The 60,948-nt window shown below is 34.3% G+C and overlaps 4 protein-coding genes and 1 pseudogene across 4 annotated transcripts in view; 1 reads left to right on the top strand and 4 right to left on the bottom strand.

Moving 5' to 3' along the window:
* Nucleotides 1-1,948: 1,948 nt before the first annotated feature.
* Nucleotides 1,949-4,534, bottom strand: LOC132924619 (uncharacterized). Its single transcript, XM_060989026.1, has 6 exons — nt 4,406-4,534; nt 4,157-4,280; nt 3,938-4,053; nt 3,476-3,727; nt 2,653-2,798; nt 1,949-2,343 (listed from the first exon to the last, which is right to left on the bottom strand). Exons 1-6 carry the CDS (start codon nt 4,517-4,519, stop codon nt 2,052-2,054), a joined length of 1,044 nt encoding a protein of 347 aa, XP_060845009.1. The 5' UTR covers nt 4,520-4,534; the 3' UTR covers nt 1,949-2,051.
* A 7,044-nt stretch (nt 4,535-11,578) lies between these two features.
* Nucleotides 11,579-12,307, top strand: LOC132923971 (uncharacterized; annotated as a pseudogene).
* Nucleotides 12,308-12,916: 609 nt separating this feature from the next.
* Nucleotides 12,917-20,449, bottom strand: LOC132927227 (uncharacterized). The gene is made up of 2 exons (XM_060991716.1): nt 20,015-20,449; nt 12,917-14,311 (listed from the first exon to the last, which is right to left on the bottom strand). The coding sequence occupies exon 2, from the start codon at nt 14,292-14,294 to the stop codon at nt 13,485-13,487; it is 810 nt and encodes a 269-aa protein (XP_060847699.1). The 5' UTR covers nt 14,295-14,311; nt 20,015-20,449; the 3' UTR covers nt 12,917-13,484.
* An 11,286-nt stretch (nt 20,450-31,735) lies between these two features.
* LOC132923968 (uncharacterized) lies at nt 31,736-32,507 on the bottom strand. Its single transcript, XM_060987987.1, has 2 exons — nt 32,282-32,507; nt 31,736-32,223 (listed from the first exon to the last, which is right to left on the bottom strand). The coding sequence occupies exons 1-2, from the start codon at nt 32,505-32,507 to the stop codon at nt 31,736-31,738; spliced, it is 714 nt and encodes a 237-aa protein (XP_060843970.1).
* A 26,422-nt stretch (nt 32,508-58,929) lies between these two features.
* Nucleotides 58,930-60,948, bottom strand: part of LOC132927669 (SCAN domain-containing protein 3-like) — a 2,432-nt gene continuing 413 nt past the window's right edge. Inside the window, exon 1 of the mRNA XM_060992250.1 lies at nt 58,930-60,948. This exon is cut by the window's right edge and continues 413 nt beyond it. Within this exon, the coding sequence (XP_060848233.1) occupies nt 59,204-60,948 (1,745 nt within the window). The 3' untranslated portion in view covers nt 58,930-59,203.

The following is a 60,948-nucleotide window of genomic DNA, read 5'->3' as shown; positions in this document are numbered from 1 at the left end:
TTAACTATTATTATGGCAGTAGTCTGAATTATTTTTTTCCGAAAAAGTGTATTTGTACGTTATCGTCATTATCATTGTACGATAAAAATTAAAAACAAAAATAATTTTCTTTTTTTTCTATTTCATTGAAATATGAATTTTGGAGGGTACCTACTCATTACTACTCGTACTACTTGAATATAATTTAATCACAAGTATAGTAAGATTAAATTAATATTTTTATTAGACACTATTATTAGCATTTGATTTCTAAAATCAATGTTATTTTTTTTGATTCTATTTATTTAAATTACACGTCCAGTTGTGCAAATACGCTGTGTTAAGTTGTTAAAAAAAGTAACGTACAGCGATAGAACACATAATTCGTAATTATTTTATTTCTCGTTGATTTCATAATTTTATAAATTTCGGGTTATAAAATATACAATTTAAAATTAAATTTACTTTCCACAGTTTTTACTGATTTCAACTCACGCAACAATATTGAAAAATTAAATGCGTTCAAGTTAAAACAAATAATAATAATAATAAATAATAGTCGCTATAATATGTAGGTATAACAGAATTTTAATTAAAGTATAAACATATTTGTTTTTAATCAGACCAGACAAATATATAGGGCACCGAGTCTAAGGATAGTATAAATAGTTTTTATCTCTGTTTATATATACGAAATATACAGTGTGTACAGACGAAAGAATACCGACTAAAGAAATATCTTTTTTGTTCTAACCAATATTTTTTAATTATTTTTTTTTTACATTTAATTTTTAGAAAATTGCGCTATATTTATGGCATAACATAATTTGATTTTTAGAAAAAAATTGATAGTAAAAACATTTATTTGAGTCAAGTAATTTTGTTGTCATAGTTTTTAAAATATAAATATGTTTGTGGAATAATATTTTTTTTGTGCATTTTTATATTTAAGTTAATCTTAAATCATTAATTATCTTTAGAATATTCATAATTTTTGATTTTTACAGAAGAGTTTATACAATTTAATTTATAGAAATGTATAAAACTATTTAATTTATGCATGTTTAGCTAATATTTTTTTTTTCATTTAGCCATTGAAAAATTAAAAATCTTCAGTTACAAGTTTTATGAAGGTGTTATTAGATTTTTCAAAAGTAAATAACAATATCATATCGAAATTTTATCTCGAGATAACGATAACCATAAAGTATTGTACGTCATAATATATCGTATTGTAGTAGTAACCGGCAACCGCGATAACCAAATACTGGGCGAGAAAGTTGTGATACCTAGTAATTAGAGTAATCATCTTGTATGATTTAAGTTTGATATCACTGTATTTAGCGAACACCTTATTTAAATCAAAAAATATAACTATAAAAATTAATTATAAAAATAGATGTATACGTTTATAGTATTGAATATAAAAGTTGTCTTTTATTTAATCAATAATAACGAATAAGTTTAAAAATATAAAAAATTATTTATTATTATTTATTATTTATTTATTTTTTATTCAAGTTAAAAATATTTAGATTTTGATATGTACATATTCTCATATAGAATGTATTATTTTAAGTATTATAAAATAAAAAATGTACCACTAATTTAGCGCAATCGTCTATATACATATATACTATATAGTTCATATAAATATGATACGTTCAACTTCAATATATTATTACTTTGTAGTTTGTATAAATAAAACAAGTTTCTGATAGGAACAACAAAAAAACTAGGTATCTAAGTCTCAGCATGTAACGAAACCAGTATTTAATAATAATATACTTTTATAAAAATCTATACGATAAATATGGTAACACATGTTAAAACATATTATGAAAACAAAAAGTAGTCAATTAATGACGGTAAAATCTGTCGTCCAATTAGAACCATTCAGAGAACACCTCTCTATCAAGACATTACTACGGGACACAGAAACATAGCATAATATGAACAACACTTAATAGTTAATTGCCATATTGGCGTAGTTATATTTATTGGATGAAACAAATGGCATAGGGTATGATCAAAAAAGCCATCATTACACCTTAGAACGTCTTTGATTGATATCATTTCTTATCGGCTATATCTTTATCCACTTTCACCATATGATTGAAGAGATCTATAAGCCTTTTCGAATAGCCCATCTCGTTGTCATACCAAGCACCAATCGTTACGAATTTTCCACCGATGATCGACACTTGGTTGAAATCAACTATTGCTGAATACAGATGGCCAATGAGATCGGAACTGACGAGTTTAGTCTTATCTTCGATGAAGGAATACACATCATTGTCGCATAATGTCACAGTTTCCCAGATCGCACACTTGATTTCCTCTAATTTCACGGGATTTTTAAGGCTATTTATATAAAATAAAAATTAAACAAAAAAAAACGAAAATTTGAAATATTCGTTGCATGAGTACCTAAACACTTATGTTTTTATTAAGAAACAAAATATCTATATATTTTCATAGTTTGCTGCGGCGCACAGACACAATTGCACAAATACGCAAAGAATACTTCACTCCTTTTTTCATTTTTATATTATATTAACCATACACTATCTGTCGTGCGTAGTTCTCGCATTATATACCACATTGGCTATTTCATAGTCTATACTCTATACGATATAATTAATATATATTTATTCATATAAATTACGTTACTTTATATAAAGTTTCAGCAGCGACACGTCCAGTGTGGGCACTCTTATGGAGTCACCGGTCACTTTTCCTTTTAGTTCAGGAATAATGATTCCCAAGGCTTCCGCAGCGCCCGTGGAGCTGTGCACAATGTTTCCAGGGGCTGACCTCTGATACGGAAAATCATAAACATAACAAGTAAATTAGGTTATGATGTAACGGCTCAATTCTAATACAACTTCTAAAAATAGTATTTTTTTTAAAAAAAATGTTAATGATATTGTTGGTAATATTGTGTCTATTATGTTTGGTAAATGTTACATTCGTTGCAAGGCCTGTAAAGGGTTCATAATATTACACAATATAGAATACGGCAATTAAGTTATATATATTATAGCTTTGGTTTTTAATTAATTTAATTCAAAACAGAAAAAATATTTGTTTGTTTTCCGTGTACCGGTTTTTCTTTTACCTACATACGTATATATATATATATATATATATCCAGACGTTATGTATACGAGTATAAGTAAGATAATATGGAAATAACTAGATTATAACGGAATTATTTACTAAAAACGGGAAAAAATTGTTAACCGTTCGAAGTTCTTCGGGAACTGAACATGTTTTGCAAAAAAAAAGGATCTCATTTTAAACGTGATGTATGGGTACTTATGTTAGTAGTACATTTTAGAAATACATTTTGTATTGTGCATTTAGATAGAGATGACAAAACGGTTTTGAAATAACTATTATGCAAGATAGGTACATTTTGACATTCGTATTAAAATGAAGCAGAAAAACCGACAAAAATGTAATTTATAGTATTATAAAAATTGCTTCTCACGTCTTTAGTTTTGTCAAGAACAGCCTGACTAGATGTCATGGCATGAACTGTGGTCAAGAGACAGTTTTCTACGCCGAACTTTTTGTTTATAATATTCAACAACGGTGCCGCACAATTAGTCGTGCACGACGCATTTGACACCACCTCCATACACTTTTTATACTCATTGAAGTTGACGCCCTTCACGAACATAGGTGCGTCTTTGCTTGGCGCGCTGATAATCACCTTTTTCACTCCCGCAGCCATGTGTTTCTATAAATATCATTAAAGTGTTACTAGATTATTGCAGAACAGAACTAGTCATAAACTTCATACCGTACTATAATAGGTACTAACTACTAAGTAGTAAGAATAATATAAGTACTTATACTTTATAAAGACTTTTAGACTTTTTTATAAAGATTATTATATTTTTAAATAATATTATATCTCATTAAAAAACGTTTTTTATACTAAACGCACCTTGGCTAGTGCGACTTCGGTGAACCTTCCGGTCGAATCTATCACGTAATCTACCGGTAATTCATTCCACTTGATCTTTTCTGGGTTTTCTTCTCCATATACTTTCAAGATATTGCCTGTAGAGACAAACATGTACACAATAATAATAATAATATTCAGTTATATCGACGTCAAATTTATATTATCTTGATAATATTAAAGTCGTATAGTAATTATAACCATTGATGTCGAGACTGTTTTCGCGTACGCAAACCTTCGCGGGATACGTTCCGTGAACCGTGTCGTATTTGAACGAGTGCGCGATCGTCGCTGCATCGGCACTCGGCTCGTTCACAGCAACCACCTAACGATGAAAAAATAAATAAATTCATACCACCAACAATAAAAAACAAATTATATGTGCACGATGGCCCATTTTTAAGATCGATATAGCTACATACTATATAATCCATTGGACTAGGGACTTACATTTACGTTATACTGGAGGGCTAATCTGAGTACACATTTCCCTATTCGACCGAATCCATTAATTGCGACATTAGGTAAATTGCATGCTAGTCGTATTTTTTGCACAACCATCATTTCGGGTGTGATCAACCGCAAACTGTATTTGAACATTATAACTTTAATAACAAGACAAATGTAATAAAACTATTATATAAAACTTGTTTTAAAGAAAATTAGGTTTATAATAATAATTGTTTGTTGATTTACAAACATCATCGGTAATTGTAAATTACCTATTTGATTAAGCCATATAATATTTTTTTTTTTTACAGTATCTATGATTTAGAACACTATACTGAAAGTGGCTATTTTCTCGAGCAGTCGCGTACACAAGTAATATTTATTTTACATATTATTATAATACCTGGGTTCACCTATAATAGTGCCCAACTAATTGTCTGATGTCTCCTTGGGTAGGCCTGACATTATATTGTTGTCATCGCCGTAACTAAATAATCTCATACATTTTAGATTTTATTATTCTAAGCGAAGCGATAATTATATTAAAATATCAAACCGTTATTTTAATAGTATTTATTTATAAGCATTAAGAATTAGAATTTTGTCATATTCAAGAAAATTACAAATTATTAAATGTATAAAAAAATGCCTGTTTACTCGTATACCTAAGATTTAAAATTAAGTACAAGGTTCTTTATACGTTTTGCACCCTAAATTAAAAAAAAATTATTACCGGTAGTGACGTATTTTCTTTTTTTGTGGGGGGGGGGTCTAAATATTAAGTAAAGTTTATAATATTCTAAAAAAAAAAACGTGTTATGATTTGATAATTATATTATTTATATTATATTATATTATACTATTATTATGAATACAAATGTTAAACTAATAGTTTTTTATAATAAAAAAGATAGACCTACTATTCATTAAAATATTACATTTACTGAGTTTAAAATTATCAACAATACACAATTATAATACACGTATTACCTCGTTTTTTTTGGAAAACATTTTCGATTTGGATATCCATTTTAACTACACGAATATTAAGAGTGTACTAACCAAAATTGAAAATACTAATACTAACCTAGTATAGTATGAGCTATAGGAACTGGGCCTCGATGTCACCATTGTGCATACGTAGAACATAGTGTTTTAAATTTTTGATAATAATGTATAACCGAATAACCGCAATATTGCCAATTAGTATTATCGCACCGGCCGATAAGGCCGTTTTGTAACAGATATATTTATTATATATTTGTATATATATTGTATTTGTATATTTGTATTATACGTATGTTGTATGTATAATATAACTGTGGGTTTTTGGTCAGTTATCAATTATAAATAATTTTGTTCTGTACATAATCTACAAATTACAAATTAGTTTACACAGTTTAACTGAACATCTTATTACTCTGACGATGGCGTGCTTTGCTCGCCGATACGGTGCGTATGAACTTAACCAATGTAAAATAAAAGCGCGAGCGTAATCGGGCTTTCTAGTAATTAATTAGAAGTACTTTATCTTAAATGTACTAGAAAAAAAGTTGGCCCAAGCGGGTTCACAAAATCCTGGTCCAAACGGGTTGCATTTTTATTAGTGACCTAAACGTCCCCGGCCCAAACGTGCCTCGCCCCACAAACACACATCATTGTAAAATCAATACATTTATCGCACTTAGCTCAAAATCAAAATAATTTCATTACAAATGTATTGGTTTAAATAAAACGTAATATAATTATTACATGCTGCTTACCTAACTAAATAATTGATTTTGTTATAGTATTTTGTAACTTGTATTTTGAGTTAGTTACTATTCAAAATTCTATATAAAGACGAAAAGATAGCATAGCTGTAACTTTGTAACTTTTATCACCTATAAATTATATAACGGCATAATAATATATCAATGATTCTAATTTAATTATGGTTTCAGATACTGTAGAACAATTTGAAAGACAAGAAAGAAATAAATTTATTATAAATGCATGCTGTACAAAAGAATGCAATTTAAAATTTATTAAAGCACATTGTCCTGAACAAAACACTAAGTAACTATACAATCTAATTTTTAATAATTATATTATAAAATGTGAAAGTTTAACCGTTAAGAATTAATTGTTGGTTATTGTAGCAACCACTTCAAAAATATTTGTTCAAAATAAATTTATGTATAGGAAGTTGTATTAATCTATTGAAGATCTACAATTATTATTTTAATTTTAAATTCTATCCCTAGTTATAATTATTTATTATTGTTACCTGTAAAAATATATTGGTACAGTGCCTAAAACTTCTTGAGCACTAAGTTCAATATGCTTTTTAAATTTGCACCGCTTTCCTTGCTTCAATTTCTAAATTATCAGATGAATGGTTTTAATATAGTCTTTTTCAATGTCATTAACAATTTGGCTAACTATTAAATAAATACGATCACATTATTACGCTTTACACTCGATACATCGCCAACTAATATCTTTGTTGAATCAATATAAATATAATTTGGAAGTCTAAACATTTTTACTTTTAATAAATTCGATATTAATGACTGGTAGAAAACACATATATATTATATATTATATATTTATTTAAACAGTACAGCATTCACGAAAATAAAACAGTGTTTAATATTCTACACCAGTGGCGTAGCGTGGGTTTCAGCTTAGTGTACCTATGCATTGAAATAGTAAGTTAATAAAATTATGGGGGGCAATGTCTCCCACACCCCCTATCAGTGCCGCAATAACCGGGTGTGTTGCGTGTGTCAAACACACGGGCCCAGGGCCCCAACCTATAATGGGGGGCCCAATGATAAAAATTGAAAAGTATGTAGAAAGAAAAAAATAAAAAGATTTTGTTATAATAATATAATAATAATTAATAATTATTGAACAATAGATCGATTTGGTCTTGTACAACACAACGTTATCGTATATTAACGTTTCTTTTGCGGCCCGTATAACCGAAATTAAAAATAGTTTGGTTGCAATTGATTAAAGCGCGTCATGCGAAGGAACGCGTATTTTGACCGGCCTATATAGTATGAGTTAAGAGATCCTTTTCAAAGCTTAAACTTATCAAAAATTACTTACGAAACTCCATCGGTCAAGAGAGACTTTCAAGTATAGCTTTGCTTAATATTGAAAGACAACAAACAAATGATATTAACATAGAAAATATAATTGACAATTTTGCCAACAAAAAGGCAAGAAAAAAGAATTTTTTAAAGTGAGTAATGTATTTTTTTTTTCAATTTTTTAATTGGCTGTTAATGCTTATGTATAGTGTGTTCAATTAAATTGTTACTTGATAATTATTTATATTTAAAATTAATAAAAAAAGGTTACAAATTATTACATTTTTTTATTTGTAAATACATACTTGTATGTGTTTTCCTTATGTTAACCTTATTTTTGTTTATATTTGTATGAGTAAAAATTCAAAATTCCAAAGTATGTTTTCAAATTTGGAAAAATTAATTTTCAAGACAGGAGGGGGGCATTAATTTTATTTGCACACGGGCCCAAATTGGTGTAGTTGCGGCACTGCCCCCTATACTCCTCTTAAAATGTAACTTGAAACATACAATGACTCAATGTTTTACGTGTTTGTTAATATATATTACGTAAGACTATACAATATACAATATTATATTATATTTAATAAATAAATAAGAATAATTCGATAGACAACGGCTGACGTTAGCGATAGCGTATGCAAAACTGATCTTGCATACACGAATGACAAAAACACGACCGCGAGCATTCTATGTTTTGTGGACTTTACAATTACTTTGCCGTGGACATGTCAGTTGATAAAATATTTCTGAAAATAACTCTTAAATTTGAATAGGCGTTTGATATATACAAAAAAAAAATACACAAAAGAATTCCATAACATCAATTATGATTATGGTATAGTTTCCCTATATCCGGAAAATAAATATTATTATAATTTATGTTTTAATGGCCGCGTCCATTTGTCCTAGATCGCCACAATCATAACTATTTTTTTGAGTGGGAATGTTACTTACATTTATAAAACACCATTCTTATAAATTTAATTGCGTTCCTTTTAAATCTTAATGTAAATAACTCAAAAAACTAAAAAAATGTTTGGTGGGAAGTACCATATCTTTGATGACTATCATAATACTGCATTTGTTTCAACTCTAAAAGCATACATACCAAAACCTAATGTCTCTTAGCAGTTAAATGAATAGTGATTAATATTTTTTTTCGAAAACAATCAATATTGTTTGTTCATCGTTTAAGTGTATCAAATCTTTTTGGAGTAAAACAAACAACACTGAAAATTTGTATAACATATTTACATCTCTTACTATACTTTATTGATTTGTGGAGAATTATATTATTTATTTTAATTTGTTATTTTCCTACCTAATAAAACCTTTGTTTTTTTTACCAACATAAAAATATCATCGTATTAATTGTTAACAATAAATTTATTTCAAACAATTTAAATACATATTTTAATTAATAAATTGGTACTTTTACAGTATATCATAAAAATTAAAAATATGGTATTGACGTATTGTATACATATATATAAAAAAATACCCACAGTATTAATTATTATTGTATTCTTTTTCACAAATTATCCGAGTCGATAATTTCTTTACAGTTTTTCTGTAGCTTATATATTATTCCTACATGGCACTTTGATACTACAGGCGACAATGGTCAGTTTCTATGTGCATGTATTTTTTTTTCTTAATGAGCGTATCAGTAATAACGTTTTATTAATTATTTTTTAACTTTTTTAATTCAAAAAGAGCTGAAAATCTTGTTTCATTATCAAACAATAGTAAAAACTTAAAAGAAGGTAGAAACCAAGTTATGCACTTTACATTAGTGTTGTGTGTTTGTATTTATTTTAAACCAATATTTCTATATTATATTATTTTATTTACCTACCTATGTTGTTAGTAAAAATTACATGTAAAATATTAATTTATGAATTATTTTGTATTATTTTGTACTAAAAGGGAATGATAGTAATAGCAATAACTGTCTGAAGGATCGTACAAAGAAAATATTGACTGTTAGACGAAATTTAAATGATGAGCTAAATGCTTCTAAGATATCCAACTTGTATGAAAGCAAACACAAACAATTATGGTTATTCAAATTTATCTATATGAATAAAAATATATATGCCTATTAAGCAAGTTACTCATATTATTTTCATATTTTTTATTTTAGGAATGGGTTGAAGATGTTAATAATATTAATAAATTAACTTCAAAAGATGTTAGTATAATAATTATTTATTATGATAAAAAAACTCATGTACTTAATTAAAATTGAAAATAATATAAATAATATTCAATTTTATAATATTATAATATTATATTGTATTTCATGAATACATAATATTATTATGTTATTGAGATACTTAGTTAATTAGGTTATTAGATAGTAAATAAGTTAATATTTAAAATTGTAGGTTGTTGTCATATCTATATTAAAAAATTAATTATATTTATCTATTAATATTATATTATACCTCGTTACTCATTAGTCCTTACTCACCAATTAATTACTCTTATTTTATTTTAAAACATGTTTTAACTATCAGGATTATAGCAAAATAAATGATCATCTGTAAAATACAAGTATGTATTGTATTGATAAAGTTTTAGAAAAATGTAATGAGAATATTGAATCAAATTTTCCTGATAATATCTTATCCTTGTATAAAGTTAATATTCTTTTTTAATATAAATTCTCACTTCTAGCTTTTTAATTTAACATATTATTGTTTTTATTGATTATTTTAAGAATGATGGTCTTGAAAACATTAATGCTAATCATGCTTACAATGCTTTTAATGTTAATTTTGCGATTGCTGATGCTAAAAGTCTTAATAATGGTTCAATTAATACAAATAAAAGTGTATCTATCAATGGTACCAATGAACGCATGGTGAGTTTTGAAATCCAACTAAGCTATTTTATAATTATTTAAATAATGTAGGTATCTGCTTAATTATTTTTTTTTTTTTAGAGTGTAGATAAATTATTTAATACTACCATGGGAATGTTTTATTAAAATGATATAGAATACATTCACAAATCAAAATCAAGTAAATAATATGTGCACAGATGAAAATTTAAGTCATGTGTCAGGTACTGAGATATCTATGGATTTGGGTGATTTTCCTGTTGAAAATTTAAAGAAAAAAAGAAAAAGTATAAAAGGTGATTTAAGGGAATATAGAGATATAATAAAACATAAGAGAAATTCTGGAATAGAGTATATGACAAACAAAGGAAAGATTGTTCTCGGTCGAAAGTGTATACCTTGTCAAAATGTAGAGCTAATTGCAAAAACAAAATTGATCTTGAGTTACAAGATAAGTTATTCACAAATTACTGGTTAATGAAAAACTATAATAAGAGAGTGTCATACATATCTGAATTAATAACTAGTAGCAACAAAAAAACACAAACCAAAAAAGAGTGCACACCAGAAAAACAGAAAAATAGAGTAAAGGTTTATCACTATTCTGTTCCAAAAGATGGTATACTTATTTCAGTTTGTAAAAAAATACTCAACGTTTTTTCAGTTAGTTTAGTATATAAACTGGATTCTTTGAAAATTCCCGAGTCATTGTTCTTACCATAAGCACCAATGTCCACCCAAGTAAAACAATAGTTGGCATCACATAATGCCATCAAAACAATTGAAAAAAATGTTTATAATTATAATAGAGTGAGCCAGAATGTTCTGGTTGTATCATACGTATGTGTTTCCCATCAAGTGCTCCAATGCAATTAGGGAACTTTGCATGTATTTCAAACCCTTTAGAGATTTCTATCCACTTCTCCTTAGTGGGTTGAGACAAGACTATATTTTTCAATTTTCTCCAAATCACCTCACTTACATGACGAATAATAATAGACGCAGTAGATTTTCCAATCTTATATCCATAATGCAACTCACCTATAGAACATCCACTTGCTAGGTACCTGTAAAATCCATAATTAATTTTAGATTCAGAACAAGTGATGAATGTATTGAATTTACAATATAATAAATATTTTATGATACAGTTTGACCATACACCTACAAGCTACAACACAGAAGAACAAGTACCCGGTTTTTTTTAAATGTATTATATTTTTATCCATTTTAGGGACAACATTACAAAAAAAATAGAAAAGTCTTCGTGATAACTATATGAGGGAAGCAAACAAGTGTAAGACTGTTAAATCAGGATCGGGAGCATCTAAAAAATCCACATATATTCATTTTGAAAGATTAAGATTTTTGCAAAAGACGACAGAAAAAAATATTACTGAAAGTAGTTTCTGCTCAAACGATGAAAATTCAAACACAACTGTCGATGAAAACGACGAAAATGAGACGTTTAAAACCCCCAACTACACCCGCGAAAAAAGAACAAAAAAATTAAAACTAAATCCAGCTGATGAGCATTTCGCTAATTTATTAGAAAAAAGTTTAGCTCAAAAGCAAGTTCCAGAAAAACAAGAAGATGATGAAGACAAACTATTTTGTTCGTCTCTATTGAAAGATATCAAAAAAGTACCAGAAAACAAACGTCTAAAACTCAAAATTGATATATATAATTTAATATTACAAAATCAAACAATATCGCCTCCTAGTAGATATCACTCTCAAATGTATAATCAGCAATATATACCAAATAATGCTGGATATCCAAATTACGACACTAGTACTGCATATGACACACAAATGCGCAGATATCATCAAGATACTTCTACACAGAAAAGCATTTATCAACAACAAAATATGGCTTCATTGCCTACCTCTTCCCCAACACCATCAAATGTTAGTGATACTTCTCAGCACTCAATTATGGATTTGTTTGAAGACAATCATTATTAACAAGTTTGTAGATATTAAGTAAAAAACATTAAATAGGTTTTCATTTATAAAAATGTAAGTTTTTGTTTCAAAGTGTATTTCAAATTAAAGTTAATGTTTCATAATTATATTGTAAAGGTAAAGTTATATTGTTATATTATTTGTATGGTAAAAATTAAAGTACATACCTCAAAGTGATTATGAGTTTTTCTTCAGGTGAAATGCAATACCTAATTGCATTTTCATCAGCCGTAATGTCATCCTTTATTAGTTCCAACAACCAATCAAAAGATTGAACGAACATCCTGAAGTAGTTCAAAAATTTAGGTTCATAAACCCTGAGATTTGGATAAAGCGTAATGTACAAACTTAAGGTAAGTCTATTTTGTAAAATTGGATGAACCCAATATTTTCGTTTATTTTGTCTTCGACGCTGTCTTCTTCGATACAGCATCCATAAACAAATTGCATCGGCAACGTCCATCTCTGACAGAATACAGTACACGACTATCGACTACGGTACTATTTATACGGTATACACTATATAGTATATACGCGCGCTAAACGCGTAAATTCTGACGCGTACCTACGATTGTCACTGTGTGATGGTGAGGTAGCGTCGGATGGTGATTGAACGGCACACGGGAGGAGCACGGGGGAAAGATGGATAAATAAAAAACACAAGTCTTCGGGGTATGACGGGGCTTTATTTGTAGGCGAAGAGCAATCACACAAATAAAGTGGTAAAAAAACAAATGTAAAAAAAAACAAGGGTGTTGAGCACAGTACGGCGAAAAAAAGGTCTGTCGCGTACGGTGCGGTGGAAATGACTGGTTTTTGTCTAGGGCCGGTTCACAGTCGCGGCGGGTCCGACGTTCCGACGCGGATCGTCGCGCGTCGGCGTCGTCCGTCGTCAACTTGTGGTTGAGAGAGGGCTTCCGGCGAGGCTATTCACGCAAATGCCGTTCGAATTCAAACGGTGTTTGCGCGGGGCCGCGTCATACTCCCCCCCCCCAAACCACCAGTGACGGCGGTTGTCCGGCCGCCTCCGGTGGCTGTGTGGGTGGTTGTGTGGGTGGCTGTGTGGGTGGTTGGGTGGTTGGGGTAGATAGGTTCCGGAGGAGGGGTATTCCGGCTGGGTGCAGCGGTCTCACTCCGGCCTGTCTAGTCCTGTTGTGGTGGCGTCGTGGGGGCGGGGTTAGTTCTGGAACACGGTTTCCATGTCCACGTCGTCTGGTGGACCGACATCCATGTCGCACAGCAGCTCCGCCTCCTCATCCGGCGATATTTCCATATCGGCCGGTTTTGGGGAGTCGGTGGCTGGCTGCTCCGTGGCCTCGGCTTGTCCGGTAGGTATTACTACCTCCGGTGCCTCGGTCTCGGGGACGGGTTTGTCGGTCGCCTCCAGTGACCTTGGACCTGTTGCCGGTTCTGGGGTTGTGGACGCCGGTTTTTCCAGGCGGAATTGCTGAGAGGAGGTGGGGTCGGCAGGCTTCTTCTTGTCCACAAATTTCCGCTTCCTTTCGATGCTCCGGCGCTGCCGCGACGACATCGGCGTTGCCGTTTTCGGCGTCGTTTTAGCCTCATCTGTGGTCGGCGCGGGCGGTTTCGTCGACGTCCTCGGTCGTGGGACCGGTGCTGCCATGAGTGGTTGCGGGGGTGGGCGGATCAGCCGTGCGGACTGCGGCATCGGGGGCGGTCGCGGTGCGCCAGCCGGCTGTACGTGCCGTCTAGGGCTCCGGGACCTGTCGGTCGCCGCGGGTGTCGGACCCACGTCGGTCGCCTTGCGGAAGACCGACGTGCGGTCGTCCCACCCGCGGGTGTAGGCTGCCCACAGTACCGGGTCCCGGCGTAGCTCTGCCGTGGACATCCGGCGCACCCGTGCTGCCGTAGTCGCATGGGCGGCTGCCTCCGCGGTAGCTACCTTCAGTAACTGCTGGGTGCGTTCCAGCAGTTCTGCGGCTTGCTGTAGGGGGGTGGTTGCTGTTGATTGTGGCTTTGTATTCATCCTTGTGCTGTTGTCGACTGTTTGTGGGTGATGAAAACAAAATAAAATAACCAATAATTAGCGTTACCTGCCGTTATTGTTTTGTGGTGGTGTTGGGGTGTGGGTGGGTTGTGGTTGGCGCGCGTTTCAGACATGACACGTGAATTTTGCGCGGTGGTTGTTGGTCCGTGAGGAATACACCTTTTCCTACGCGTTTGTGTAGTCTTACCGGTCCCCACCATTTTGGTGCGAAACCGGCGTGAAATTTGTCGTGCGCTTTTGACAGGTGATGCGCTTTGTAGTAAACGACGTCACCTGTTTTATATGTGGGTTGCGTCTGGCCACCGGTTACCGGTGGTATGTCCAGTACGTCTTTCTCACGCTTTTCCCTCTCCCTATTTATGTGTTCGATCGGGTCGGCAGTTGTCCTACTCAGGGCCCAATCACCCGGTCGTTTGCCCTCTCTGCCGAGGACGAGTACCGAGGGGGGGTATCCTGTTTGGACGTTGCGTCTATTCCTGATCGAAAATAATATAGGGGGAATTTTGGTGTCCCATGTGTTATGGTTACCGTTGGTGAGTAAAGCGCGTAGACCTTTTTTTATGTCCTGGTTGCGCCGTTCGACGGGGTTGGCCCTCGGGTGATATACCGGAGTTGTCCAGCCCTCGGCTCCCCACCGTTCGATCGCGTTGCGCATATCGTTTGCTACGAACTGGGGGCCGTTGTCGCTTAGGCACACACGGGGGTAACCGTAACGTGAAAAAAATTCTCTTTCGAGCGTTTCGGTTATTGTTTTTGTAGTGGCTGTACCTAGGGGGTATGCCTCGGTCCACCTACTAAACATATCCGTGGCAACCAGTAAATATTGTTTTCCCCTACTCGTGCGCGGGTAGGGGCCCATGAGGTCTATGCTGATTACCTCCCAGGGGTGGCGGGGTGTTCTGGCGGTCATTGGGTCATCTGCGCGCGCGTTTAGGGGTTTGGTGCACGCGCATATGTGACAAGACTTGACATACAGTCGGATGTCGTTCTTTTGACCTTTCCAGTAAAAGCGCTGTTTTATCGCCCTGTATGTTTCTTTCCAGCCTGGGTGGTTTGCTAGGACGTGATCGTGGTATGTCCAAATCACGTTCTGTATTTTTTGTCGTGGTATAATGACGGGTGTGTGGTCGCGCAAATTTATTCGCAGGAGGCCGTCGGTAAGAACGTATTTGTTCTTTTTTTCCGCGGCTTGCCTGGTATTGCGCGCCGGCGTGTCCGGTGTACCGTTGTCAATTATGTCACGTGTGTCGGGGTCATTGGACTGCCACGTCACGAGCGTAGCGTGTGTTATGGTGGGCTCGCTGGTGGTGTTGCCCGGGTCCGTAGTGGCGAACAGGTTGTCGGCCGGCGTGCTAGTAGTGGTGGTGATTTGGGTGATGGGTACTCCTACTAGCCGTTCCTCGAGGTGATCCTCGTCTACGGGGGGTCCTGGGGCTGGGTTGCGTGACAGCATGTCCGGCGCTTCGTTTTGTACGCCGGGCACGTGAGTGGTTTTGAAATCCAGGTTGGCCAGCTGTAGTGCCCACCTGGTCAACTTGGAGTTGGTGTTTTTGGCTCGGTGGAGCCAAGTGAGGGCGGAGTTGTCTGTGAATAGGTCAAAGTGACGGGCTTCTAAGTAAGGTCTAAACTTGTCGGTCGCCCAGATTATCGCGAGGCACTCGCGTTCGACCGCGGCGTACCTAGTCTGCGTGTCACTAAACTTTTTGCTCGCGTAGGCGATTATCCGTCTTTCCTCAGGTCTGTCACCCCGTTGGAAAAGAACGGCACCTGCTCCTATTTCGCTAGCATCGGTTTGTAGGCAGAACGGTTTTCCGTAATCTGGTGTCGACAGTTTTGGCGAATCGTACAGTGCGCGTTTTATTTTCATAAATGCCGCCTGTTCCGTTTCGGTCCACGACCACTTAGTCCCTTGTTTGAGCCTATCCGTTAGGGGTGCTATGGTGTCCGCGTAGTTGTCAACAAACTGGCTGTACCAGTTGCAGACGCCCAGGAATTTCCGTAGGTCCCTTATTTTAGTGGGTGTGGGGAAGTTCATAATGCAATCTAGTTTCTCCGGTTGTTTGTCTATGCCGTCGGAGGTGACTAGGTGTCCGAGAAATGAGATTTCGGTTGCTCCGAAACTGCATTTCTCGGTGTTGCATGTCAGCCCGTGTCTCTGTAGACGTTCCAAAACTTTGTCTAGGTGGCACTGGTGTTCGTCTGTGGTGTTCGAAAACACCACTATGTCGTCAAGGTAGACACGTACGAAGTCGTCCAGATACCCCCTCAAAACTTCGTTCATTAGTCGTACAAAGGTCATGGGGCTGTTTTTGAGGCCGAAGGGAAGTACTCGAAACTGATATAGACCCCGACTCGTCCGGAATGCCGTGTATTTTCGAGCATTCTGGTTAAGTGGTACTTGCCAGTATCCAGACTTAAGGTCCAAAATGCTGAAAATTTTGGCACCTCGCATTTGACGAATCAAAGTATTGAGGTCCGGCATCGGGTAAGCGTCGGACTCAGTGACATCATTGAGCCGTCTATAGTCTATGCACAGTCGGGGCGAGCCGTCTTTCTTTTTAGCTAAGACGACGGGTGCGGCCCACGGGGAGGTGCTTTGTTCTACGAGTCCCTGTTGTTCCATATCCCGTATCATGTTGTCTATTGTGGCCTGTTTTGTGTGTGGATAGGGGTATGGTTTGAGCGCTATTGGTGTTTGGTTTTTAAGGAGAATGTCGTGTTCGATTAATCTGGTGCGACCTACTCTACCGCTGAAAACGTCCGGGTAGTTGCGAATTACGTCGGTGATTTTCGCGCGTGTGTGTGGGTCACCGTGTATTAACAGATTATCGGTGTCTGGTGTAAGGCGGTGTGTGGTGGTCCGGCCCTTCCAGCACGCCGTTGTTCTCCTATGTGAACCTAAGTGTATAGTGCTCGTGGTGTAGTCCCAGGTGACTTCGTTGGTTACCAGGAAGTCGTGTCCTAGGAGCATGTCGCAGTATAAATTTTCCAGAATGGCTGCGGTGAAAGTGACCGTAAGGTCTCCTATTCTGGCTTCGAATGTGGCGGTACCACTTGTTACTGTGGTGTGTCCGTCCGCCATTCGTACGTGGGTGGGTTGTCCGTGTTGTGGTGTGCCATGTGTGTGTGCAATGTTCGGGCTTACATATGATTTTTGTGCTTGTGAGTCGAGTAGTGCTGTTACGAAACCTGACCTAAATTCGAGCTCGACCGCTGGGGTCGGAATTTTGTCGGGGCATGTTCGTTTAACACTATTCGACATCGGGTGTGTGTAGTAGCGGGATAACTGGTTCTTAACCGCGATTTCGGAGTCCATGGTGGCGGTTTGCACCGCCATTACCATGGCATCCGTTTCGGTTACCTCTGTGCTACGTATACATTCCGATGGTGCACGTGTAAATTTCGTAGTGGGGGTCGTGGTGAGTGGTGATGATGACCTACTACTTGGAGAAATTTCAGGTGTGTGGACGGGTGATATATGTGAAAACGCCGAGCGTGTCGATGCGCGTTCGATGGTTATATCCCCGTCGATAATGCCGAAGGCTGGTGTTGATGGCGTGTGTGAGTGTGTGTGTGTAGGAGAGGCGGCGGTGCGGACAACTGTCCGCCGACTCACCTGGCGTTTCCCGAAGCCGGCGCGTTCGCGGGGCAGTCACTGTTCCAGTGCGGCCCTCCACAGTACCGGCACGGGTCGCGCGGTAGCGGCCTTCCGGCCGTACCGTCCCGTGTTCGCGGTGTGTGTGGTGGTCGCGGAGCGCGTGACTGTCCGCCTCTGTCGCGTTCCGGTTTCGTTAACGCTTGTGTGGGCGGGTGATCTGGTGTGTCCATAATCGCCGCGATTTGTCGGAGGTCCGCAAAAGTGTTGGGGCGTTGCAGTCGTATATGCGTACGGTACTCACTGTGCGTTAATCCGACTATCGTATGTACTAGCTGTGGTTCAGCTAGCACCGGGACTTGCCCGTTGTTGATGCGGCGCGCGAGTTGGTTTTTTGTTGTGAAAAACTCCGTAAGCGACTGTGTTGGTGATTGCCGGACGGACACTATCTCCGTCTGCAGCCGGGACTGAATGTCCATGTTGTTGAACTTTTGTAAAAAGTCCGCACGGAATTCGTCCCAGGTGTAGTCCAGTATCCTGACGGTGTTCCACCAGGTACTGGCTGCACCCTTTAGCTGAGGTTCGATAATGTTTGTCCAGCCCGTCCTATCTATATGCGTTCTATATAAGGTCGCTTCGACCTTATGTATAAACCGTACCGGGTCCTCGGGTGTCGTTCCGTGGAACTCCGGCAGTGAGTATCTCACTGTGCGTACATCGTCATACGGTATCAGTGATGATTGTGTCATATAGGTATGCGGGTGGGCGGTGGTGTGGGGTGTATACGACGCGTTATCGAAGTGCACGGAGCGGTCTGCGCGGTGGTCGCCCACGGCCGGTGAATCGCGTGCCGCGGGACCCCTCGCTCCGTATTCCGTGCTGTTCGCTGCGTGTATGTGTGTGTGGTGGTGCGCGTTATCGGTCGGCGGCGACTCCGGTATGTTCCGGTGTTGCCCCGATGACATTGCGCGTTGAGGGCGGGTCGGTGCGGAGACCTCCGGTTGTGGGTCCGGTGTCGGGCGCGACATACCCATCTCTAGGCGACGCATTGTCTCCGCTATCCGGCGTTGGTCTTCGCTGAAGCGGGCCATGCAGTCTTCGAGCATGGCTAGTCGGGCTTCCAAGCTGTGCCTGTGCGGCGCGCTTTCCGTCGACTGCCGCACCTCTTGTGTTATACCCTGGACTGCCTGTACGAGGTCCGTGGCATTTTGTGTGGTATATGGTGATGGGGGTAGTGCGTGTGTGGGGCGTGACGTATCCAACGGCTCTTGGGTGGGTATACGGCCGCCCGTGCTCGGCTCGGGTTGCCCGGCGTCGTATGCCTGGCTTACGTCCGAGTCGAGTCCGGTTGGCCCAGTGGTATTCGTGGGCTGAAACCGGACGGAATTTGCCTGTATACCCATATCCGCAAAGTATTGAGCTAAACGGATTTCGAGTGCGTCTTTCGCGCCTCCTTCCGTTAGCCCGCGTTGGCCACATTCGTACCGTAGCTCCGCAGCGGTCAACTCATTCATATATTTTCCTGCCATGACGTCCGGTAGTTTTTCCGGTGTTATGTTCAAGGAAAATATACAAGTGTCGGTGATATCGTTGGAAGCGGGTATCGCGTTCTTCCGATCCGTGTTGACCGCGTATCGGCAAATCTATTTGCGTACGTATGTAGGTCAGTGGGTCGTTGACCGTTGGTGTTGTGTGTGCGGGGTGATCACAATAACCGGTTTCCGGATTGTGGTGTCGCGGCTGCGCGTGTGTGCGTATTCCTGTCGACTATTTTGGTTCGGGACGGCGGCGGCGGTCCGGTTTTGTGGTGACGCTGGGCGGGTGGTGGTGCTGGCGGGGTGTGTATACCTTATCGCGCTCTAGCGGTCCTACCAATCCTATTCCCCGTGTGTTTGCGGTGTCGCGCGCGGTGAAGTCGGTGCGTCCGTAAATCAGGCGGCGCGGCTATCGTTACGTTCTTTATGGTTATGTTACGTAACGCCGGTTTTTCCGTTATAGCTCGCAAACCACGTTTTTGTCGTGTGGTGTCGGGATACGTTTTGCGAGTCGCAAAATGGGGTGTTGGTGGTGGTAGTTAGTGGTAAGAATAATATATTTCACTTACCGGTGATTCCAGTTCGGGGAGCCAATTTGACGCGTACCTACGATTGTCACTGTGTGATGGTGAGGTAGCGTCGGATGGTGATTGAACGGCACACGGGAGGAGCACGGGGGAAAGATGGATAAATAAAAAACACAAGTCTTCGGGGTATGACGGGGCTTTATTTGTAGGCGAAGAGCAATCACACAAATAAAGTGGTAAAAAAACAAATGTAAAAAAAAACAAGGGTGTTGAGCACAGTACGGCGAAAAAAAGGTCTGTCGCGTACGGTGCGGTGGAAATGACTGGTTTTTGTCTAGGGCCGGTTCACAGTCGCGGCGGGTCCGACGTTCCGACGCGGATCGTCGCGCGTCGGCGTCGTCCGTCGTCAACTTGTGGTTGAGAGAGGGCTTCCGGCGAGGCTATTCACGCAAATGCCGTTCGAATTCAAACGGTGTTTGCGCGGGGCCGCGTCAATTCTATGAACATTTGAACAGTGTTAACAATATCAACGCGCGTTTAACGCCACTCATGTGAACTAGCCCTTATATATCATCAAATGATTGTATTGATACAAGTGGTATGACAGAAATATCTCTAACATTACCTTTATTTGAGCCTAAGTACAACTATGTGTCTTTTAATGCAGCGATCCAGCACAATTAATACCTATACTCGTCATAAATTCTCAAGTTAGTATTTTCTTCAAAAGTATATGGGAAATATTTACATCATATAATAATCATATTTTACACTACACTTTGTTTTCGACATTTATTTATAAATTAATATATATATATATTATATTTCCTGTTAAATTACAATTACATATTTAATTTTAAAAATATTGATTTAATATTCGATGGTTAAGATTTATTGAACATATTTGTGTATTTGTTAGTTACCTTAATTATGATCGAATTATTACAAGTTATAAATTGTATTGTTTAGATTCCATTATTTGCTAATCAACCGTAGTTAAAAAATTATATACCATAATATGTCAATGAATGTTCAATTCAAGATTGTTTATATTCCGTTGTGTATAGATCTGTAAAAGTAACAACTACTACAAGAAAAAATATTGTCAAAATAGTATGTTTATTAATTTTATAACATAAACAACTTAATATAAAATTCATTTTTAGGATTTTGGTACGGACCCAGACGAATCTCATTTGCGAAAAGCAACTCATTGTACGGTTAGAAATTTGACTTCTAACTTAGCGATGACAACCTGCAGAGAACAAGTTGTACAATTACTAACAACCGACTTGAAACAATATTTTTGAAGTGTTTTAATTGTATGTTTGAAAACAATGATTAAAATAATTTTGAAAAAGGCTTGTACATTGTGTGCACACGATAATTTAGAGTTAGCTTTTGCTTTTGTACTGAAAACTGCTACTGAAAAAGCAGTTATTGAAATTGATAATTATTTAAAAATTGTAAGTGATATTTATATTTATTTAAAATTATTATTACTTACATTCTTAAAACTTAAAAGAAATAATAATTTAAAATGTTTATTGTTATCAATAATATAGGAATATGAAAGACATGATATATCAAGAATGGTACTACAATACTATTGTGATCCTGTGGTGATCATTGGCTTAGCTGCATATCTACCAGATTATTACAATTATTTTTACAAATTCATAATAAAATATTGACGCATGATTTGAGGTTGTAGCGCTGATTGTAACTGATGGATATCAAAAACGGCAGACTCTGATCTACCTACATAGAAACACTGATATAAATGACTGGTTAAAAATTAATACTATTGTTTAAATAAATCATAACGGGCGTTTGTGAATTTTGTGCACATTTGTAATTAACTTTTTTCCGGCCTAATTGATTTCTTTAGTAAATTTAAAATCGCAAAATAATTAAGTTTGAATCAAATAAGAATAACCTTATAATTTCCCTTTCTACGATGAACATAATGCACTTAAAGTTGTGACCAAAATATCTGGTAAATCTGGAGCCATATAATCACTTAAGTATTTATATTTGTATATATAATTGTTTTGTATGAACTAAATTATTAATGTATATATAATTTAATCTTATTGTCTTGGTCAATCACTATGACCTTGTCCTAATAAACACATTTAATAGGTATATAATATACGGCTCTTTAATACAGTCAAGTACCTATCAAAGTAATACTTCCATTTTTATGCATGATTATTAACTTTACTTTTAACATTGTTATGTAATCGCGATTATAATGTAACTATTTCGATAGTGTACTACAAACACCACTGAGTTATTGTACTATTATTACTTTCTCTTGGTATGTGTCATAAATTTGTGTAAACAGTCTGACTTCAGTGTTGAGTTGATCAAAAGATAAACCAAATGTATCAAAAATAGTTTGTAGATGTTTTTTTCTATTTCTAGTTTTAATAAGTTACCAACACTATCAATTAAATTTAATGTATCTTGACTGAAACGAACTTTGATGCCATTTAACATTTTATTAATAACACTGTTATACAAAGTTATCTTCATTTCTTCTTTTGTATTTTCAAAAAAATGTTGCGAATGATGCTCATAATCTACTTAAGTTGATACTTTACGCCTTTTTACTTCAGGTATGGATACATCAATTTTAGTACAAGCCACTTTAGTTTCATCAAAAATTGTACTAAATGTTTCGTCTGATCTCATCGTTTGAAGAGAGTTTTGTAAAGCAATGATTAGTGTAACTACTGTATGTAAATCCAAGTTAGGTGATTGTAATGTAGCACTACAAAGAAATAATGGTATTTAAGCTATTGGAACGCCTACGTAAGTTTCGTGTTTTGGATCTCGTTTCCCTATTAGAAATTTCGGGTGAAATTTTAAACGTTATGGGGTGGATTATAATTAGGATCTGACTCAGAATGACCGGAATTGCTATCGTCACTACTACCTGTGTACGACGACATGCAATCTTATACTTATATGATTTAATATTAACAAAATGTATGTTTTCGTTTTTTTTATATATATACCTATATATAATATGTGTGTGTTTAGTTATTTAAAGTATTTATTTTATACAAAAATAAATTCACTTATACTTCTATTGACTTATTATATAAAAATGAAATTAATTACTTACAGTAACATCCATATGATATTTGTGTTTATACCGTACATATTGTATTTGATCCTCTGATTGACGCTGTTTGACTCCGTGACCCACTTACGTTGGCAGACAATGTCAAGGTCGATGATGATAATATTTTGACTTAGCAGCTCTTACGGTGTAATGTAGATGGAATAAACAGTGGGCGCCGTCCTCACTGGGAATGTTTTAAAGTGCCTCTGAGTGCAGTGGTTACCGGATGCCACGCTCAATAATTTGATGAAGTCAGCTACACTTGTCATGCAATTTGACGGATTATGCTGCGTATGTGTTATGCGTGCGACATATGGGCATATATAATGACACTTTGTAGTGTATTGACATATATGAATATATATGTATAATGATACGTATTAGACGTATTTGAAAAACACTATTGTGTATCGATATATAAAGAAATATATATATGAAGATACGTATTCAAAGTATTTTTAAGACACCTAGCGGTGTATGAACGTATGTTTTATTAAAATATAGTAAAGTTTATGATGAATAGACACCTCACTTTTGATAGACTGTGTAGTGTTGAAATTTTCCAAAGGAGTACCGCTGCCACCAGTTGTTGTGTTCGGTTGTTCGGTTAGTTCCGATCTACCGTATGTCAGTTCGGGTTAAATTCCTGGTTTGACGTTTTAATTTTCATTTATGAGTTCGACTTGAGAAATTATTCAACACACACTGTTTGTCCGATAAAAGTTACTGTTTATTTAATAATTGAAACACCGTTATAAAATTATAATACTAAACTATACGGAATCGCTGTTCTGACACGACTGATTCACCACAGACAGCCATTGCGTTGTTACATGAATAATTAAAAAAAAATATATATAATATACATTACGCTTACATGGCTAAAATGTCTTAGTATCTAGCCTACTCTTAATATTACAACCAAGGGTTCCCAACAAATTAATCATAACTTAGATTTACAAAATAAAATCTATGAAAATTATTTTCAATTAGTATAAATACAATTTTTTTTTACAATAAAATTACTGTAGATGTAAATTAAGTAGTTAATACTGGAAAAACTACATATTTTTGTGATGGTGAACCATATGAAATTAATTTGAAAAGAACGAGATACAGTTTGAATCGCAGACTTAAACCCGATCAAATTCTTGCGATAACCAAAATAAACAGAAAATTAATATTTATAGTAAAATGGACAAATTCAGAGGATGAAACGGTAGATTTAATTGACTCCAAGGAGTTTAATAAAAAATGGCCCAGCTTAGTATTGGATTATTATCAAGCCCGACTAATTTATACAACACCAAGGGGTGAATAACGGACGATGGGATAAACCTAAGGTAAATCTGGAGCCATATAATCACTTAAGTATTTAAATTTGTATATATAATTGTTTTGTATGAACTTATTTATTAATGTATATATAATTTAATCTTATTGTCTTGGTCAATCACTATGACCTTGTCCTAATAAACACATTTAATAGGTATATAATATACGGCTCTTTAATACAGCCAAGTACCTATCAAAGTAATACTTCCATTTTTATGCATGATTATTAACTTTACTTTTAACATTGTTATATAATCGCGATTATAATGTAGTTATATCGATAGTGTACTACAAATACTACAAGCATTTAACATATTAAAACTAATAATTAAGTTAAGTTTTTATAACTAGGTATATAATATCAATTTTTAGCAAAGGTTTAAAACAGTGAATGCTAGAAATTGTTAAAAAAAAAGTTGTTGCATTTCAGAAGATTTCAAAAAATACAAATAATACTACACATTTATGCATTGAAAACCTTAAAATATACATCTCATGTTCTCTTAGAATAATAAAAAATATATTCAAATTTAAAATACTATACACTGATTCTTTAAAAAGTTTAAAACCATTTTATTATGGTTGAATTTTAAAATTTGGTCATAGACATCAACTTTAGACAACCTAAGTATAATGTAAAGAAATTGGTTAATGACATTTTTTAGTATAAATCATCATTAAGTTAAACAAAATTCCCTTTTCTAGTTATGAACCATTTACATGGGAAAAACTGCATGACCAAGTAAACAAATAAACCGTTAAAAGCAATCTTTATTTTAGAATTATATTAAAAAAGTTAGTTACTCGCCAATAATCAAAAAAATTTAAATATCAAGATTTAAACAATAATAAATTACTTTTGTATTATATTTTTGATAAATCTTTCCTAGATATGTGAATTATATCTTCTAATATGATGTCACTATAAAATGCACCATAAACTTTTTTCCGTGCATTCTTTGCTAAATAAATCTTTACTTTCCCTTGTCACTGCATATGCTTATAAAAAATAAAAATGTATGCAGGCCGGACAAATATTGAATTAAAATACTTAACATGTTTGCTTATTTTACTTAGTTTAAATATTTCATAGAATTTTGTATAAGATTATGAATAATTGTATATTATTATAATTATATATTTTATTATTTTATTCTGTTTCAGATCCTGAAAATTTTGTATATTTTGAAAATTAATATTAGCTGTATATTTTTTTTTTTTTTTTTTTTTTGTATTTAAATTAAGCCTCGGCAACAATGGCCATTAGCAACAATAAGTTTAACTCTAAATTATTAACATATTATATAATTTACATATTAAAGACTATTTATAAGGTTTAACTTAGTAATAAATGTTATTATGGGTCTTATGTTGTCTGGGTGGAGGGCTTCTGATAAGATGTTTGAAATGCCAGCTTCCCGTCTATCCGTTTCGTATGAAAGACATTCAGTTAAGATGTGTTTGATTGAGAGTGGAGTACCGCAGGTGTCGCATATGGGTGGGTCTTCTTTCTTCATCAGATACTGGTGTGTTAGTGATGTATGACCTATACGGATTCTGTTAACTGAGGTTTCCATTTTCCTTGTAAAATCTGGTGGAGAAGGCCATGTGTGTATGGTATTTTTAATTTCGTTTAATTTGGATGTACCTTGTTTCCATGCCCGAAGCCATATATTGTTGGTTATTATACTAGTTATGGATTTGGCGTCGTGTAGGGTGAAATGATTAAGTCTAATGGCATCTGTTGATGTAGTTGCTTGGCGTGCTTTTTGGTCAGCTCTTTCATTTCCCTGAATTTGATTGTGACTGGGTATCCATAATAAGGTAATTGAGTAGCCGGTGTGTGTAAGGTTATATATCTGGTTCTGGATTTTCCTGGAGATCTCATTTGGATTGTAGACATTTTCAATACTCCTCAGGGTACTAAGTGAGTCACTGAGGATTACAGCTTTGTGTATGTGGTTAGTTTTAATGAGGTCTAAGGCAAATGAGATTGCAATTGCTTCGGCTGTGTATATTGAGCAAAAGTTGGGGAGTCTCAGCATGGATACGTGGTCCTGGACTACTACAGCTGCTCCAACACCGTTTTCCATTTTGGAACCGTCCGTGTAAATTTCGGTAAAATCGTGGAACCCGGAGATGATTGAACGTAGGTGTTGTTTGTAAATTATGGGGGCGGTGTCGTTCTTTGAATATTTACTTAGTTCTCTGTTGATTGGGATATTTAATAGCCAAGGGGGTGTCTGTATGGTTTCGTTCTTGATAACGTCCCGGTGGGAGAATGGTATGTCTTTAAGGGTGTCATTGATTTGATTCATTACCTTGAGGTTATTTTGAGTGCGTCTGGTTGCTAGTAATATGGAGCTATGAACTCTCCTGATGTCGAGTGGTGCTACTCCAGCTGTATTGAGCAGGCTGGGAATCGGGCTGGAGCGGTAGGCTCCGGTAACGAGTCTTAACCCTGCGTTGTGTATGGTATCAATCATTTTGAGTGCTGTTGCCTTAGCTTTTATGAACAGGAATGAGTTATATTCGAGTTTGGATAGGATGATTGCTTTATAAATTTGTAAAAGACTAGAGGAATGACTTCCCCATGACCTGTGGGCGAGGCATTTTAGCGTATTCATTCTTAGAAGGGAGTCCTTTCGGATGGTCTTGAGATGTGGTATCCACGTGTTTCTTGAATCAAAGAGTATGCCTAATATTTTGATGGAGTTTTTTATTGGTAGGGGAATGTTGTTCATATATATGGTAGTGTTATCAATATTTCTTTTGTTAGTGAAGAAGGTACATTGTGATTTTTCGACTGAAAAGGAGAAACCCGAGACAAGAGACCAGTCTTGTAGTGCAGTTATTGCATTCTGCAGGTAATTTATAGTTCTGTTTGTATTGATGCCTCTGCAGAATATATTGAAGTCGTCGGCAAATAGAGTGCACATAACCGGATTAATCGCTAATAAGAATAGCGATACCGAAAGTGTGGATCCTTGTGGTACGCCGTTCTTTTGAGAGTATAGTTTTGACAGTTTTCCGTTGCACTTCACCTGGAAAGTTCTGTCGGTAAGGAAATTCTGTATAAAGTTGAATAAATTACCTTTACAGATAATGTTTGACAATATTTTTACAATACGGGGGCGCCAGGTGGTATCATACGCTTTTGATATGTCAAGAGCTATGAGGCCCATCATTTGTTTAGCTTCGAGTGTTGAATGTATTTCTTCTTGAATGTCATGTAATGAATTTGTGGTACTTCTATGTCTTCGGAAACCGTTCTGGCGAGGATCCAAGAAATTGTTTTTTTCAAGAAACCATCTAAGTCTATAATCTATAATTTTTTCCAATATTTTTGCCAAGGTATTCAAGAGTGATATTGGTCTGTATGATTTAGTATTAAATTTGTTTTTTCCCGGTTTAAGAATTGGAATGATTATAGAGTGCTTCCAATTTTGAGGTATATGTCCGGAAGACCATATTTTGTTGTATACTTGAATAATTGAATTTATGGCGGTCATGGGGAGGTTGTGGATAAATTTATAAGGTATCCCGTCAGGTCCTGGGGCAAGACTATTACATTTTGATAAAACTCTGAACATATCAGTTACCATAATTGGGGAGTTGAGTTTTGTCTGTTCATCAAGGTGTGGGTTGATGTTAGAAATAAAATTCTGGTTCCTCGTGTGTACGTTTTTTTCAAGGAAAGTCGTATTGTAGTTTTCATCCGAACTGTTATGATAGAAAAAATCTCCTAGGAGATTGGATATTTCGTTGGGATCGGTGCATAATTTTGTGTCTTTCATGATGTGAATGTTGTGGTGCTTGGAGAAGCCTCGAAGTGACCCAACTCTACGCCATATCAGAGCGGAGTCAGCTTTGGGTCCCAAACAGGACGTGAAGGTTTTCCAAGAGTCAGTCTTGCTTCTTTTGACTAGGTATCGCGTTTTCGCTCTCAGTTGTTTAAGTTTTATGAGATCGGACATGTTTTTTGAGCCTTGGAAAGTTTTGAGTGCTTTGTTTTTTTGTTTGATTGACTCTTTTATTTGGTCATTCCACCAAGGGACTAGATTTCTTTTTAAAGAGTTAGTTGTTTTTCCTATGGCAACTTCTGCAGCTCTGATAATGGACTCTGAGATGAAGGTGATATCGTCCTCTATTGTGCTGGTGTCAGATTGAGGATTTACTTGCATAAAGGAGTCAACTAGGGTATTAAAAAAGATCCAGTCCGGGTTTTTTAACTTCCATCTGTATGAGAGGTGGGGTGCCAGTGTTTTTGTGGATAGGAGTGTCATTAGAATAGGCAAGTGGTCACTGTCATATATTTCGTGTAGAATTGACCAAGATATTCTTTGAGCTAGCGATACACTTGAGAAGGATAGGTCGATATTGGAAAAGTGGCCGTTTGACGGATTAAGTCTGGTAGGTTCGCCGTTGTTGAGTAGTGTAATCGAGTCGTCATCTAGGATTTTTTCAATCGATTTGCCTCGAGCGTCTGTTCTGTCTGATCCCCAATATTCGCTATGGCTATTGAAGTCGCCTAGTAGAATAAATGGTTTGGGAAGTTGTTTGATAATGTTGTCTATATCATATGTGTTAAAAGATGTTTGGTTTGGGACGTATATGTTACATATAGAAATTTTTGATTCTAGAGTTATCTGGACTGCGATGACTTCTAGATTGGAAACGATAGGAATCTGTTCACAGGGATAGTCAATGTGTATTAGAGAGGCGACGCCGCCGCTAGCCCTAATACAGTTTTGTCGGTTGGTGTAGAATATATTGTAGTTTTTTATATTGGGTATTAGATTGTTTTTAAGATTTGTTTCTTGAAGGCTAATACACATGGGTGAATATTTTTGTATTATTAATTGTAGATCCGGCCGTTTTTTGGTGAGGCTATTTATATTCCATTGTATTATATTCAGGTTCTTCATAGTAGGTTACTTTATTTAAAATGCAATGTATACAATGAATGGGAATTATTATTGTTGTGTTGTAGTGAGTTAGTTGAAGTCGGAAAGGGGGGTCAATTCGAGCAGTAAATTGGCTAGACTCGAGAGTCTGTTCTTGATGCAGATGCTTTTGATTTTGGGGCGGACTGTCTCCAAGATCTCGATCATTTCTATGGATGATATATTGAATGGTGTTAAAACGCCGGAGGGATCTTGTCCAGTGAGTGTGTTTTCAATAATATGTTTTAGTTGGTTAAAGTCAATTTTTAGGTTTGGTATATTCTCAAAAGCAGTTTTTGCTGGTAATAATGCTTCATCCAGTTTGAGTATAATTTGTTCAATTGAGTTTGAGCGCCTTGGTTTTTTTTGCTGAGGTTGAGGGATTTTGACAGATTCTTTTAATTTGGTTGCGAGTGAATCGGTGTTTTTCCGTATATTTGTAGTTTCTGTTGGTGGTGGTGTGGGGTTATTTGGTGTTGGGATAGGGGTGTTCTCATGGGAGCTACTATTCGAGGTTGATGGTGCGGGTCTTTTTTCTTGAGTGGTAGCTTTTTGTGTGGAGCGGGTGATGGTATTCGTTTCCTTGATAATATTTTCGACGCTTGTCTCTGTGTGTGTGCTGTCGCCAACGGTATCTTGTATTATCTGTTCATTGTGGTCCGTGTCGTTTCTAACTTGGTTGTCGTTTGTGTTATTGAAGTGTTCTGATTCGGCTTTATTTTCTATTATATTTTTGCAGTGGTTAGAAGTGTGTCCTGTTTGTTTGCACAGATAACAAGTCACTGTGTCGTCAGCGAAGAATATGCGATATTCAGTTTGGTCATATTGTATCAGAATGGAACCAGGAATTTTATTACTATGTTCAGGCTGTATATACATTTGACGCCTGAAGCTTCCTATATGACCGAACTCGTCATTAGAGAATCCGGCCTTCATAAATGTAATCGGTGACACCATTGTAATTGAGAGGTTATTAATTGCCTTTGCGATTATGTCGTGTGGTATAACCGGTTGTACGTTAGATATGATTATGCGTTTGGCTGGGTTAATGAGACGGAGATAAGATATTTCCGTGTTGTTTATTATGATATATGGTTGTTTTGAAATGATTTGTTCAACTATATTTTTGCTTGCAAAGTATATGCAGAACCTATTGTTTGAAATGCGTGATGCAAATTTTATATTATTTGGGTGTGTTAGTTGGCTGAATGCTTTAATATATTCAATTTGTGGCACATCTTGAATTGTATTGAAGATTATTGCTTGATCTCTTTTTGGAAAATGTGTGTTTGCTGTGGTTTCTGCAAAGGTTTTATGTGTATTTGGTTGTTGTGTGTGTGATGCAGTGGGGGGTGGGTTGACAGTGGAGTCGACCATCGTGAAGAACGACGATCCGACGAGAGTGATATTACCTACTACGGATGAGGGGGGCCGTAATTATGCAACATACCTCGTTAATTGTAGTGAAGTTCTGGTTACTGCTATCGAGAGCTAATAAATGCGATAGGCGACAGACGGTAACACACGTGTGTATCGGTCGGCTGTAACACACGTACTGTAGCTGTATATTTGTATTTAATTTAATAATGTAAATAATTTTATAATTTTATCAAATGTATTGAAATTTTAATATTAATTAATAAACCAAAATAAATTTTAAAAGTTGTCTAAAAGAATTTGTATTTATTGTTTTAATACACTTAGTATTTTGACAATATAACTAGTTTACAAGTTAATAGATTGATAATGTTATACAATATAGGTACGCATCGTACGCATCGAACGGATCGTATGAAACGGATTTTAGAATAATTAGTATAGTAAGTTATACATGTGCATCCACTGACCGGCAACGGACGGACCGCACGCGTCGGACCGTCGGTAATGCCGACGAAATTGATCGAAAGGGCAACTTTTCCGTCTGGTTTGGATGATGTCATACGGATTGCCGATAAGTGGACGCGTGTCACAACCGGTCGTCACTGGTCGCCTCACTGATCATTTGAATTTTGTTGTACTTCGACACTCAGTACACACGTGTTTTAATTATAATATATTTATTATTTTAACTATAATTATTATTACGCATATCATGGACATCGCAAGGCTAATAACAATTGTACAAGAGTACGAAGAGTTGTACAATTTAAAACACCCTCATTATTCAAATCAACATAGACGAGATAATATTTGGGAAGAAATTGGAAAAAGATTAAATCAAACTGGTAAGTTTATTCATATTTCAATATAGTTAGTTGGTAAAATAAAGCTATTTAGGTACAAAATGTTTAGTTAACCACTGTATCATAGTCACGTGAACCTCCTTCCAGCTTGAACTCTCCTTAATTACCATTCTACTGACACTGTTGCTGAATTGAAATAACTTTTGAAACCATCCCTAACTGCTAGAGCATCTGTTTTCGAATTTCCACCTATATTTCTTAAGTCTTGCAGTCCTATCATGTTGGAAATAGAAATATTCAAATCATTTTCTGTCCAGTGACACGTGTCATTTCTTAGAAAGTTGTGCAAGCAGCATGTAGCCATTACCACACACACAATGTGTTCTTGAGACATAGACAATTTACGTTCGAATATTCTAAATTTCCGTGCCAATATTCCAAACGTATTTTCCACAGTATTTCTAGCACGACTCAACCGATAGTTAAACACTTTTTTTTCTTCGTTTCTTTGTGCATCGTCGCGTGAGTATGGTCGCATTAAATCCGTGCATAATGGGAAAGCTTCATCACCAATTATGACGTGAGGTAATACGTCATTGCCCTCTGGTAGTATTTTTGGTGAAGGTATATTTAGTGTTCCATTCTGTAAGCCTTTACCCAAATTAGAATTTCGCAAAATGCTAGAAGTTCTCTGCATCAGAGTTTTTACCAAAAGCCCCAATATCTACGACTATGAATTTATAATTTGCATCCACTAACGCTAATAGCACCGTACTAAAGTGTTTTTTATAACAAAAATAATTTGATCCACTGTGCGGTGGTGCCTGTATCAATACGTGTTTTCCATCAATGGCAGCAATCGCGTTAGGAAAATTCCATTTTTCACGAAAACCTTCTTCCGATTCTCTCCAAACTTCTTCAGATGGTTTAGGCATTACTAGAGGCTGTAGAAACTGGGATATGGCTTCGCAGGTTGAGTAAACGATTCTTCGTACTGTGCATTCACCTAGCCTAAAGGAAAATGAAATTGAACGAAAAAAGTTCCCAGTGGCCAAAAACCTGAAACAAAAGTAATGGCAACCGGAACAAGGTTAATATTATTCTAAATACTCAAATACCTTTAAATAAATAGCTTAACATACGCGTATCCTTAGCTATAAAAACTGAACATTTTAAAATAATTAACTAAACAATAATAAATATTTTATGTTTATTAATAATAAACATAAAATAAAGGTCAAGTGGGTACCGCTCTGCTGTATATTAGTGTTAAATTTGAATGCAATGATATGTATCATTGTATACGAAAAACGATTCTGAACGGAGATGATTTGTCAGCCTAGGATATACTATATTATATTTAAATTGTAATTATGATACAAATAATTAATTTTTAATTTTGGTAAAATATTTACTGTTTGTGGACTTCAAGGCTGCATATGATTCAGTGAATAAAGAAAGATTATGGAAAGTAATGGACCAATTGGGGATACCAAGAAAGATCATAAGAATGATTCGAGCATGCGTGAATGGGTCGAAATGTAAAGTTAAATATGGAGGGGAGGAATCAGAAGAATTTGAGGTAAGGACAGGCCTAAGACAGGGAGACGCCTTATCACCAGCCCTTTTTAATATAGCACTGGAATCAGCAATGAGAGAGACTTTGGATGGAGCAACGGGAATCAAAATAGGAAATGATCAGCAACTGGTAGTTGCAGCATACGCAGATGATGTAATAATAATGGCGGAAAGCGAGGAAGACCTTAAAAGAACGACTAGTAAACTGATAGAAGAGGGTGGAAATATTGGATTAATGGTGAATGAGGAAAAAACTAAGTACATGATAGTCATGAGACACAATCATGAAATAAGGCATATGAAAGTGAATAATTATAACTTTGAAAGGGTAGCAAACTTCAAATATTTAGGGGTAAATATTAATGAGAATGCGGATAGTCACGAAGAAATAAGACTAAAACTGGTAGCGGCAAATAAATGCTACTTTGGACTAGTACCCCTACTCAAGTCAAAATTTCTATCATGGAAAACAAAAATAACGCTGTACAAAGTTCTAATAAGACCGGTAGCACTATACGCCTGCGGTGCATGGGCAACAACAATGACGGACGAAAAAAGACTAGCTACGTTTGAACGGAAGGTTCTTAGAAGGATATTTGGGCCAAAAAGAAACGCTCTGGGGGACTTCGAATTAAGAACAAACCGAGATGTAGAAGAACTTTATGGCGAAACAAATATAATTGGAATCCTTAAGAGTAGTAGACTGGGATGGGCTGGTCATGTGTGGAGATCCGGAGGCCCCATAGGATTAGCCACAGGCTGGAAGCCGGACACAAGAAGGCCGAGACGACAACCCAGGCAGCGGTGGAAAGACAGGATTACAAAAGATGCATCGAGACTGGGAGTGAATGACGGAAAAGAACTGGCTCAAGATAGAGATAGATGGAGGCAAGTGGTTGTTGCGGCAATGGACCTAAATGGCCCGTAAAAAGCTAGAAAAGAAAGAAAATATTTACTACATTTTTAACTAGGTACAAAATAATTTACGAATATTAGTGAATTTAATGAATTTTGTCAAATATTTGAACTTTAAACGCTAATAAAAAAAATTGTGCCTATGTATTCTTAAAATTTTTGAATGACTATAAGAATAACTCATGAGGAACTTTTAATTAAATTTTCAAGATTTTTGACTCCGCCAAAAAAATTTTATCGACATTTAAAAAAAAAAACTTAAAAAAACGAATATTTCAAATGCCTATAAATAGCCTTAAAATAAAGAAATATATTGAAAATTAAATTGTGTAAAGTAAATGGCAATCTAAACAACTGGTGAAAATTTCAAGAATATACAACTTATACTTTTTGAATTATAACAGATATTTAATATCGAATGAGGATAAATCGTTATCATTACATGATTTCGTAAAAATTTAAAATTCAAACGATCATAACATTTTTTCCTATAATGATGCTCGAGTTTTCTTTATAGTTATTTGAAGGAAAACTTATGGACAACTTAGTGTTCAATTTTCTACTCTTAGATATAAATATAAAAAAAAATATGAATTTTCAACTACAAAATGACTTGCAAATTTTCGCGATTTTCGTGATTTTGTAATAATTTGAACTTTAAACGCTTATAAAAAAAATTGTGACTTACGATTTTTGATTTTTCTTAACTACAATAAAATTGACCTATAATAAATTTTGTATTAAATTTTCAAGTTGTTTTGGGCATCCAAAATTTTTTTATCGATGTTTCAAAAAAAATACTTAAAAAATACGAAAATTTCAGTTGTCTATAAATAACTCGAAAAAATCCAAAATATTTTGAAAATTTAACCGTGCTAATATAAACATTCAGTCGAAATGTCATGTATCTACATTCTACGGTCATTTCTTTTAGAGTTACACCAAAAACCAAAATCGATTTTGTATTGTAAAATTAGTCCATTCGACACTTCGTTCAGAATATAAAACAAACACACGTCGTAAAATCAACACATCGTTAATCGCTAATCTAAAAATATTGATTCATTGTAATGCATTACAGGTAATGCATGCAAGAAGAGATGGACCAGAACTAGAGACAACCATAGGAAGGCTTTGAATCTGCGCAAAACCAAAAGCGGCCAAGCAGCATCAAAACTGAAGCCTCCCAAATACTATAAAGAGCTCACTTTCCTTACTCCGTATTTGAATGACGAGGAAGAGAGACTTTCAAACCTATCGCCACCTATTGGCGATCATAGTAACGGTGATGAAGAAGAGCTTGAAATATCACGTAATCTAAATAATTTAGATAGTGATACAGTAACTGAATCAAGTGATACACAAGAGTCACAACCAACATCGTCCATGTTATCATCACGAAATATTGGTAGGAAATCAAAGTTTGTAACACCACAACAACCAACTGCAGCTAACGTCCTTCAGGGATATTTATCAAGAAAAGAACAACTCAACAGCATTTAGAGTGATCCTATGGTTGAATTTTTTATTAATATGGCAAAAACAGTCAAGACTTTTCCTATTCGAGATCAAGTTCACATTAAGGCGCAATTGTTTCAAATGGTTAACAATGTAGAGATGCGACTTGCGTTAACTTCCCCAACTTCTGTTTCCAACGTAACGATGACTCTGCCACCATCAAATTATTCAAGGTTTTCTACACCGTCTACTTCAAAACAAACTTCAAATAGAACAATGTATTTTTCACCTGCCATAAACGAAACTCTGCATGTTCATTGCCCGTCACCTGTAACGATGTCTCCTTCGCCTGATTCAAATGTAGTTATGACTCCGTCACCTAATTCTAATGCATCGATGTCTCCTATGCCTAATTCAAATGCCATTATGACTCCTTCGCCTTCCACAAACGAATTTTCTTATACGCAGGATCAAGATAATCAATATCTAAGTCAATTTTTAAAATTTCCTTATAATAATATAAATAATGTATCGGAATAACTTTGTTTTGTACCACATTGTAAAAAACTGACTCAACTAGAATAAAAAACTAATTGGTTTAAAAATGTAATCGTATTGTTTTTCGCATTGCGTGTGAAGCACTATGTACCTACCTAATATTTAATAGCTACCCAATAATTTTGTTTTTTATACATACCTTAAACACACAGTAAGTTTTTGTTCTGGTTCTATGGCCTCTCTGTATGTTGTATTCTGTCTTAATATATGAGGACTTAAGATGTCAAGAAGAGTTGTGAATTTGACATGAGACATACGAAAATACTAGAAGAATTTTACATCGTCGTTGAGCAAATCAGTAAACAGTGTATGATATTCTCCAAATTGTGACCTTTTTTTGAATATATCATGTATCCACATTTTATGTTTTCTCTTCTTTCTTCTTCATTTTCTTCATCTAATAACAAAGCAATAATGACAAGTTCTTCATCACTTTCCATGTTTTCTATTAGGTACTATTAGGTCTATTACACACTGTAATGTTTCCGATCGTCCACTCGCAACGAAAATGCGAATTTTACTAAAAAAATCCGACCGTCGCATCGGCAATCCAATCGCTAGGTATACAGTGGACGCACTACCACAAATTGATCCGTTTCATACGATCCGTCCGATGCGTACGATGCGTACCTATGGATGCGTACCTTATAGAAGTATCATTATTTACAAGAATTATAAGGATTTTTAATAATTAGTTGTGACAGGCATTGTAAATTTAAATGTTTTTAATTATTTAATTGGTTCTCTTGAGTTTTATAAAAAGACATCTTGAAATAATTGTTATTTTAGTCAAAGGCTGATGGTTATATTTCTGATTTTATAGTGGAGAGTAATTGTTTATAAGAATGCTAAATTTGCCGGAACAAGTTGGAATAGAGTTCTGGTTCATAATATTGGTTTTTGTATCAGTTCCGATTAGTTAAATTAAAATTTAAGTATTTTGTACAAGAAATGTATTAAATAAATATTGAAAAAATAAAGAAAATTACTACTAGGTAAGATGTTCCCAACAATATTATCAAAGTGATTAAAATTATTTGTTATTCTTTTAATAAAAAAAAAACTGCATGCAGATAGATTGGACATGTACATGTATTATGACTACTGACTAATTAGGTATAGAACTAGGTGCTTACATATGATAATACTTATTCTGGCTTGGCAGCACAGACAGTTATAATAAAATATGTAATGTAATATAATAATACAGCTCGTCAGTCGAATTACCTGATGAGCTGATGTCTGTTATCGGCTTCGAACCAAACGTTACCGCCTAGGAATGCACATATTGCACAATAAAAGAAGAATACAATTGAAATATGATATTAAATATGTGGCATTTCCGAGACGTACGACTAACAAGCCACCAGCATCCACTGCTAAATTATGCGACAAGCAAGACACAAAGAAGCCAAGAAAAGCTGCACCCCAGTCAAAGAGAATATATCCAATACTAGAGCATGATGAGAATAGGGAGGATACCAGAGTACCAACAACAAGTATTAACCTTACTGACGAATATACAAAGGACTCTGGAAGCCATGACACATAATCAAAGAGAGTTGACCACGCAACTACAAGCTGTGGTGGAAGCACTGCAGCAAGTACGAGTGGAAGCACTACAAACAAAGGTGATGAGACAAACAACCACGACGTCATCTCTACATACGGACTTGCACACTCGGTGCCCTAGTGCACACAAACCTGTTGTGCATGAACAAAGAAGTCAAGAGCCCGAGGCAAGCAAAAGACAAGCGCAAAGACTATTTGATTAAGAAAAACGTGGTCCGGTGAGTAGCGATTACATAATAAATAAAACCGGCCATATATGCGTCTTCGACGACCGCAGCAGAAAAAGTGAAAATAAAGAAAATGGCTTTTTGGTTATGTGCAGCTCACGTTACTCACCGGAAGCTAGTAACGCTTATTATAAACACTGGTGTGTGATATGGCAACCCACTGATTGCGCTTATCAGTCACACACATCAGAGATCATATATTGTTGGCTTGTTGGCTGGGGAATTAAATTTATTGTGAATTTGATTAAACCCTAGCACTATATTTAATGTCATACCTACTAAATGTAATTATCAAAATTATTTTTTAAAGATAATCATTAATATCCATTGTCTAATAAAAATAAAATAATATGTTCTCTTAGTAAAAAATAACTATCTTTATATTGAGGTCAGCATTCATTCAGCAACATTAATCTACTCATGGACTACTAGATATTAGATATAGCAATCCTTACTCTGCTCTAATCAAATCTCAATTACCTATTACTTATTTTTTAGATTATTACCTTAAATATATGATATTCAATAAGCTATAGGTTACCAACCTATATATGTATTAATCAATTAATTAGCACTAGGGTAACGGCACCAGTCATTGACACTCATCCAGTCTTTGACAATCACTTTTACAAATCATATTTAATAAGAACCATTTAATTGTAATGTCTTTGTTGGTTGTCAATTTAATAGTTAAAATCATGGACTTTATAATAGTGTAAGAATCCCGTTGCTAACTTCAAAAACAAAATAATCAAAATAATTTATTTATTAATAACATCATAATCTTATATTTCTTATCAAAAATAATAACAAACCGTGAAGCTACGAATATTCAAGGTAAGTTAATGCAATTATTACAAAAATATTCATTAAGACATACTTTAATTAATTATGTATGTTGTAAAGTAATATGAACATTATTGAATGTGTAATATTAAATTGCCAATAATTAGATTTCTAAAACATAAAGTACCAGTGTTTGACATATTTTGCCAAACACTAGGTTCATTTAAAAATCCAGTGTTTGGCATATATATTTATTCATTTATTTTACTGTTCTTGTTTTCAGCAGTGTATGAATAATTAGGTAGTTGGGTATTTGTAGTTATGGCTTCCAAACCTAAGTTTAAGAACAACATTAATAGCATGGAAAATGCTATTAAGGCTGTTAAAGAAATAAGCATGACAGTTTACAAAGCAAGTTTAGAGTTTAATGTTCATTGGTCTAGTTTATAGAATTTATTAGATGGAAAAGCAGATATAAGTGTAAGGAAATTTAGACCAAAACCAATTCTCGATTAGCACGAAGAGTTACTGGTGAAATGGATAGAAGTGATGTCCGAAAAAGGGTTCCTATTGTAAGTAGCGATTTACTATCTTCAGTGGAAAAAAATGGTTAAAGTTATTTATGAATAGGCATCCTTCAATTGCAAAGCGCACTGTTGAGAAAGTTACAAAATCAAGAGCTTGTGTAACTAAACAGCAAATTTTAAATTGGTTTTCTAATATTGAGTCATTTATAATAGAATCTAATTTAAGGGATATTCTTGAAGATCCTGGTAGAATATTCAATACTGATGAATCTGGCTTCATGATGTGTCCGAAAGGAGAAAAAGTTTTAAGTATACGTGGCCAAAAAAATGTATATGAAGTTGTAGGGAATAATGAAAAACAGCAAATCACTGTACTTGTGAATGTTTCTGCAGCTGGCATTGTAGCACCAACAATGGTAGTTTTTGTAGGTAAAAGATTGCCAAAAGGAATTGCCCAGACTATGCCTGAGGATTGGGCTATGGCCAAGTCAGACAAAGCATTCACAGGTGAAACGTTTTTTGAATATGTTCTTAATGTTTTTTATCCCTGGTTAGTAAAAAAAAATATCAAATGTCCAGTTGTTTTATTTCTGGTTGGCCACGTATCTCATTTAACATCACCTAAGTGTATTTTGTGAAAGTAAAGGAATACATATAATTGATTTTTATCCAAATGCTACACACATTCAACAGCCTCAACTCATAATGATGGTAATCTTCGGGCAATTTTAAAATAGAAGACAAAAGATATTGAGATATTAAAGTCACACCTTGAGTCAGATACAAGAAATAAGTATTTAAGTCCTCAAATTCAAAATGAGATAATTAACATTTGTGGAGATATTTTAACAAAAAAATTGGTTGATAAAGTTAATAAGTCTCAATACTTTTCGGTGATGGCTGATGAGACTACAGATGTGTCGGTATTAGAACAATTGACAATATGTGTACGCTATTTAAGTGGTACTGGTTCTAATATTTAAATAAATGAGGATTTTTTAAAATTTTATGAAATCAGTAGTTTAATTGGAAATGATTTGGCATCAGCAATTCTCAATGGTAATATATAGGTAGTTCTACCTATATATTATATGAATAGTTCTAAATTTATAATTTAAATAAATAAATAAAATAATATAGTATGATTTAAGTTTTAGGACTAAATTCATGTGGGGTAGATTGTGATTTTTTATTTGGTCAAGGGTATGATGGTGCAGCAAATATGGCTGGATGGCTGGTCGTTTTAAAGGAGCTCAAACAATTATACGCTCTAGGCATCTTAAAGCCTTATACATTCATTGTGCTGCACACTCGCTCAACTTAGCAGTGTCATCTGCATGTAATATTCCATAAATTAGGAATTGCCTCGGAATTGTTGAAAAATATTATTGTTTTTTTAATGTTCCCAAACAAAATCACGAACTTTTAGAAGTTATCAATTATGGTGATTGGCAACCTAATGTAAAATCTTTAAAACGTCTGTGTATGACAAGGTGGGTACAGAGATATGACGCCATCAATGATTTTATTGAGTTATTCCCTTGTGTTGTTACTGCACTAAATAACATATCAGAATGGAATGATGGTAGTGGTACAAGTACCTACTGTTGCAAGCATGTTATTAAAGGCAATTGATTCGGAATTTCTTGTGGCTCTTCAAGTTATGTATTAATTTTTATCATTATATATTAAATTCGACTTAAATAATTAGAATTAAATTATATTAGTTGGAATTTTATTTTTGTTGAATAGGTTTTATTTTCATTTGGTTTACCACTATGTAAACAGCTGCAGATTAGAGAGAAATGATCAGTTTAGCCAATATCGGTATTAAGGTTCTTGACAATTTAAGAGAAAATGTAGATCATGAATTTAAAAAAATGTTCATTTTTGTAACTATAGTTATATTTTGAAATAGAGATTGCTGAGACGTTAGACTTTGAAATATCAGTCACATGATTAATAAACCGTCAAAAACACCGTTCTAACTATTTAATATCAAATGATGATCCAGAAGATTATTATCGTGTTTCTATATGTATCCCTTCATTGAATCTTTTATACATCAATTAAATGAAGATTCTTAGCTCAAATATTTTCAAAGGTATAAGTATCGAAAACTATATCAATGATTAACTTCTTATATATTTTAATTCTAAAAAATCAAAACAATATTTCAAGTTTTCAGTGTTTGTTTGATGACACTTATTCGGATCATACAGATTTTGAGACTCTGGTTTCTTTTTATCTACCACAAATTGATTTGATTACGGCAATCTGTGAGCTACAAGTTTGGAAACAAAAGGGCAAGCGTGTAGCAGTTGGTAGTGATGAAGTTATTAAATCAAATGCATTAGATGCTATTAAGCATTGTGATCCTATAATATTCCCAAATAGATTTATACTTTTAAAAATTTTATGCACACTACCAGTATCTACTGCCACGCCAGAAAGAACTTTTTCTTTTAAATCTCTTCTTTCTTTTTCTTTTCATATACTTAACCGTTTTTCTCTTCTCAAAATTGTATTTGTCTACCTTCTTTGTTCATTGAAAATACTAATGTTTTCCTGGGATGCGTTTTACGATATCTTTTTTCTCAAAAAAAATCTTTTGTTTATTGCATTGCTACACAAATTGTTGATCCAGTCCTTTTTTCGTTGTTTTTTCTCCATTCCCAAAATAAGATTTGCGCTGTTAGTCACTATGTGTTTTATTTGTTTCCAACTACTGTTAACATCGTTATTTGCATGGTCTGTCTTTTCTAAGCTACCTATTACTTTCAAGATTTTGTCGTATGTTTTCCGCATACTTTCTGCTTATTTCGCTATTTTCTGATGTTTGTAAATTGTATCTTTCTCTTTTATTTTCTATTTCACTGATAGTCTGACTGTCTTAGATTTAACTTTGCGTAAAGTAGATAGTGATCAGTATCTGCATCTGCTCCTCTATATGTTCTCACATTTTGGATGCAGCTATTATGTCTTTTGTTTATTAAAATGTGGTCTATTTGATTGTGTGTCCTACCACCAAGGGACTTCCACGTGTACTTGTGTGTCTTTCCAGAGAAAAAAAATGCTGCTTTTAATGAGCTTTTTAGAGCAGGAAAAATTTACCAGTCTTGTTCCGTTTACATTACTGATGCTATGTAATCTGTTTGGTCCTATTGTTGGTCTAAAGCTACTTTCTTTTCCGATTTTTGCATTTAAATCCCCTTTAATCATCTTGATACAATGTAATGGTAAACTAAATACTGCTTCTACATCTTCGTAAAAATGGCTTTGATGTCCTCATTTTTTTATTCCGTTGGCGCGTAACAGTTTATTATAACTATGTCAAATATCCTACCTGCTATTCGAATATGGGAAATCCGATCTGTGACGACTGAAAAGGATTTTATACATGGTAGGACACTTCACAGTGTATTGTGTAGTTGGATTTATAATATGGTTTATGATAAATAAATCATAAAGGAATTACCTATAATTAATTAATGATAAATTTAATATTAAACGAATTGTGGTCTTCCTATGTATATCTAAATGAATAACATGGCAATAATATTATACAGTTTTGAATTAATTATGAACATAGTTATAACTAATTAATTTAAATGTGTTTCACCTATGAAGTTTAATTCCTGGAATTTTAGAATTGTTTGAGCAACCTTTGATAGAACACCAGTTTACCATTTTGAAATATTTATATTAAATAAAAGTACTAAATATAATGAATAATAATTATTATATTATATACAAGTTACGAACGTGCAAGTTAATCATAGATGTGATAAAAACTAAGAGAAACATTTATACACTAACAAGTATTTTTATACGTTAAAAATGAATGATTGTGCTATAAACAATATTGACAAATTAAATCCATTATCTTTTAGTCGTTGTCTACTTGTATATCCCGACCGGTCGCGTACCGAGACAGAAAATAAACTATTGTGTAAAAATAAAAATTACAATGGTTTTTATCAAATTCTATTATTAATTTCTATTCAAGAGCCATATATAAATCTAATAGATTTAGAACCAATAGACTGTCGCTTTACCACAACCGTATAAATAAAAAAAAAATTGGTACATCATATTGAAAGCCATAAGTTTCAAATATGAACAGATAATTTTTATCAAATAAATTAATTTGATAGTAAAAGGATTTACTCATTTACTATTTAATAAATTTAATTTGCTCATTTTACTATTTTTTTCAAATATTTAGGAAAACGGCCAGTGGGGGTACTGCATAAATTTAGCCCCCCCATTCTTTAAATTGGTTTAAAATAAAAGAAATATAAACGACTAGTATAAAAACATAATTTGCAATTATTTGCAATTAATTTTCTAAATATTGCCGCTGGTTTGAAGCGAATCGACCAAAGTGTGGGGCTAACTTCATGGCCATATTAAATGTAACGAAATAAACATACTTATTTACGTTTTTTTTTTTTTTTGCTACCTATATAAGTAGTTTTAATTCATACACAAATTAAAGTGAAAATTATACAGTAGTTAAAATTATAATAGCATTTAAATTACATCTTAATAAATAGGGGTGAAAATTTCAATCTTAAACAATCCTAGAATCATTATTTTCACAATGCATGGTATAATAAAACATTTTACTAAACGTTTGTTTTTCGTATAGGTACCTGATAAATTTATGTTATATAGAAAAATGTGTACATAACATATAATAATTTTATTTTTAATCCATTAAAATAAACTACCTAGATACTAGTAGGTACTCATAGCTTAAATTTTATCTAGATTAAAATAAATATAAAGGAGTTACCTATCTAGATATTTTCCTACTCTGCTAACCGACTGAGTTTCAGCTGCCACGTTGAAAATATTTATGCCTTTACCGCAAGGTGCACTGCAATAGCCACCACAACATCCTGAAAGGGTCAGTGTGATCTGGTCCTCCAGGTTGGGGGGTTGAGCGTCGGGCTAACAACCCAACCTCATAAAAACACCATCGTTGAGAAACCATTTAACAAGCCTTGGAATTTGATCAACCATGGAAAACAACTGGAATCGGAAAACGGACTAAGTTTGGGAACTTGGAACATAAAACTTTAAACAAACCAGAACCTTTTAATGTGTCCTAGTGTGAACATTTCTTAAAGCAATGTACACTGGAACTTCGATAATCAATACTCAACAAATCACCAATCATATTCATGATAAAATATATATTTTATGTATTATTATTATTTATATATTTGGTTATGATCATAATCACATTTATATGTATGACGTATGTATTATTATAATATATACTCAAGTATATGAATATTGTAACGTTAGGTACACACGTCGTTGAGAAACACTTTAATGCTGTACAGCACAACCTATGGTTGAAGATATTTGTAAATGTTCAGCTATCGAGAACAACAAAATAATATTATAATTATAATGAAATAGTACAATTTATTGAATCAAACATCAAAGCTTTCCGTATAATAATATACGCGAAAATCTAAACAAAAACAATAGAATCGATCGGCGTCCGCAATTCTAATCACTCGTCACCATCACATGAATCGGATTTGTGCACAAATCGTATACGAACGGCTTTCGAAATACATATACTACGCAAATAATTGACAGATCGGACGTGAAAAACGCGAAAAAAACACTTATAAATTACGTCCGGATGACCGTCTACGGTAGCAGTAAAAATGTTATGTTATTAACCGACCGGAGCGCATTCTTTTTTCTGTTTTCGGTACTGCGGTTAGTACAGCAAGAGCTCCACGACGTTTGACACGATGTTGTTACTTTGTTGGTACCATGATGAAATAATTATTTAATAAATTATATTATCATGGTTAGTATTGTTTTTTGTCACCGGCGCTGTACCTGCCGTTGTCGTTATAACGGCTGTTGATGATTTTTTTGACGCCACCATCGCTGTTTGTTTTACTAACAAGGACGGCGTTGTAGTAGCAACTATTGCTAATACCATTGACTATTAATTTATAACCAATGCTTAATAGTAACGGGTCAGATTGAAATACTATTGAAGAATCTGTTGTGAAAAATATATTACTTTTATTTGGCGGTAAAGATATGTTGTTTAATAATCGCTTTTCTTCGTGCGATTTAAAATGTATATTTTCATGTTGGTTCTATTAATTTAAAATTTTTCTAATTCTTTTAATCAACTTCGTAAAATATTTATATACTAAATGCTATTAATTTATTTAATAGAAAGATTTATTGGAATCGATGACCATAATACAATAGATATTTTTGACAGTGATATTGTATTAGGGTGGTCCTTAAAACTGAACTTTGAAAATGTGTTAATTATACAACCTAAATTGGTTTGAATACTTATAAAATCGATGTATAAAAAGTTTTAGGAGAATCGGACAATATTAACCTGTGCCACAAAAGGGTTAAAGTTGCGAATCCCTGTTTTGTAGAAAACAACATAGTCTGATATGTTTTTCAAGTTAATCACAAATAATAATGACTGTATCGAAAAAAGTATAAGAACATAATTTTTTTGAAATAACATTTTGTGTATTTTTTAATCTTATACATTTTTCATAAAACAAATATTTTTTGAAAAAAATTATATTAATTAATATTGTGAATAAATGTTCATATTAAAAAAAAAATTTTATTTTATTAATGTTTATACTCAAAGATTCAATTTTTTTAAAACTATTTATGTAAAATAGCACTCTTCTTGGAATCTGGGTATTTATTGCGGTAGTCACACACAACTTGGAGCAAATATTGTTTTTGAGTTTCATCATTGGTAATTTTTGTATTATATTCCTCTATAAGTTTAACTACTCTTTCAGCAATATCATTGACTACATTTATGTTGGTGACAATGGCAGTAGATTTTTTAAAATGTTCATCATCGTTCCATTTTGATGGATCAGTCGTAAGAAAGTCAGTTTTTATTTTGAAACGTTTAAAAAATTGCATTGAGCTCACACAAATAAAATCTTCCTTTATTTAATATACCAATAGACTCTTTTGGGTTTAAAACATATCGGCTTATATTATCTTCTTCTGTATCCAAATTAAGAGCTGCTATCGTTTTTCTTTTTGTGTCTACTGGTACATGTGGATCGAAAAACGATAACGCAGCTGCTTCAGGCGATAGATGCCATAAATGGCCACACATTTTTTTAATTGTGACTTCAGATTTACTTTTATCAATAGACTGGTATCTTATTAAATCTTTTAAAAAATTTAGATCTTGGTAAGGTGCTCTCAAAGCCATAGGTGCAACAAACCAGGCTTTTATGTATAGTCGAATAATGAAGACACACACACTGGCAATAGACATTTCTTCTTTCTGTGTTAAACGAAATTGACTTCGGAATAAAAATATTTTCAAACAGTATATAGCTTTTGCCATCCCCTGATGGATGGCTCCGGGTACTCTTAAAGGAATTCCTCGAGGAGCCACTCCCCCAAGAAAAATAATTGTCAATTCTAACAACTCTCTATAATCTTCCCTTGGTTGTTTAATTTGTAAATAATCAACTACAAAATTAATTACATCAGAACGCACATCACTCACATTTTTTTGTATAAACTCATTTATAGTTCCAGGTTCAATTTTTTCGGTATTTAGGTTTCCCCAATATTGTTGTAACCTTTTAAATATTGGTACATCTGGACCAGATGTCGTGCATAGTTTTGTATCAAAAACACATTTTAAAACTAACTCATAAATATGGTGACGACATGGTAAATATAAAATGTTACACTCTAAGTAATTTTCTAATAGCACCTTCGGCTAGTGTTTGAAGCCGTAGTATCACAACAAAAAGCTTGAACATTTTCTGTGATGCACCAGTCATTGAGCATATGAAAAATTGCATCTGCCTGGTCAATCCCTGTTCCAGTATTAAGAACTGGGACTCCAAATAATTGATCACAACCACTACATGAAACTACGATAGGAAGTATATCAACATTTTTTTGCCCCGTTAACGCAGGTTATAGCTTTCCATCCCAGTGAAGAATAACTGCATCATCGATTGACGGTTTATATTCTTTATGGATATTCTCTGCGCGCTCTTTTCGAAAACGTAAACGTGTATTTCGAATTGATGTTCTATTTATAATTAATTTATTATCATCCTCACCTAATGCTTCTGCTGTTGAAATTAAAATGTGAACGGCATTTCTGTCGCTAAGCTTGCATTTATCTAATGCAGATGCAAGTTTCGATGTGATTAAATTAATATTTCTCTATTTGGTTGTTTAAAGCACTTTGTAGATGGACCGGGCTTGTCGAACTCTTCATCTTCCATAGTAGACTCATTTTTCTAATGTTTCTTAACATGGTCTTTTTGCTTTGCTTCTTAATTTTATGTATGTATAAGTGTATTCTCAGAAGAGTGTCCTCAAGAATAATAATATTTGTATGCCCCGAATGAAAAAAAGCATTCAATTTTGAGTGAATTTTACTGTGTAGGTAGTTATGACATTTTATATATACGGACTCAATTCAAAGATATTAAGATATAATAAGCTGGACTCAATTCAAACACATAAAAGTTGCATGGACTCAATTCAATATCACTGGCACATGTATATCTTTCGTTCTTTTTATTGGTTTCTTTGATATTTGGTAATAATTTTTCATTTTTACCTTTACCGCGCCAATTTTCAGTTATATCTAAAGGTGTTTTTGACGCTTCAGAGTCACTGCTGTCTAATTCGTGAAATTGTGTATTTTGTATAACAGAATCTACAATATTGAGATTATTGATATTAATATTTGTTGAGTTTAATGAAGAACTTTTAGAACATCTAATACTTTGTTCGTTTCGCTGATAATTATGTGTAATAAAATCATGTTCATCATTGTTCAAGTTAATTTCAGGTTCTTTATATTTTAAAATTGATATATCGTCATTACTAGAAATTTTTGATAACTCATTTCTTAGCTGAGAATTTCTAAAGAGCTTGCAATTATTTTCAATAGATATTAAATGCTTTGATACAAATTGATCCGCGGTCATAGGCTGGCATTCAAAACGTAGAATTTTGTTTTTTAGTTCTCCAAAATCACTCAACAGTTGCTGAGGAAGCGTCGTTAAATGGAGATTAAATTTTGGTTTCATGACTCCCGTCCAAAGAATAAAATATTTACATAGCCTTTTTACGTCTTTTACGAGATCAGGAAGGTAATATGCAGAAATACGATTCCCTTATTTTTAGCGTCCTCATAACTTATCATATAAATATTGTTCAAAAACTCTAAAATAGATTTTGGAGATTTTTCAAACTCAGTCTCTGTTCCATCATTTGGAATCATATCAACATCTTCGTCATATATATTTACTTCATCACCATATGTAATACCTTTAATTAATTCCAATATATATGCACACGACTTGATTCAGCTGGAGAAACTTATCATTACAGTTAATAATGATGTTAAAATACTTTTAAACTCGTTAATTGTAGACGAAGTTAATAAAAGTCGTAGTCTTCTAACATAAAAATGTTTAAGATGTTTATTTTGATGCCGGTTAAGGATTTTAACCATATGTGTGACACCCATACGTACATATAATATAGAACCATAGAAAAGTCACTTACAGCTTCATTAGGTGGTTTAATTCCACGATTAAGCCAATTGCCAAGCCATTTATAAATTGTTCAACAGTTTTGTTTTTCTGATATCATTTGAGTGATTGATGTTTGTCCATACCCACAGTTTATAACAGCATCGTACAAGAAAATATGACTTGATGTTAAATTAAGTGACGAACGGTTAATTTTTTTTACTAACCCACCAGTTGCATCAATTGAAATTTTTATGTAAGATTCACATAAATCTTTGTAAATAACTAATTGGTGGGTGCTCCAATAATGTACAATCAAAGGATCAATGCTTATTGAGTGTATTGAACGAATTATGCTTCAACTCAACTAACGACTTAAAAGGATACTTTTTCTGTGATTCCTAAAATCGTATCTTTATTAATTTGCTGTTTAACTTTACGAACAACTGAAAGTCTATACAGATTTGAAGAGGTAATACGACCACATTCCATATCCGAAACATTTTCTCGTCTCAAATCACTGGCTAAATATTTTGAGAGTTGTCTTCAAATGTTATTTCGCTTTTTTCCTTTGAGTGGTCTCTTACTTCTGTGCTCTAACCATAGATATATAAATATACTAGATAACACGATCATTTACTTAATGTTATTCGTGGATCTGTGGCGGCCATTTGTAAAGATGGCAATGTTTACATTATGCAGAATTGATGCAATATTGATAATCAATAATTATAAATCGTTTCTCGTTTGAAATTTTGTTTGTATGAAATTGAGACTTGTGAGCATAGTGAGAGGCGAACCAGAACACTAAAACTAAACGTCTTATACTAATTACAATTCCTATTAATATTAACAACCAAATTTATTATTTTAATAATATTATAACTTCCTCCGCTATTTTACTTGCTCCGCTCATGGATGTTCGAATATTTATCGTAAGTTGACATTTACTATTGAAATTTGCATATAATCAACTCACGTTTTTGTTCTTATTATTCATAATATAAATTTAATTTAGGCACCTATAGTTTTCCATTAAAGAATCCAACCAGAAATCAGCTAAGAATTCAAGCAGTTGCTCGCAAAGGATTTGTTCCTAATAAATATAGTAAAATGTGTAGTGTTCACTTTAATAGAAAATATTTTTATGATCAACCTGGAGGAAGTTACAAACTTCGATTGAATGATAACGCAGTTCCTACTATTTTTACAAAATCATTGTCATCCGCCAATAGGATACCGCCAAAGGCTCGTAATTTGGATTTTTCTAACACTAGTATTGTTGAGAAAGAAGTAACTTCCGTAGAAAGTTCTGAAGGTAAGAAAATATTTTAACCAACATTGATAATACAGTCTTCAATGTTCCATTATTTCATACTTAATTTATAAAATTTATTTTCTTTTATTACAGAAACATTACTTACTTTACAGTTATCATTTTCTGACATTAATATATAAACCGGGTACCGATTACTGGCCGAGTACAATTTTTAATACTAATCGGGTACCGAGTACTGGCCGAGTACAATTTTTAATACTAACCGAGTACCGAGTAATGACCGAGTAGAAATGTAAATTACAAAATGGATATCCGCGATTGTTGGTTGAAAAACTATAAATAATATTAATTATTAGTTAAGCAATTATAATATACTACTTAGTACTTAGCCAAACACTATTGAGTATTAACATTAAAACATAAAAAATAAAGCGAATAAAATTATAATAGGTATTAAACACTAGGTACCCTGTCAGTAATTAATAATATTATGACTATACAATAAAAAATATTTAAAATTTATCTATATTATGACGAACAAACAAAAGCTGTTCAGCATTCTGAGGATGAAGTCTATTTCTTTTAGCTTCATACATTAATCCTGCCTCTGAAAATGATTTTTCGGAGTAAACACTGGATGCAGACGCTGACAAAACCGACAGAGTTTAGGATCAAATAACAATCCAAATGTAGTTCAGTTTAAAACTGCTATTAAGCAAATTCTTTTGAAAAATTGTATTAAGTGTAAATCCAATGGGAATTGTAATATCTTTGATAATTATATAACAGGGGGTATTTTAGATTTTAAATGGAGTAAAGAAGTTGTTAATGTTAATGAAGATGGATTTTTCTCAAACTCAAGATGATGAAGAATTATAATATATCGAATGTTGCTATTTAAAAAAAACCATCAACAGTCATTATATCAATTATCAACGGTGGGGACGAAAACAGTACAAACAACATCAGGACAAGCGTCGCTGATGACAATTTCAGCACCAATAGAAAAAAACAATGACAAATGCGGTCTTTTCGATGAAAAAAGAGGATATTCTGAGTTAACATTCTCTTGGGTAGTAAGATTCAAAGTGCTACTGGTTAAATACGGTCTACTTACGAAAACATAAATTCTAGTTTTTCAGCCTTTACCTTAAATGATGAATTTTTTTTAAGTGACATCTGTTTGTTTTAATATTAGGTCGAGTTGTACGTCAAAAGAAAAACATTTATTATCTGGGTTTTAATAGACTATCTACACGAAATTTGCGATGAGAAAATGCATTTTGAATAATTTTTTAATCAATTCTCTAACGAGTTTTTCCATTGGAATCGGTTTCTAGTGTTTTGGTGAATTATTTTTAGGACCATTGAATATAAAAAACTCATTTTAAAAGAATTCGAAAATATTAAAATAATGGATAATGGAAATATATATTTTAAATCATATGAAGAAAAGCCACTATTAACCGACCTATTTTTACCGCCGAATAAAATTAATACATTCAACACAGATTCTTCTATAGTATTTCGATCTGATCCATCAGTATTAGCAACAGTTGCTACTACAACGCCATCAATGTTAATTTAAGCAACAACGAATGTGGCGTAAACAAAACCATCAACACTCATTATAACGACGACGACAGGAACAGCGGCGGGGATGAAAACAGTACAACCGGTGAAATACGATTGCGCCCGTCCTAACTTTTTACATGCAAAAAACGCAACACGATTGCCCTCCGTGAAATATATGTCTTGGCCTTATAAATATAGGTATCTTTTGGAAGTCCTCTACGATTTGCCATCACCGTTCCTACACCATTAGTTTTATGATCCCAAAGATACTCCAACACCATAGGACTAGTATAAAACCTATCCATGTAAATAGTATGGCCCTTGTCAAAATACTATTTTAATAATCGACTATATAATAGTATTATTGAATTATTTTGTTCGCTCTTTCCAGAATAAATTTTAAAACTTAATGTGTACCCTGTCTGACCCTTGTCAGAAGCAATATATAATTTCATACCATATTTTTCGGGATTATTTTTCATGTAAAGGTACTCTAAAATGAATTCTTCCGCGAAAAGGACACACACCTCATCGACAGAAATAATTTGACCAGGATAGTATAATTTAAACATTTGATCATTTATAAAATTTACGTAAGATCTAATTTTATACAAACTGTCATATCCAAGTTGACCTTTACGAATATATTTATCATTATTTGCTATATGTAACACAGAAAAAATACTTACAAACCTATCCCTTTTCACGAGTTGAAGCGTATGTAGTTTGTAAGACAGGGTTGGTTGACCAATAATCTTTAATATGCGCTTTTTCTACCAAACATATGTAAAATTATAGAAAAAAATGTATAAACTTCGGAAATACTTAAAGACTTCCACTTATGCCTAATTGATTTTTTTTTTAGTACATTACGTATTTTTAATGAACGAATTAATGAAAACGCATACCTATTGGTTTCTTTTTTAATACATTGTGGAAAATATAGTTGAAAAAATTCGAGCTCAGTGGAGTTTTCGCTTACTTCGTTTGTAACGTACTGATAGGCGATAGCTAGTAAATAGATGTGGTTTAGGCCTTTTAGTCTTCTGTGACTCACAGGTAATCTTGAAAGTACCAGTTCAGGTAAACGGACAGTTTGTACTATCTATTGTTTGAGTTGCATATCGCGGACTATAATAAATTGGTAAAATTAGATCGCGGACGTTTTGTACGGTATGTTCGTATGTAGTTATAAAATTCGGGTACAACAGAAGCCAAATTAGTATAAGTTTTATTTCAATCATCTGTTACATCTTCATCTAAAAATAATAAATAGTTGGTATTCGTAAAAATTATTTTTTGTATAGCAATTTTTAATTTACTAACCGGAATCATTGTCATCGAGTTTAAAACCACTGTTCTCCGAAAATTCATCCATTATTAGAACGATTTCATCGTCATTAATGCGATTCATAGTGAATTATTAATATGTATTGTTATGTTAACTAATAATTCGAATAATTATAAACATAACAATGGAATAGAACAAGTAAACCACAATTAAATAATAAAATTTGGCGCCCAGGACAACGCACCAAATCGGTGGTCGATGGGGAAATGATGTAAACATCATAATTATTATTTAATATAATTTTGAAGACTATAAATATCATATTATAATCGATAAAATATATTAAACAATTCTTGGTACTGCGATATTTTCAATACACTTTATATTATAATTAAAATGTATATTTAATATCGATAAAATATCAATATACTTAAACGATTTCTTGTGAAACACGGTGCTCGTCTTTTAGACGCAAAAATATTTACTGTTTTAAACACGATAACCGTCCAGAACATTAAACTGTATAAAAATAGCGTTGTCTCCAATACTTAAAAACACAGACCGTGTTAGACGCCGTTCTGACGCGTTCGTCCAGAACGTAACAATGCTTAAAAAAATTTTCGTCCACAATGTGTTAAATTAAAAAAATCCAAACTTGGAAACCAACATTTAAAATACCAAACAGATGTTAAAACAGAAATTGCGCGGGTACGACGCTGACTCATCGACGAGTGGGAAACAGACGCGAACAACCGTCGGATTTTCCATCACCCGACACTATAACAGAACGCCGACTCATGTTTTTGTGTTGCGCGCGCTACGTGAACTTGTAAATACTTGGTCTTTCGGCAATGGGCATTTTTGAAGTTTGTTTATTAAATTAAATTGGTTTACAAACGAACGGTGTTGATGCCAAAGAAAACGCGGTGGCAGTGAAATGTAATTTTTCGATGGACAACAGTATTTGAAACTGTTGGAGACTTATCTGTGGACGATTCCCATACAACTACGTGTCCATAAGTGTCTGATGGAATTTGGGTAGTCGAAGCCACAGGCGAAGTATTAACAACAGTCTTATTAATATTCACAATGACTCTTGGACTTGTACTATTTTCTCTTGTTAATACACAATTATGATCATTGATGTCACTGGGGTTATCAAATAATTGCTCACCTATATCCAAACTGCGCATAATTGGTTGATCTATTTGACTGTAAACAGTGAGATGAACAGATGATCATTATTAAACTCATCTTCTTTTGAATGTAATACGCCCTGTTGTAGTGTCTTATCTTGGCACTGTATATTTAATGAAAAACAATTTTGTTGGTATTTACCATAACTTTTTCTTAAAATGTTATTATTGTTTCTCAAGAATGCTGGACGTTTTCCTTTCTTCCTCCAAATTTCTGGAGTATTTGAATGCAAATTGTCTTCGTCACAATTAGCTTTTTTTATGGCATATATTATTATAGGTATTTGTAATTCAACCTGTCTAAAGCTTATTAAGCTTCATATTGGGTTATATTTTCAATAAACCTACCACATTTCATTTTTCTTTTGCCTGCTAAAGTATGATTTTTCATTAAATTAAACCAACTTTCTACTGATGCATTACTCTGGCGTTCTTCCAAATTAATAAGAGTAGTCATAACTTTTGTCCACATTGTATGCCATATTTTCAGTAAGGAAATGTAACAAGTACTGTTCTGAATACATACTATTAACATCTAGGTGATTATGATCCTTACTATTTTATTCACGCTGTTAAATATTTATTTTAAATCATGATAAAATGCAGATTTCTTTCGTTTGGCATATTACGAGGTATCAGTTGTTTTACCACAAGAGTAATTTTGATCGTCATCAAACTTTTCAATTTTATTCCTAACTAATCCATTGTTTGTTTGTAGGTATATTTTCATTTCCATACTTGCTGCTTTACACATTTCCGTCGACTTTTCTGACAAGATCATAGTCGACAGCAACTTAAACTTATGATTTCTTCATAATTGTTCATTTCAAATGCTAAATCAACACATCTGGCTATGTAAAACGCTATATTTTCATCATCTGGATAATACCGTTTAACATTGCTCAGAATATTTTTAATATAATGGTTTGTACAAGAAGTAATAACTACTGTGTTATAAGACAATGTTTCTCTTTCAGTTAATATTCTATGACACATATCCAGGTATTCAAATATTGTTTCTTTATTACCATTCCATGCTTTAGAAATACAATGCATAAAATTCCAACTGAAATCTTTGAAAACATTTTTTAAAGGCAGCTAGATACTTGGATCTTTTGCAATTATTAGATCTCTAAAACATTTCAACCATTCTGTTACAGTTTCTCTATCATGTTTTGCACTAACCATATCAGTTATTGGGCATATGATTTCAATTTTACCTTTACTTACTACGCAAACATAATAATATATAGTTAGTTTTGTTGAGTTCTGAGAGGGCCTTACAACTAATTCTGTAATTCAAGATGTGTTGTAAACACATCTTGTTTAAATAAATTTTGAACTATTCAGCAGATCAAGTTTAGTTTAAAAATTAGAGTGAATCTCTTGTAAAATTTAAAGGTAAAATATCTAGGACATCTCATGGGCTTTTTGTTATATTTTAATTTTAGTTAAATGAACAGTTATGAATACCTATTGTTATGAACCCCTGAATCATATTATAATATATAATATTATTTCTACATGATATTTTTAAGACCATCAGGAATAGTGTGTTATACGACGGCGAGACCGTGGAATCCGCTGACATAGGATTTTGATTGTGACACGGAGCGTCGTCGTCCAATACACTATACGGGAGGCCAGGCAGTTTTTAGTCTTAATATTACGTCTGAACCGATACATTGTCATTAGCCGTAGTAAATAATAAAAATATAATTTTTATTTAATTATTTTGCGTACGTTCTTTTATTTGTTGTGTAAAATCATAACATTTTTGGTGGCAGCGGTGGGATAGCGGCTGTTGTTGTGCCCCTGGCTACTGCATATGTCTGAGCCGTAAGTCCCTCAAACATGTCTGTAATACCTGGCGCTCTTAGCATATACTTCATTATTCGCACAAATTCGTTGTTGGCCGCAATAGTCTCCAAATAACTTGATCTTGGGAGAAATGGAGCTGCTAATTCACCTGTAAGCAACACGAGATGTCTCACAGCAGTGTGAGAGTCAATCTCGTCCAGCCGGGCAAGGCAGAAAGCTTGAGCAGCGATAATCATAGTGTCATCATAGGCCGCCACAGGAGTCTTGAACCAGTCTGATGATATGGATGTTAGAATAAGCTGTCGATAGGGGCCAAAATTTGATGTTAAGGTTGAGAGATAAATAGGATCTAAGAATGGCGTACGACCATTGAGCATTAGACGCCCGGCATTATCCACAATATTAGCCATGGGAGCTACAACTGGTCTGGTATTCATTGTCTTACTGAAGTCAAGTGCTTGATTGTTAGTATTAGGCGAATGAGCAGGTGTCGATGTGGATGCTATATTAAACACCACCGGGCAGCTAGGACTTTGTGTTGTTTGATCAGCTGTTGTGTCGACACTATCCTTAGGGTCGTCCTCGAATTCAGACTCTTCCTCAAAGGTAGACTCTAGCAATGCTGTCTGTGAAGCCTCTAAAAGCTCGGCGTCAGTGACTGTTAATGCTACTGGAGATGGTGTTCGCTCAAAGTCGTCAACGCGGATGATGACTTCGTAGTCTGGGTTGGGGATTGCTGAGAAAGCAAATTCCTGGGCGTCGTCTAAAAGTTCCAGTCGGAGTAAGTTCAACGGGACGTGCTTGAATTTATACGTGGTGTCTGGTCCTGAGTCTTTAATGTCAATGTGGTAAATCTCCCCGGATGTTCTGGATTTTACAGGATATGATCCTGCAGGGAACTATTTTGGAAGGTCAGATAGCCTGACCTTACGTTGGTACACTTCGGACAAAGCCGGGATTATGTTCCCTGATCGATCAATGGTGATAGTTATGTTCGGGCTAGGTGTTCGGGAAAAACGAGAGAACGTTAGGTTGAAAGTATGCAAAACAGACAATGCGACAAAAGACGAAAATAAGACCACACTATTAATAAACTAATAGAATATTATGTTTGTAACACTAACGGTTGATGAACAAGGTACTCCTAGGACTAAATGGATTAAAAGCCTTTGTGTACCTTGACGACATAATAGTATATGCTAAGATCTCTCCGACCATTCACAGAAACTCGTCGATATCTTCAATAGGCTTAGGCAATACAATTTAACACTTCAACCCATAAAATGCGAATTCCTCAGAAAGGAAGTAACGTACTTAGGACATCGAATTACAGACGAAGGTGTAAAACCAGATCCTCAAAAAGTGGAATGTGTTCAGAAATTTCCAGTTCCAAAAAAACGTTAAAGAGATCAAATCTTTTCTTGGGTTATCCGGATATTACCGACGATTCATCCAAAACTACGGCCAAATAGCAAAACCCCTAACAACATTACTCAAGAAGGATGTCCCGTTTAGGTGGAGTGATTTGTGCTAACAATCGTTTGAGACATTAAAGAATTGTTTAATCCAATCTCCGATACTTCAGTACCCAGATTTCTCAAAACCTTTTAACCTTACGTGTGACGCCAGTAACTATGCTATAGGCTGTGTTCTTTCCCAAGGACCAATAGGTAAGGACTTGCCAATAGCATACGCTTCTAGAACCCTAAACAAGGCTGAAGTTAATTATAACACAACTGAAAAAGAACTTTCCAGTATAGTATGGGGTATGAAGGTATTTCGATCATATCTCTTTGGACAAAAATTTAATGTAATAACGGATCATCGCGCACTAGTATGGCTCTTCAATCTAAAGGACCCTGGTTCTAGGCTTACTCGTTGGAGACTAAAACTAGAGGAATATCAATACACGATTCAATACAAGCCGGGAGCGAGTAATACTAATGCCGATGCTCTTAGTCGAATTCATAGAGTTGTAACTAGGTCACAACAAAACACTGACTCTATTCAAGACATCGAAAATCAAGTAATACTTTCGGAAATCCCTCAGTCATCCTCAGAAACTCGACCAGAACTTCCAGAGTATTCAGAACCTTCACAGTCACAAGAAACAGATGAGTACAATGGTTTCTTAACAGCTGACTCAAGTAAAAAAAAATCTACGCCGAATGTTCTCGAAATCCCAGGAAATATTTTCGACGAAAAATTGAATGCATCTCTAGTAGTATGTGTATCGGCAGATTTTAAAATGACACAAGGGATAGCGCTAGCTGTACGAAGAAAATTTGGGAACATCACGCGATTACGTAATCTCAACAAATCCGTCACGGAAATTGCCTCATTAGACACAGAAAATATATCAATATTTTACCTAATAACAAGAGAACACTATTGGCAAAAGCCTACATATCAAAATGTGTTTCAAAGCCTCATAAATCTCAAGAAAGCATGCATGGAACGACAAATCACGTATCTGGCATGCCCGCGTTTAGATTGCGGTCCGCAAGGATTAAAATGGGAAACCATTCGTTCTATGTTATGTTATATATTCCGGAACTCTTCTATTACTATCAAAGTGATGGTAAAAGAGCAGCCGACACAAGAAGAACAGCTACAAATACTAAAAGAATTTCACGAAAATCCTATGGGTGGACACCAAGGTATTACCCGTACTTATCGACGAATATCTCAACAATACCAATGGAAAGGTATGAGACAGATGATCAAAGACTACGTCCTATCATGTACAGTTTGTCAATTCAGCAAGACCACTAACCGAACAATCAAAGAACCGATGGTGATCACAACCACTGCATCTCGTCCTTTTGAAAAAATATTCATGGACATTGTTGGTCCATTACCTAAGTCGACCAGTGGAAACGCATTTATTTTAACGTTACAGGACGACTTATCGAAATTCGCATGGGCAGTCCCCATGTACAATCACGAAGCAAATACTGTGGCACATCACTTCGTTACTCAATTCGTGTGTCTACATCAGTGGTTCCCAAGCTATTCTATTCTACGCCCCCTTTATATATTTTCAAAAATCTCGCGCCCCCCCTTTTTTAAATTGAAAAAAAATTGATCATATTTTTTTGTGTTCTTTAAAAATAAACTTTAAATTATTCAGAATGACTACTTTTTTATTGATGTTAATAATAATAATAATAATGGTAAATAAAAAAATACATAATGAAATTAGATGTTAATAATAATAATAATAATAATAATAATAATAATGGTAAATAAAAAAATACATAATGAAATTAATAAATAATGTTAATGCTGACAACACTTTTCCTTGGACAGTTTTTTTATGTTCTGCTCAATATTTGATAATGAACACCTTAAGTCAGATGCGACATCTAAACGATTTCTATGTTTGTTTTTTATAACTGCCATGCTGGAGAACCCAGATTCGCACAAATATGTAGATGAAAATTGTACAAGGACTTTTAAAGCTTCATTTGAAATTTCAGGATAAATAGGTTGGTATTTTACCCAAAATTCTTCCAAAGAGCTACCACTGTTAAAATCAATTTTCGCCCGTGAATCGTTCTTCAGCTCGATTGCCTGTTCTTGAATTATATCTGGCAATGTGTCTACGTTAGTACTGAATGGAGAACTTGTTAACATATATTGCCAACTTTTGTTCGAAAAATTTGGAAAATATCGAGTGAATTCATCAGTCAAACTGTCGAGATGTTTAATCACTATATCTTTCAATCCAGTAGGACAAAATGGTTCTTCTTCATCAGAGAGAAGTTCGTTCAGTCGACGGAAAGACGAAAAATTAGGAGTCTCTTTGTTTACTCGGCGTTTCCACAGTTGTATCTTTTCTAGAAATGAGTTGATAGTATCGTTCGCGATTATTACGTTTATATTCCTCCCTTGTAATTTGAGATTTAGGTTATTAATAGTCTCAAAAAAATCTGCTAGATATGCGAAGTAGAATGTGAAATTTTCATCAGTAAAATTTTCCCGAAGATCGTCTTTTCCTAATTGTAAAAGCATTATTTCGACTTCAGACTTTAATTCGTACAAACGCTCAAGCATATTTCCTTTGGATAACCAACGAACCTCGGTATGGAATAATAAAACAGAATGTTGGGCTGATAGCTCAGAACAAAGAATCTTAAAAAGACGTGAATTAAGAGCACTACTTTTGATGGTATTAACAATTTTTATACATACTTCTAGTACATTTTTAATTTCAAATGGCAGCGTTTTTGCAGCTAAGGCTTGGCGGTGTATTACACAATGAGAACCAATTATTGATGGATTTTTATCTTTTGCAAGCTTCACAAAACCCGATCGTGATCCTAGCATAGCAGGGGCACCGTCTGTACATACACCTACAACATTTTTCCATGAGAGGCCATTCTGATCAAAAAATATATCGATGGCAGACAAAACGTCACTGCCTTTTGAGGTAGAACTTAAGGCCTGGGAAAACATAAGCTCTTCTGCAATAGTCTTTTCATTTATAAAACGGCAGTAAACTAATAGCTGACAACAATTGGCCACATCAGTTGATTCATCACACTGAATTGCAAAGAATACGGAATTTTTTAATTTATGAATCAACTGATTTTGTATGTCCAAAGCTAATTCATCAATGCGTCGTTTGATTGTATTGTCTGAAAGAGATATTTGAGAAACTTTCCTTTTACTTTCTTCACCAAGTACTATTTCAACGGCTTTAAGTATGCTAGGCTTAATTAATGTTTCACCCAATGTATGTGGTTTCTTTTGCTGAGCCACCATAAAGGCGATGTGATATGAAGCTTCAATAATTTTTTCATTATTCTGTTGAAATTCTCCGGTTCTGTCAAGTTTAATTTTATTTAAAGAATTTTTTTTAGCAACAAAAAACTCTTTAGGTTTTTCTTTTAGCATCGGATGAGCTGTGGTTAAATGTCGTTCTAGTCGACTTGGTCGGAGAGCATCGTTACTTAACACAACGTGACAAATAACACACTGTGGCATTTGGATACCATCCTTTTGAATGAACGTGAAACCAA

Source organism: Rhopalosiphum padi, chromosome 3, assembly GCF_020882245.1.
Source record: "Rhopalosiphum padi isolate XX-2018 chromosome 3, ASM2088224v1, whole genome shotgun sequence".
NCBI classification, from domain to species: Eukaryota; Metazoa; Arthropoda; class Insecta; order Hemiptera; family Aphididae; genus Rhopalosiphum; species Rhopalosiphum padi.
Note: the sequence above shows the minus strand (reverse complement) of the source record. Positions and strands in the feature narration are given on the sequence as shown.

Excerpts from the sequence above, each read along its gene's own strand:
- LOC132923968 (XM_060987987.1), bottom strand. The coding sequence starts at position 32,507 with ATGCCTAAACCATCTGAAGAAGTTTGGAGAGAATCGGAAGAAGGTTTT. Across the intron at positions 32,224-32,281 it reads CGTAGATATTGGGGCTTTTG|GCTTACAGAATGGAACACTA; the intron begins GTAAAAACTCTG and ends ATTTGGGTAAAG.
- LOC132927227 (XM_060991716.1), bottom strand. The coding sequence starts at position 14,294 with ATGAATACAAAGCCACAATCAACAGCAACCACCCCCCTACAGCAAGCC.
- LOC132924619 (XM_060989026.1), bottom strand. The coding sequence starts at position 4,519 with ATGATGGTTGTGCAAAAAATACGACTAGCATGCAATTTACCTAATGTC. Across the intron at positions 4,054-4,156 it reads AAACAGTCTCGACATCAATG|GCAATATCTTGAAAGTATAT; the intron begins GTTATAATTACT and ends TTGTCTCTACAG. Across the intron at positions 3,728-3,937 it reads CCGAAGTCGCACTAGCCAAG|AAACACATGGCTGCGGGAGT; the intron begins GTGCGTTTAGTA and ends TGATATTTATAG.